The 72,089-nt window shown below is 34.2% G+C and overlaps 4 protein-coding genes across 4 annotated transcripts; 3 read left to right on the top strand and 1 right to left on the bottom strand.

Moving 5' to 3' along the window:
• Positions 1-17,690: 17,690 nt before the first annotated feature.
• Positions 17,691-30,642, top strand: CPR15 (cuticular protein RR-1 motif 15). Its single transcript, XM_073086668.1, has 3 exons — positions 17,691-17,759; positions 19,553-20,171; positions 29,834-30,642. The coding sequence occupies exons 1-3, from the start codon at positions 17,751-17,753 to the stop codon at positions 30,091-30,093; spliced, it is 888 nt and encodes a 295-aa protein (XP_072942769.1). The 5' UTR covers positions 17,691-17,750; the 3' UTR covers positions 30,094-30,642.
• A 14,006-nt stretch (positions 30,643-44,648) lies between these two features.
• Positions 44,649-47,432, top strand: LOC140752294 (uncharacterized). Its single transcript, XM_073086530.1, has 3 exons — positions 44,649-44,748; positions 46,345-46,828; positions 47,097-47,432. The coding sequence occupies exons 1-3, from the start codon at positions 44,740-44,742 to the stop codon at positions 47,357-47,359; spliced, it is 756 nt and encodes a 251-aa protein (XP_072942631.1). The 5' UTR covers positions 44,649-44,739; the 3' UTR covers positions 47,360-47,432.
• A 6,617-nt stretch (positions 47,433-54,049) lies between these two features.
• Positions 54,050-56,051, top strand: CPR16 (cuticular protein RR-1 motif 16). Its single transcript, XM_073086531.1, has 4 exons — positions 54,050-54,058; positions 54,418-54,604; positions 55,118-55,366; positions 55,933-56,051. Exons 1-4 carry the CDS (start codon positions 54,050-54,052, stop codon positions 56,049-56,051), a joined length of 564 nt encoding a protein of 187 aa, XP_072942632.1.
• A 1,182-nt stretch (positions 56,052-57,233) lies between these two features.
• On the bottom strand, positions 57,234-69,269 carry LOC140752389 (cuticle protein 3-like). The gene is made up of 4 exons (XM_073086661.1): positions 69,126-69,269; positions 66,746-66,940; positions 61,744-61,942; positions 57,234-57,948 (listed from the first exon to the last, which is right to left on the bottom strand). The coding sequence occupies exons 1-4, from the start codon at positions 69,132-69,134 to the stop codon at positions 57,845-57,847; spliced, it is 507 nt and encodes a 168-aa protein (XP_072942762.1). The 5' UTR covers positions 69,135-69,269; the 3' UTR covers positions 57,234-57,844.
• Between the last annotated feature and the right edge of the window lie 2,820 nt (positions 69,270-72,089).

Below are 72,089 nucleotides of genomic sequence, written 5' to 3'. Positions count from 1 at the left end.
TAGAGCGTGCAATATTCCTAATAACTTAGATAATAATAAAGTGGATCCACTGTATAATGTAGATAATTATGCATTAGATTTAAGATATAGGCTACAGATAGCATTAAAAGATGCTAGAAGTAATTTAGTTTGTAGTAAAGAAAAAAGAAAAGAAGTTTATGATAAAAAATTAATCCTATTAGTTATAAGAAAAATGATTTAGTTTTACTTAAAAATGAAAGTGTACGTAAAAAATTAGATACTATTTTTGAAGGTCCATTCGTTGTATTAAAGGATATGGGCCCAAACGTCAAAATTCTAATTAAAAATAAGCAGGAGATAGTACATAAGGATAGAACAAAGTTGTTCCATAACTAACGGAGTAAAATAGTTATTGTATAATTAATTATACAATTAGTTTATATATTATTTGTATTACGTTTAACAAAAAAAAAACAAACATTATATTTGTTTTTTTTTCTTCTCACCTCTGGAGGTGTAGTAGTGTAGGTAACGTATGTTGTCAGTGTGTGTATGCGTAACATTTAGGCTAAGTTAAGGTAATAGATTTAAGACAGTAATAAACTATCAATCGTTCGGAACGCTCGTCATTCAATCGTAACCCCCACACTTCAGAGCGTGGTTATGCCAAATCGTTGTTTGAAGTATTACCGATGATTTTGAAAATAATTTTGATAAAGTACCATAATAATTTACATTGCCGACAAGCGTACATCTCGCACATTCTCATGCACAATGTAGGATGCAGTCGTGATAATTGCTGGTAGGAACTAGCAATTGAACTTGCCCCTCTCGAGTTGCCACATACGTCGCTCTTGCCCAATCACTACATTGTTATCTTCGAACTAACTGATGTCCGCGGGTCTACTCGTCTTTATAATAAGTCATATTCATTACCATATTTATATTTATTTTGTACCTTAACTTTTATTATGTAAGTAAATGAACATCTTGTCCCTGTAGTCCCGCGACTAGAATAGGGCTACGGTATCCCCTGCCTGTCGTAAGAGGCTACTAAAATGAACTTCCGGGGTTACCGGCGGCCAGAGTGGGAGCTCGAACCGTCCAGTAAGCAATCGCGGGAAGGATGTGGTCGCATACCGTCCTAAACACCAGGTGTGCGGGAAGAGCGTAAACTGCTTCCCCAAGGCTAGGCCCGATAGGGGCATCGCGCTCGGTTGTGTTCCATCGGAGATCCCAGATTTCTCCACCAAGCGGTGAGAACGGCCACTAGTGGGTTTTACTGCGGTAAAAATCCCACATAACCCAGCGTTGCTCCCACGGCGACGGGTACCTTTTGAAGGTTTCCCCCTCGTAAAAAAAAGATATTGCGTCGCCATAGGGTATTGTATGACTAGGTGGAGCTCGCAACCACTTCTGAGCGGACTAGCAGTTTGGCGCGAATTATACGAGGAATAGTAATGAATTACCTAATTCATTACCTAATTAGTAATGGATTACCTGAGGTTAGGCCACACATTAGGATTGGTACTTACAGCTGATTACAGATATTCAAAGCGGCAATGATCGCATACCATCAGATGCACGCATTCACAAGTGTGAACTTCAACTATAAGTATAGACTTTAAGTCCCATACTTATTATGAAATTTAGTGTACACATTCATAAAAGTATCTATGAGTATGTATTTCTTATGTTTATTCTAACAATAGTAATTTAATTATTATCAGAGGCTCCTTAATCTTCAGGGATAGCAACGCACCTGTGGCCAATCTCAGATGGGACTCTTATGTAGGGTTATCTCATGTAAGGTTGATTGAGACACCTTTGTCTAGGGACTGTAGTAACCATTCAAAATCAGGTGGACTGCATGCTCGTTTGCTTTTTTTTTATAATATAGGAGTAGCAGACGAGCATGCAGTCCACCTGATTGTAAGTGGCTACTGCCGTCCATGGATATCTATAATCAACCCCAGATAGGGTGTTGTTGTGGGTGGTGTTGTGTATATTTCTACCCGAGGTCGGCCACAGATGCGCCGCTACCCCTGAGGACTAAGCTGGAACGCCTCGGAAAAGTATGTCTCCCTCACCACACCCTTCAAAACGGAACACAGCAGCGCCTAACACTGCTGTTATTGAGCAGAAATAGGTGTGGCGGTGATGCCGCCGGAGTCGAACCACAAAGGGTTCTACCACCTTCAATAATTTTACTCATTTGGCGATTATTTTTTTTTTACTCTTACCATCGTTCCTAACAATATATTATTATGAAGAATAATAAGAATATTATAAGAAGGCTATTATTTCTTACTCTTAAAGATGTGTGTCGTATAAACATATATGCACTCGTACAATACTGTACGATATAGTAATGCGGTGTCTGTAACACTATGTAAATCAGTTGTCTAACATCTAGCATTAAACAAACACTCATTCCGTCGTGAGAGCCTTTTGTAACTATAAACCTATAGGAGGTATATAAATAAACATGTATTATATCAAACGCCATTGTAATACAGGTATGAGGAAAGTATGAAGCGCTGGCATTTTGAAATATGATATTATTACACTATATTTTTTAAAAGAACAAATTTATAGAGTATGTTTTTAATGCTAATGCTGCTCATAGTTCTATAATATTATTGACTGTGTCCTGGATGCCATTAACACAACAAGGTGAATACAGAAACACCCAGAAGATAAATTAACAGAAAGAACAAATTTAAACTTAAATCATTATTTACGTATCTTTCTAGCGGTGGATCGAACCCGGAACCCAAATCAGAACCGCAACTAATGCCATCTTGAGGGACTGATATGACCACCAGGTCTGTGATGACATTGGGTGTCACAGCATTACGATAACGACTGCAATATGTAAAGAGATAAGCGGAAAATGTAAAGTTAAGGTGGTAAAATACAATATTTTTAGGTGATGTTTTTACACTACAGTGTGTATAGTGATGTTTACCGAAATAAATGTTTCCTTTCTTAAACGCTATCTACACTCACGGCCCCATTAGGATCCCATTAGGATTTAGGTGTCGTGGGTGCCATGGACACACACATAGACATATACACAAACACCCAGACCCAGAAACAGAAATCTAAATTCATCATTTAGATGTATGTCTGGCCGGGGATCGAACCTGGGACTCTGCGCGTCAGATCGGTATGGTGACCGCTCCGTCACGTGGGTCGTCGATCTTTCTTTACACGGACGACAACCCGCTACGCGCAATAATCGCCGATGCGTTCTGTCACTCGTACATTAGGTCCTAAGGCACCTTAAGAGGCCTGTTTTATTATTGTCAGGAACTAAACATATTTATAAATAAAATATTTGTAAATCGTTCAGTTAAAGTTTATGAATATGTATCTTTCTTTAAGAATTACTTAATTATTAGTATCTGAGCCAAAATTCCATACGAAATACGAACGAATTGAAAAACAAAAAAGTTTAATTAGAACCTTTTACTGGATTTAGAAGAGTTTCTTATTATATGTATTTTCCTACAAAACGGACATTCCATCTAATTTTCATAATCATTTTTCAATCGAAAAAGTACGTTTACTTTGCTATATATTCTAATAAACATTAACAATCCTAAACTTAGTTATATTTACGTAACTAAGTTTACGATTGTATTTTATAGGGCGCTTCAAATACCTACATCTGCGAGAACCTTATAACGAAATCGCATACCCTTTTAACTGCAACTAACTCACAATAACTGCTTTATAAATGCATAAAAAATATTTCAAAATCATTCAAGTTTTCTCACGTTGCTCTTCCGAGACACACGGGTGAAAAATATGTCGCGCAATTTGCTTGATATTTTATTATTATTTTTATTTCGTATGACCTTTGATGGATTAAGGCTACCTTATAGCTCCACATTGAAATAATGTATCTTGTGGTCAAAGTGAAGTAGTAGGCGAAAGATAGGACAGTAATCTTGAAATTTCCACCAGGATTATACTCTTTTATAAGATATCTATGTAGTAGTGAACTAATACGGAATTTATGAGTTGTATGGATAAGGATTATTAGTACTAGCAAACTATAGCTATACGATATTACTGGGTATTGCTACCGATTACCGATTATTAGTAAAATACACATTTTATTATTCTTCGAAGCAAACATGATTACCTCTTAGATTGGATTACCCCTTTCTATCTGATAATACCGCGGTCAAACATGTTATAAAAACGCCGTTATGACTAACATAAAGCCAAACTTTCAATACCTCAAATCATCCAAATTCAACATCTTGCCAAAATTTACCCATTTTACCCTTTGCTGGCACCCTATAGTACATATTTATGTAATACCATAGCATGCTTTAATTCCTCAGCGTGTCTAAGTAAAGCTGTACACGAAACCATTTCATATGAGTAATAACACAGATTGAGTCATTACGACTATTAAGAAAACTTACACTAACAATATTACAGCAACAATTATAAAGGCGATTCGTGATCCTTTCTAATAATCTCTCACGTATTCCCCGATACAGTAATGTGTATGCATTACCACTAAATGATGTGCGAATGTTTAAGACATACAATGATATTCCTTCGCAAATTGTGTTCATGTTATAAAGTGTGTTGAAGGATACAGTAATAACACGATTTGCGCTATTCGTAAAGTTGGTGTTAAGTGGGTGTTGTGCCTATTTCACACTTTTTATTCATGTCTGTGTGTCTTTTGGATTGTACTAGATTCTTATTTTTATTTTGTCTTTTTTATTTTGATAAAATCTACAATTTTATTTACTCTTTATTGACCATGTTAAAAACAGTGTGGTGCAAAAGGCGGACTTAATGCTAAATAGCATTTCAATAATAACAATAATAGCAATTTAGACATTGTTGATCCATTCTAATAATTCGACTAAAATAGAATGACGCTCAAAAATTGCAACTGCTATGGTTTCGCGTAATATGAATTTCAGTGTTTTTCATTAACTAATTTTTAAATCGTTGCGTTAAAAATCAATGTTAAGATTTTTCATTTTATTAAAAATAAAAAATAGCTTTTTAATATGTAGTATGTTAATATATTTAAAACATTAAATTAAGCACTAATTAAAATGAAATAAATTAAAGTCATTAAAAATATTTACAGAATGTACATATATACAAAACAGGAAACCAAATTTGTGAAAACTTGAAATAAATATTGATAAGGATATATCAAAATAAGTTTACAATAATTTAATTATTATTCGGCTAAGGCTAAAATTTATAAAATGTATTAATTATCCCTATAAACATATCACCACAAACAAAGTATATATTGATTTAATATACACATTTGAATGTCGTGTAAAAACGAATGAGATATGTAATAAAGTCTTGATTTTACCGGCTAAGCATTGGTCAGTTCGACACATTAACCGCCCGTGTGTCGCGTATTAGTTGCAAGCGTAATTACTGTCCTCACAATAACATAATAGATAATATAAAATCGCATCTTCGTTGTTTCCCAACGTGCTCTACTGAGGCGCCAAAGAAATATATATGTTTAATCTATAATTGTAATTTTATCCGTGGAGTGCAGATACAATTGTATTGTCTGAGATTTCAATTAGGCACTGCATTTTTTATAATATGGAATTAGTAAACGCGCCGTCCATTTGATAGTAAGTTGCTACTGCCGCCCATGGACATATGTAATGACCCCCATATGAGATTAGATTTTTGCCTAAAATTGGCCATATAATAATATACTCTACTTGAGAACCTTGTAGAAGGATCCTTGAAGACTAAGCTGGAATACCTTAGATCATTATGTTTTTCACCACACGCTTCAAACGAGAACACAGCAGCGATCAACACCAATGTTGGACAGAAGTAGATGTGTTGGTGGTGCTTTAGTCACACCACCTTCAAGAACGGTAACATGTTTCTCCCCTGAACTAAGATTAGTAGGCAAGTATAGAGGATACGGATACACGAACCAAACAGTGACGGATTTTATTATACCGACCGTAAGTCTTCTAATTAAGTATACTAGCTGCTATCCAATTAGAACAACTGGGACCGTCAGATTACCATGCCTTTTAGGGCACGGAAGCGCGCATGAACAGCTACTAATGGCTACCCATCCAACTCCAGGCGCCCGACATTACTTAACATTTCCTAATGTTGTAGGTTATTTAAGCGCCGCGATATGCGTGTACAATGCGTGCATATGCATGCATTAGGCGTGCTTCATTAACATCAAAACATAAAGATGTCAAGGAATTCCATATTATGTCGTGATTTAAATTTAATGCATTATTTGACGAATAAAATAATAATAACAAATAATGAATAATAAGTACAATAATATGAATAATAGCAAAATAATCGCATGTGTAAATTGAAGATATAATTTGGTTGCCTGTATACTATACCTATGTGTTTTTTTATACTAGTTGTGCCTGTGACTTCGTTCGCGTGGGTTCAGTACCCTTCGTATGAGTTTTTACGTTTTTACAAAAATTACTGTTTTTGTATTTGTTTACGTATCTGTCCATACATTACCAATCAGCGGACTGTATCAGAACTATGTAGTTTGAAATGTATGAGAAATACGTAAACAAATACCAACACAGTCATTTTTGTAAAAACTCATACTAAGGGTTCTAAATATAACTTCAATGATACAACGCCACCTATCGACCTCATGGAGCATACCGGTAAACTGAATCTCCGAATCGCATACACGTCATGCAATGTTAGAAAAAATACTTCTGGCTTTAAATTGTAATAACTTTTGATGAAATAAGTATGAAATAAAAACTGAAAGTTAACTTACGGACTATGAATACATTGTTAATCTATTGAATTACATTTTGTAGTTTTGGTTTGATTAGATTTCAAACACGCAGACAAACGAACAGGCAAAATGTCTAAAAACGATGGAGATTCTTATTACTACTTAATTTCACTTCTCTTACCTGCTTTTATTCAAACATATTCTATGTACAAACACGCGAAACTGACATTCTTATTATTTATATAGATATAGATTTGAGGTCATGAAATCACATAATTGATAATTGAATCTAGAATTAAACCGCAAACATTTCTAGTGAAAGGAGTTGGTATTTAAGTCCGCGGGCGTTTTTTAATCAAATACTTATTACTCCATGTATGTTTAGTCACGCATTGCATTTTGCATACATTTGATACATTACATAAATCTTTTTTATAATGTTGAAGCAAATGATGGTAAGTGGCCTACTGCCACCTATGGTCAACTGTAATCAACTCCAGATAAGACTAGATTTCTATTTGCGGCTGCAGGTTTTTATTTTATAATATAGGAGTAGCAGACGAGCATGCAGTCCACCTAATGATAAGTGGATGCTGCCGCCCGTGGACATCTGTAATCAACCCCAGATAGGGTTAGATATTCCTACCTGAGGTCGGCCACAGATGCGCCGCTACCCGTGTGAGGACTAAGTTGGAACGTCTCGGATAAGTATGACTCCCTGACCTAACATATAGGTATAAAGCAGAAATAGGCGTGGCGATTAAACCTGCAGTGTCGAACCACAAGTGGTTTTATTTTAACCTATTACGTTGTTGGTATCTAACCATTTAAAGTTTTGTAAGTTTTACTGCTCCGGCATGCTTGGAAAACCGTCACAAATTAAAACGAGTAGGTAGAGTCGCCACTGCCACACCTGTTTCTGTCTAATAACAGCAGTGTTAAGCGCTGGTATGTTCTGGTATGAAGGGTGTGGTAAGGGAGACATATTTATTTGACACGTTTCAAGGTAATAATCAGAGGTAGCAACGCATTTGTGGCCGACTTCAGATTGCTCTTTAATTTTACCTGGGTTTGATTACAGATGTCCTTAAGCTGCAGTAGACATTAATCATCAGGTGGATTGCATGCTCAATTGCTCATTTATCATCAACCCATTACTGTCCCACTGCTGGGCACGGGTCTCCTCTCAGAATGAGAAGGATTAGGTCATAGTCCACCGCGCTGACCAAGTGCGTATTGGTAGACTTCACATACCATTGATTAGATTTTTTTTATAATTCTCTCAGGTATGCAGGTTTCCTCACGATGTTTTCCTTCACCGTTTAAGCAAGTAATAATTAATTTCTAATACGCACATAATTTTAAAAAATCTGAGGTGCGTGCTTGGGATTTTAACCTCGGACCCCTCGATCGAGAGGTCGAGTTTCTTAACAACTAAGCTATCACTACTTATCTGCTCATTTGCATAGGAGTAGCATTATAAAAAATATTTATCTATAACTCAAAATATACAAAATTCCCTGCGCGTCGCAAGCGGGCGTAATCGAAGAAGCTCGTGTACTTATAACATAACGGTCTATTGTTTTATTATATTGTTCAAATCAGGACGTACTTAGGTCATAATCACAAAATGTGGGAACTGCAGTTATTACTGACGCGAAATATTCAGAGTTCACGAAAGTCAGTCACAGATCAATGTATGCTTAGAGATGACAGTCGCACGACGTGTGACGATGATATGAGCGAACGTACCTACATCCTTACTTTAATATTATAAATCCGAAAATAACTCTGTCTGTCTGTCTGTCTGGTTGTCTCTTCTTCACGCCCAAACCACTAAACCGATTTTAATGAAATTTTGTACAAAGATAGTCTGAGACCCGAGAAAGGACATAGGATAGTTTTTATCCCGAAAATCCCACGGGAACTAGGGATGGCGATATAAGATCGATTAATCGGAGAATCGATCTTTTGGACCCAAAACATCGATTATTTCAATCGGTATTAGTAAGGATTGAATCTTAAACTATGCATTTGATCAAGTGATGACCTTTAGCATAGTTGAATTTTCAGTTTTATATATGTTAGTATGTTATATTATTTTCTTTTAAACGCGGGCGAAGCCGCGGGCAAAAACTAGTAGGAACATATTTTATATTTTTTATATTCTACATGGTAATTAATATAAAGATGGTAACATAATATGAAGGTAGAATCATCGGCCAGGCTGACATCTAATACAGGTGTATACTTGTAGTATATACCAAGTATATATTTGGCTCTTTTTTTGGGTCAGAATTTGTGTCTTAATTGTGTACATTGTACCCATACCCATAGCTGGCTATACTTATTTATTCATTAAAAGATTTTAAAGCAAATAATTTCTGAAAGTATAGTTTAAAGATGGTGAAAGCCTTTGTGCTTCGACTGCACTTACGATAAGGTATACTGCTCATTTTCTACTATAATATAATATAATAAAAATAAATGTTTATCGTACGTCCTTTGTAGAATCGTAAGCTATGCATTTGATCATGTGATGATCTTTAGCATAGTTTTTGTGCATGATCCCACGAAAGTATCTGAGTTGGTACGGCCAATTTTTGACATATGGCGCCATTGTTATTCCAATGGAGATTTATATTTATACACACAACAGATCTATATATTATATATGTGTGCCATGTCATTTTTTCAAAACGCGGGCAAAGCTGCGAGAACTACTAGTATATTATATAAAAAAAAATAAGTTCTATGCAGCGACGCCATCTCTACTAATAGCGTACTCTGTGGTGTCAATGCACTCCGTGACAATGTGACTTATCAAATGTGAGGGAAACATTCCATAACATTTCAGACATGCTTCGGTGTGGTATTTATCCCAATCACTCCCATGAAACCCATCACTCGAAGCTAACTAGAGCAGAGTTATGAATAATACTACATTTCTTTCCAATAAATACGAGTATTTTATATTAGTGAAGTAGCAAGCATGTATGCCGTTCATGTCCACTTTATAGTACTACTCTACTAGTACCATACCTAGTAATAATAAACACCAAATAAGATCGTTGGCCACAGATGCGCCGCTACCACTGAGGACTAAGCTGGAATGCCTCGGAAAAGTATCTCTTCCTTACTACACCATTCAAACGAGAACACAGCAGCACTAAACATTGCTGTTATAAGACAAAACGATATAGCGGTCGTGCCCTTAATGAATTTGAATGTTATTTATCTCTCATACTCTGGAAAGTGTCCTATTTTCAAATACTAGAATTAAATTTTCTGTTGTTTTACCCATTACTGTTACACTGCTAAGTTTACGCTATAATGCTAACTTAAAAAAATTACAAGTGCCTCGAATTTGAACCTCAGACTTCCTCAGACCAGTGAGAACACAGCTTTGCAATTTTGTGGTAATTTTCCTTGTAGCTTAATGTTGTGTTTTCAGTGTTATCGATTAATAATAATTTAGCTTTCGTCAATTTATACAGTAAATCCGATGGCGAAATATGGATTTTGTAAATACCAAGTTATATTACGTAAAATATTACACTAAATAGATTGAGTATAGTAATTTGGGTTAAATATATTTATATGTAGTACTATTGCTGTAAATGTATATACATAATAATGCCTAATTTTTAAGCAGATTTTTTAAACAGTCAAACGTACGGTTGGACGTGATTCAATATCTATTATGTATCAACAATTATGTCTTTTTAGACAACTCAACATACCTTACTAGTAACGGCTGATTTTTGAAAATTCTAACAGCTGTCTAAGCCGGAAGATAGTGTGGGGCGAGCCGCGATATGATAAATAATTATGATGAAGTTATAATTGCGTTACAATTATTATAATTGTAATTATATATTTATGACATAAAAGTTGAGTCAATGGCATTAGATTACTTACCTTCATTCAATCATCATACGTTAAGTTTTTAAAAAGGAAATAATGAAATGTGCAATATGCCTACCTGGGTTTACGTGGTCACTGCCGCCCATGCACATAATATATGTGACATTTTGATATTAAGTTGTAGGTATAAAGTGTTGGGAAGCGCAGTGATCATAATACAGGTCTGTCAGGTAGTTGATTCCGGGTTTGATTCCGGGCTAGGCAGAAATATAAATATTTTAGTAGTATTTTTCATCAAACTCAGGTAAGATCGGAGTCGTATCTAAGGTCGGACACATGCGTTGCTACTCCTGAGGACTATTTTGGAGTAACTGGGATAAGTATAATTCCTTAACCATACCCTTCGAACCAGAATGCAGCAGCGCTTAACACTATTGTTATTAGACAAAAATAGATATGCTGCTTCCTTAGTTATACCACAATCATCAACCCATTACTGTTCCACTGCTGAGCACGAGTCTCCTTTCAGAATGAGAAGGATTAGGCCATAGTACACCGCGCTGGCCAAGTGCGAATTGGTAGACTTCACATACCTTTGAAAACTTTTTTAAGATTTTTAAGGTATGCAGGTTTCCTCACGATGTTTTCCTTTATCGTGTTAGTGCAGTCAGTAACGAACTCATATTTTGGAACATGCGAAATAGCTAAAATGCTTCAAATGTTATGTAGTCATTTGTCATACGGATAAAATCTGTCAAGTTATCAACGCGTGATGACAGATCTTTACACAGTTATACTTCGCTGCTCAATTCTCGCGATTAATATTAACATATGTAGTACTGTTTCAGTTCTACGGCCATTTACACGATGAGTTTAAAAAAAATAACGATAATATTAATCTGAAAACAGATAAAAAACACAAATAAATAGGTTTTACTTTGATATACATCACATTTCTTCCTTAATGACAGGTTGACATATATAGCTTCATATTCTGTTTTCGTGTCGCGGCCTCAACACGCAAAAAAGTAATAGTGCTTTAAACGTGGGGAAGAAACACAGAAGATACCTAGATACTGATGGATATGCATTGAGAAAGATTCGCAAGCTGACAAAAAATAGTAATTATAACTGATACACACTTGGTAAGTGTTCAAGAGTTTTGAGGAATGGAAGGAATGTTGAAGTCTTATCTTTCAAAATGATGCGAACAATACATTGGGATTGTTACCTTCACGAAATACGAATTCTTACTTTTTCTGTATCGACTATTTATGGTGCGAGCAGTACATATGGGGACTGCTACCTCCATGGTAAAACCTTAATGGTTTATTGGTCGTATACAGTAATGTGATGCGAATGATATAATAGGATCATTGCCTTCACAAATCCGTACTAGGATTACTGAAATCGAATAAAATGTCAAAACAATCGGAAAAAATGCTGCATCCTGCACCTGTCCGGTACCTGGTACTAATGACAGTCAATGTTCAACTGTAGAGGAATCTCCTCTTGATTATGGCACATTGCCCTTATTAAACAAGTCACCTACTGAACATTGGAACCTGTAATTGGAAAAGGGCTTCATAGTGTCATACCTAACAAACTCATAAAGCGTACTTTATGCTATGCAGTTTTTTTGATGTCAGATAAATCTGACACTAGTTAACATTAAGGAAGCACATATAACGCCTCTAGGCTAATATGCGATTCCCATTATATCGATACAAAAATGCGGGGCGTTATTTCTTACTTCCACTTTAAATAATAAATTTAAAGGACTTCAAACGAGACCAAAAGGCATTATTTCTATTTGGTGAAGCCTTATCCTGTCTTAGAAGTAACTAAGGTAGAAAAATAGCACCGGAGGTTCATCTGGCGGCGGAGACGACATCTCCATCGCATCGACAGGACTTTCACGCAAAGACACTGCGATAGATTTCAATCTCAGCTATGTCCCTTACTGGACGCAAAAAAGGATTTTTTTTGCCTTAGCCCCGCACTAGGTGCAGGGGAACCATGCCATGAACAGGCATGGACAAATATACAAATACCTAGATCCAAAACGTCAATTTGGGTTAATCCTTTGGATGTGTGCTTGGCCAGGAATGGAACCTGGGACCTTCTGCGCATCAGACCGGTAACCATTTTGCCAATCGGGTCGTTATGATCCATCTTAGATAAAATCACAATAAATAATTTATTAGATAAAGACGCGATGTCTCCATGTCGCCGAGTAGATGGTGACTTTGTTGTTTCGATTACATTTTTAATTAATCATGAACCTAATGACGACCTTAGGTTTATTTTAAGTTTGAAAACACTCAACAAATTTATTTAATGCATTACATTTCAAAAAATAAACATACCTGTGAACATATTAAAACCTAACAATAAGTCTTAATTGTTATAAATACGAATAATAATCCATACTTATTATTTTAATAATATTCTGTAGAATGTAAAAGACGCATTTCCATTTATTCGTAAAAATATTTGAAGTTTGATACTCGAGATGTATGTAATGAATTTTAATTTACATTTGGCTAAAATGTAGAGCCACTATTTACTAAACTGATCTAATCTGTTATTGAATATAAAACAAACGTAATAAATACTATTCAATACAAAGTAATTTCGGTTTAATTATCACTTAAATAGCAAAAGTTATTTGAATCCGCATATGAACATTATATATTATATTATATTTTACGTAAGTCTACTTACAGGAGAGCATAATTGAAGTTAAGACGCATATTGGAAAAAAGTTGGTCTCTGTTAGATTTATAAGAATTTCAATATTGGTTTGTTATGCTGTAGTATATGGATGGATGCATTCGGAAGATTTTAAAATGTTGGTTACCGGAATTATAAGGATATTTTTTTTAATGATGTAACGAAAAACTTGAGTATGATATGGGTGGTATAATAAATATACATAATATAATCTGCATAATATATTCTTCTGTTAGTTGCGTTCGCAATACAATGTATGCAATACTGATATTTTCAGATGCTTCCAAAACTGGATAGGATAATGACCTATAGGTAATGGTAAAAGAGGTTATGGTTTCTTTGGAACAATGAAGAGTGTTGCTATTACATAAATGTTTTAGAGTTATCAATAGCATTATTTATACCTTTAATATTTTGGATAAAACATTCCTAATTGTCTTTTTTATTGATAATTAATTAATAACTTAACAGCTATTTCATACATTAATCACATGGGTAATTTACAATTTCCCCATTTTCTGTTGCCATAAAAGTCAAGTATGTCTTTGCTTACTATATATAATCTAATGATAATTTTATTGCAGATTTTGAATTCCGAAAACACAAAATCGATTCGGAATGGGAGTAAGCGACTTACGTTTTTTCTAGCATTCTAGTAAATCTATATATAATACTTTACACATGACTGAACTAGTTTTTTTAATTACAATTTTTGTAGTTCCAGAAATAGAATTGTTTGCAATTACTTAGACGTAGTAGACGCTAAGTGTGATAAATATATGTCATGGAGACCTGATTGATCCATACGCGTATTACATTGATGCTTTCGTAGCAATTCGATCAAATTTTATTATTTCTATGCATTTTCATATTCGATATTATTTTACAAAATGTTGAACAAAATAATAACCGATCTAGTAAAGGATAATATATTGTAACTGGAGGTACCAAATTGGCCTACTCGACCATGGTACCTTATTGTCGCTCCTAAATCGTAGCATTTATTCGGATTAATGATTTATTAATTTCCATTTACCTATTTCAAACAGCTCTCTCAAGAATCTTATCCTGGTGGCATGCATATTATCCGGGAATAATTAGTAAAAAGAATTGTTGCACCCTCCACAATTGATATAATGTTTTTCAAATCAAATATTTTTTTTTATTCAACATTGGTCCTTTATAGAGCTCCTTCGATGACAATACATCTACCGCCACTTCGCAAGGTGCAAGCGGCGAAATAAACTCCATAACACATAACACATAAATGTTATTTACTATGATAAACTTAACCTAATGATACACGTGTAGCTGGAGCTACTTCAGACCACACCGTATTAATACTTTTGTCCCGAATACTCGGGAATAATGCAACTGTTACAACTATATAGCTGCTGTTATTTCACTGTGTAACGCAAAATATAGTTTAATTTCATGCATAAGTTTGAAACATTATAAGTACTAGTTTTTTACAAAACTTTATATTTCACGGAGGTTACTACCATCTCTTAAAACAATATTATTTTAATCATACATTGAAATTTCGTACCACGACCTCGTTAAAGAAAGTTAACTTTTTAAGCATAATATGGCATTTTCAGTTGTCAACAGTACTCAACTATAATGTTTTTAAAAGATGGTGGTAGGCCCCCAGGATGTAAACATGGTAGCCTTAACGGCTGTAAAAATCGTAAGATTTATGAAAGAAGTATCATTATAGATCACGTCCGCCGTACCCAAAAATACACTTTCACTTAGAACAATTTGTATCTCAAGTGACATGTAACAATATTTTTTTATGTTAGTCTACCTGATTCCGAACGTAGAGTCAAGTTTACAACCGCTATTAAAGAAATTAATTTGCTAGCGCTTGTTACCAGTCATAGAACGCAAAGATTTATAAAAATCAGTTTTTCCAATAGTATGTCCAGATTATTGCGTAGGTAATTACTAAAATATCAGAATTTAATTAACAACGAATGCAGTTCGCAAATTATAGCGTGATCACTATTTTATTAGTTTTGAAAACTCGGTAGTCTTTACTCTCGGTAAAATTTGGGTAAAGGGCATTATTTCAATATGCTTAACTCTAAAACTGCTAGCATCGTCAACTTAATGTTTTTTAGGAACTTAATTGCACATAATTTTATATCCGTGTGTTTCAACAACTCTGATAAATAATTAATGACTTTTTATAAATTATCGTCTTGTGTCTTATAGCATACATCACGCGTCTATTTCAAATGCTAAGTATCGGTCTAACTTTTCACGTTATTCGAAAGACGGCTTGATGGAGCTCGACTTCGTTAATATTTTCGAAATTAAATAATAGAAGGTTATGAGTACCTTAACAACATTTATTATTTGCTCACTCGATTCGCAATAAAGTATTTGGCATATTATGATATGTAATAGTATAACTTAATTGTAAAATACATCAAACGTTGGCGTTCTTAAATAAAATGAATTAAGTTACATTTAAATAAAGTTATCATTATAATATATTAAATTCTAGTGTGATGCCTTGATTAACTTAAGAGTAACCTAACCTAACCTTTAATTATTTTGTACTTCATTGGATAGTTTGGGATCCTAAACCTAAACTGTTTATTTATATTATTATTGAAAAGTTACTTACGATGGATACAAACTAAGCCTCAATTGTCTCTAAACATCTACATATGTTAATATTAATCGCGAGAATTGAGCAGCGAAGTATAATTATTGATAAAACGAACTTACCTGTATGTGAAGTTCTATCATAATTATGCGAGCTGCTCAATTCGAAGCGATTAATATGGTCTCCCTCCCAAAACCCCCCCTCGTGGTATGCTTCTAGTTTGTATCCTAAATCTTTAAACAAAATGAAGCTATATATGTCAACCTGTCATTAAGGAAGAAATGTGATGTATATCAAAGTAAAACCTATTTATTTGTGTTTTTTATCTGTTTTCAGATTAATATTATCGTTATTTTTTTTAAACTCATCGTGTAAATGGCCGTAGAACTGAAACAGTACTACATATGTTCATATTAATCGCTTCGAATTGAGCAGCTCGCATAATTATGATAGAACTTCACATACAGGTAAGTTCGTTTTATCAATAATTATTAGACGCCTTGAATAGAGATAAATTGTTTGAAAGATCAAAGATTACATTAAGAAGTAAATAATAACTATTAATAATAATGTAAGTATAAAATATATACTTTAATAGTAAATATATACTTTATGACTGAAGATTCAAACTGATTGTATATGATCGCTGACAGTACATGAACTTCTGTGACCGACTCCATATTGGATTGGGCTCTTCCTGAAGATAATGACAGAAACTTTGCCACTCCTGAGGATTATGATTGTTGCCTCATATGTAGGTCAGCATGATATCAAACATAACCTAAAATAATAAAGTTATTGGGAGGAATAAAATATCAAAAGTTTTATAAATTCTCACACTCTAGGGTTATCTGAGTTGCGAAACACGTCGTCAACCCTTTACCAGTGGGACAGCTGCTAGATACGGGTCTCCTCTCAGAGAGGTCCATTATATAGGTACTTCCATGGCGCTAGCTAAGTGCGAATTATTAGAATTGACACTTTTGTGAGCTAAAGTTTTAATTTAGGTTTGTGATTTTCTCACGATGTTTTCTTTCGCCAACAAGTGATAATAAATTTCTAATACGCGCATAACTTAATAATCAAAGGTCAAACTGGGCTTTGAATCTTGGACCTACCGATTGAAAAGCCAAGTTTCCACCACTAGGCTATCCTTAATTCTACTTGATTTACATACACAGACAAATACCCAGACCCAGAATTAGATCTTAATTTGTATTGTAACTATTTGATCGAGCTCGAACTTGAACTCTGTATATCAAATCGATGTAGTAGTATCTATACTACAATGATCATAATTATGACACACAAATATAAGTCCACATAATATACCTGACGCATAATATAGCTCAAGAAAAAAAGAGTAAAAAACTAAATTAAAAAAATTAGAAATCAAAATTCACATTCGTAGAATTATTTTTAATGCCAGCAAACAAGGAGTTCGTACAAGCGCTTGAAAGTCCACAATACGTAATTTCTAAAAAAAAAACATATTTCTAGTTATTAATTAAACTATGGCTTATTATAATTATCAATATTAATAAGTAAAAACAAAAAAAACGGAATGCAAAACGGAAATGATACAATAATTCCATTAACGATGATCGAATCGTCATACCTTTCTATAGATAGGCCTCCTATCAATGAGACAGAACACATGACCATGATACCTTTTTCAGACAAGCGTTCTACCCAAGATGGGTGGTATATAACCACCGGAGCATCTCGAACCAGCACAGTTCACTACGAGCGCAAGACGCAACACCAGCTCTAGTTACCTTATCTAACTTAAAGATGAAACTGGTGAGTGAATTTAACTTACTCAGGATTTAGGTCTAGAAATGGGTTTAGGATAAAAATGTAGGGCAGTCGCCGTTTTTGATTTAAACTGAATTAATTTTCGTTGTGATGATTTTTGCAAAATTAATGTACTTTTATGAGTTGGTACTTACGAGTGCTTGTTTTGGAAAAAGTAGGTCAGTTGCGGATTCGGGATTTTTGTATCAATAAAGGGAATAGTCAGTGTACTTATAATAAGGGATGACTTATTCCTAAGTCAAAAAATATAATAATATTTTCATACAAATGTAGGTCAATGGATTTTTGCGTGATTCCCAACAGAACGTTATATGTTTGTTTTACTGATATTGTAGTGTCCTCTCAGATTTACATAAAACAACAAAATAATAATTTCAATGTAGGTTTCACTTCAGTATTTTCAAGTGAAAAGTTTTTATGCAATTGAAGAAGGTTTCGTTAATTCAAATCAAAATCGTTAGCGCATTTACTTCATTCCATAATACTATATTTCTGTAAGAATTTTGAAATACGATATCTTTATCCTATTTATTTATAAAGCCAGTTATTATTTTAATTGACTTTATGAATATTATAATAACGTGTAAAAATAGGTTTAGGTTCATAACATATAAGTATTTACGACATATTTTCCAATACCTTTACGACTTAATTAGGGATTAAATTTGTATCTTAATTTCGCTAATCAATAAATAATTTATTACTCTTAGCACAGATGATCCCGGTTTATTGCACAGATCCATCAATCACTTCGGATTATTATTTTAATATTAACCTAACCAACAGTTTAAACGAATCAATTAACCTGACATGGTTAGGCTGTAGATTAATTTTTACCCCCAAGGCGCCAATTTCAGAACTAAATGTTTGAATTAAATTTTGAATTACTTAATAATTGGTAAGCGGTTGAAAATAACTTAGCATTTTTGGTCATTTCTAAGCTATCTTAATATAGCATTTCACAATTCAGTTTTAAATTTCATTTTTGTTTTCAAAATCAGCAAATTAATTATGTACTTTGCGATTTTATTTCTGCTGAAAAAAGAATTTTGCTTACAAAAGTTATTTTCTGTAAGCTTATTCCTTTAATAATTGCTATAACTTATGAAAAGCTATTATCAGTTATGTAAGTGCAATAGATGACACCATAGGCTTCATAGCATGGGATTAGGAAAGACTTCGGCTAACACAACGTAACTTTTAATGTAAGTAATGTGATTGATTATGGGATGATATTTCATTAATATTTCTTGTGGGTCAAAATTACTGTCATATGTTTACCAATGCAGAATACATTATAATGTGATATTATGACAGAACCGAGTGCTCTCAAAAGTACATGATATATGTACATAGAGGCTTGGTAATGGTATTAGTGTTTTCATAATTTCTGACAGGATTTCTTAAGCGATGGATGGGGTAGGAGTCTTGTCCAGTTTTTCATTGGTGATAGATACATCTGTCATATATATATATGAAGATAAATACAATTTTGACGATGGTTTCTCTTTTAAATTCGTCTAAGACTTCGCAACCAATATTCCCTGAAGAATAACAGTAATGTCGTGCAATTGTATTCTTTGTAGAGGTGTTAGCTTTATTTTTCCGAGGCGTCCATCATAATCTTCAGAAGTATAATCGCCTTAGAACTTTCTTCTTATATGTAGTTCATTACAGTCCATATACTGTACCGTTGTTTTGTACTTACATGCTACCAATATAAAAAATAAGCTTTTCCCTTATAAATGTGTCTTAACCTGAAAACTTATTTGTTTCAGTTCATAGTCGCCGCTGTTATCGGTGTCTGCTCAGCAGCCCGTCTTGATAACGCCTACCTCCCCCCTAGAGGAGGCGCTGGAGCTGGTTACGGCGCGGGCTCTGGAGGCCCTGGAGGCTTCGGGGGTGGCGCTGGAGGACCTGGAGGCTTCGGAGGTGGCGCTGGAGGTGGCTTCGGGGGTGGCGCTGGAGGCGGCTTCGGGGGAGGCGCTGGTGGTGCCGGAGGCTTTGGCCGAGGAGGGGCGGGAGGCGCCGGCGCTGGAAGCTACTCTGGTGGAGGCGGTTTCGGTGGCGGACGCGGCGGCCAATCCGCCGACGCTAACGCCCAGATCCTGAAGCTCAACTCCGAAGTGACCGCCGAAGGGTTCTCTTACGACTTCGAGACCTCCAACGGTATCAAGGCTGATGCGTCCGGTGTCGCCACCAACGGCGTGCAGTCGCAAGGCAGCTTCGCCTACAAGGGCGATGACGGTCAGGACTACAGCATCCAGTACACCGCTGACGAGAACGGCTTCCAGCCCCGTGGTGCCCACCTCCCCACCCCTCCCCCCATCCCGGAGGAGATCCTGAAGTCTCTGGAGCAGAACGCCCGTGACGAGGCCGCTGGCATCGTTGATGATGGTAAGTCTTTATTATTCTCTTCGGTCCTAAGCAACAGAAATAAACGGTGACAAATATGAATAGAATGAACATGAATCATGTAAATTAATAAGACACACTATGGTTACATACGATAGATAGAATACCTTGTTCGTATGTCATCGTGCTATTTTATTACCATTATTTATTTCATAATTTATAGTTTCCATCGTTCCATTGAACCCAAACCATCAGTTGGAAATTATCGATACCGTTACTTTTGGTGTTATAATTTTAAAAGCTTCTAAATTTTGGAAGTTTCACAAGGTCATTTTATATCACTTTTACGTAGGTACATTAAAGAGATAATTATAATATAAACGCATAGGTAGTTTATCTTTGGGGTCAATATGATATTAATATTGAACTGTAACCTTTCCATAATAGTTACTTGAATCGTTATCTATCGTTATGTTGTGGATAACTCGGTTAATCAGTTTGATAACAATCCACGGAAATGAGAAAGGTATTTAATTGAAGTGATAATTGAGAAGGTATCTTTCTTATAACTGTTTCATCATAACATAGTTTCATCCGCTAAAATTTGGTCTCCTTATACATTCCTAACAATAGTTTGAAATCATTGTCCATGCTTCCCAAGACCAAATAAGAGCGATCGCTACATTGGCTAAACCAATGCCTATGTAATCTATCGAGAAGTTTTATTAAAATCTTTAGTTTAAATATTACAATTAGTAGTATCTCTCTTGTGTATATAAGAGTTTTAGACAAAAGTAAGTCAAATAATAATGTAAAAACGTAAGAAATATTGCTTCAGTCGATACCTAAATCGATCAACCATCGATCTCACTAACCATCTCGAATCTAGACTTCGATGATACGACTAGTACTCTCCTCGCAGTCAGTTGCAACACCTAAGTAAACATGAACTATAACATTTAGTATCCCGATCACTCGAGTAAAAAACACAAGATGCTCTTAACACATCACTTACAAAATGTGCTACCGTCACTCGGTTTTTGCAATGGATTAGCAAAAAGCCAAATGACTGAGTCGATTAAGACTAAAAAATGTAGCAGAAAAATATTCGCCATTAATGAGATGAGAATACAAATAGGATTATGTGAAAAAACTGAACGCTAATGTGTTAGGGTGGACGCACATTGGTTGTGAAATAAAAACTAAATAAGGTAGCTAAGGTAAATTTAAAGAATTGGTTGTAAAATAACAAAAGTAAAATAAAATTTAAAATGTGAGAAGTTAGATAAAGCAATTCTAATGGAATTCGCGTACCAAAAACTTATTTATTTGAGAAATTGGTAAAATGTGCAAAAAATAACAATAAATCTAGGGAAATAAGTCCAAAGTATTATTTAATGCATTAATAACTTAAAATATAAGATTTAATTTTCATAACAATAAATTTCGATATAATACGTAAATTTCAACGCACAGTGCACAAACACTTTCTCCTACACTTGCTCACTAGATTTGCCCTACATATACCAGTATGCGATGAACTTTACAGTCATAAAGCACGAATTAGCCTGATACAGTAAACCACAGTTTAACCTTACTATGTGTATTACTGTTCATTCGTTAAAAGTGGGTGACCATCTATACTTGGTTTACAGGATATTCCTACTATCACTAAAAACGTTTATAGTTGACCTAGCAAATGAAGTGCCGCCGTGTTTTCTAAATTAAATTCAAAATCAATATTATTTACTACAAGTAGAGTCTTCATAAAATACTATGAATAGTTGAATGTAACCTCTTAGAGCTTCGCAATTTGTTACGTTTTTTTTGTTTTGAATAATGTTACGACAGATACACTTTAATAAGATAATCTTAGGCCACAGCAATAGCAATCCACCTTTAATTTCAAGTAGAATTCCTGTCCTATATGAAATTCATTACAAATAACCCTGGAAAACAGTGACAACTTAACATATTGACGACTCGTTAGCTACTTTTATTCAATAAAAATAATTGTATAAAAAATCTAGGACAATCCTTGACCATCCCACCTCATGGTCACTCTACATTAAACTGCCTACAGATGAGTTACAAGATGACGTGATACGGTTGCATCAGGCAATGCACTCGTAAGGCATAGGTCATCCACTAATTACCTAGGCATCCTAGACTGACTTAGATTTCTAATAGGTAATAATACCTACTAGTGAATGTAAGCGAAGTTACCTATTTACTAATGCCTTGAGTCGATTAATTTTATTGCAAAATATCTGAACGTGTTGAAGTAATTTAAATGATTGTCATCTGTTATAAGGTAATGTTTTTAAGTTCTCTATGAAGCTACTACTGGGCTAAAGTTAACTATTTTTATAATTATAATATTGAGGTGTTGTGTTCCAAATTAAAGATGTGTGATTAATTTATCTTACTAATAAATATAATGGAAAATATTTTCACATTAAAAAAATAACTTAGAAAACTTGAAAAAGTCAATTAAGAAATTGTTTTTTTTTATGTTAAAAATAATGAAATTCAAAAACAAGACAGGACATATTACTATTTACATGTGATACATATTTCCAATTAATAAACCGTGTTACATGGAAAATAAATAACACGTTTCACTCGTTCAAAAGTCATAAACTCGAACGAATAACGCCATAAAGGTTTAACGACTTTACAAAGATAACGACCGAGACTGATGGCTTAACTAAAGAACGGAAAGTTTAAAGTCGCTACCCATCCAACTCGCGTCCACGCCCGATATTGCTTAACGTTGAACTCATATCGATATATGAGATGACGCAGTGATAGCCTAGTGAATCAAACTCGGCATCTCAGTCCAGGGTCCAAGGTTTGAATCCCAGAGACGCATCTTTAATTTCAAAAATTGTATGCACATATTGATAATTAGTTATTGCTTGCTATTACAACAGGAAAACATCATAAGGAACCTAAGCGTTTTAAAAAAAGTTTTTGAAGATGTGTGAAGTCTATCAATTCGCACTATGCCTAAACCACTAACTTAGAGACCCATGCCCAGCAGTGGGAGAGTCCATATACGACTATACAAGAGTTTACGCATTACTAAGTATAGTACAGTATTATATAGAATAGTGTAGTATTATAAATGTCGTAACATCAACAATGTTGCCTACAACTGTTACATCGCTGGAAGCGTATAGGTCATAGTTTAATTGTCTGAGTGTACCATTGCCGTGAGTAATCTAGTTCTTGCTTTACCTTACTAAACGGACCATAGATGTAAGGTGTTTAGATAGCGCGTAGAAAATAAATATCTTTTAAAAGACGTTAAATTATGAAGCTCTAATTTATTGTATTCATATTATTGAAAGATTGTGTTAAGTGATAAACCTTAATAACATCGTAATATTGAAAGTTTAGGTTACTTTTATTCATCGGTATCAAATTATGTACAAGTATACGGTTGTATAGAGTTAGGGCCTTATGAATCCACATTCGAAGTCTTGGCTCAAACCTGGCCCCTGCAATACGCGAATATAACTTTATAGCATAAAAATGTTAGTAACAATATAATTTAGCCAACATTCCCTATTTTTCCAATAGTTAATAATCATTTACTAATAATTAGTTTATTTAAAAATGCCCTACCATCCGCACTAAACGAGTTTTAATATTTTTAATAGAATTTTCATGAAGGTTGCCAACGTCAATCAAGGTCTCAAGGAATTGCCAAAAAATGTGTAGCTAAAATGTTAATTAATGATATATTTATTTGGAGTTAAGGTGCTATTGCCAAATCCACGATGAGTCTAGGCTCAAATCCATTTGGAAGGGCCATCAACGTTACGTCACAGTATATCGGGCGAGTCGTGACCCGCTCGGTCCGCTTAAGGCGTGGGCACACGAATACCACTCACATCCTTATAAAAAGGTTATGGGTATCCTGAAAGTGAATGTGTGTGGGAACTGTTCTTCAAAATCCTTTCTAAGATGGATTCAGTTTGATTTGTCGAATGGCGTAATCGAATAATCGTGAATGTACGTGGATTTTTGAAATGTTTTTAATTTATAATACAGATACATATGACATAGAAAATGCCATCAGAAATTATGTTTGCCCTTTTGTACATTTATTTTTAGAGGTGATTCAATAAATTTAAATAAATAAATACAGAAGTAGCAAATTATCATGCATTCCATCTGATGATATATGGCTACTACCGCCCATAGATATCTGTAATCAAACTAAGATAAGCGATCAAGCACAGATGTATCGCTACCCCTGAGGACCAAGTTGGAACGTCACAAATGAGCGCCTCGCTTACCATATCCTTCAAACCAAAACACAGCAGGGCTGAACGCTGCTGTTATTAGGCAGAAAAGGGTGTGGCGGTGTGTTCCCACCGCAGATACCCGGGGAAAACACAAAGAGTTCTACCACCTTAAAATAACTATTTTACTACTACTTTAATTCAAAAACTAAAATTTGTCACATTTAAAACAATTTGTCACATACATAACTTTATGACCAATTATTGCATGTTATGTTCTCACTAAGACTTAAACGGTACAACGTCCTTCATTACGCTTAAATACAAGAATAATAACAATAATAGAGCTTTAGTAACGCAACCGTCTATATTAAAAATAATGAAGTGTTTACACATAATGGCCCTTTGCGAAACAGATGTACACTCGCCTTATTTTGTAATTCGCATCAACTTAGGGAAGCGAAAGTGTGGGCTAACATTTAGAGGGAAATTATGAAACTATGGACCGCCCGCGGTTTTGTCTATTCGTGGGATCGTGTTCCATTTCGTAAACTAATCTAGTGACTTTTGGTGCAAGTTCTCGACTTCCTCCACTGAATAATAGATTTGTACAGATTATGAATATTTGTAACCCGGAATAGAGCAAAATGTTAACTATTGCCATTGTTACATCTAGGGACTAAATTAGAACTTTTCATGTCTGTATTGAAGACTATTTAGTTGGTTCCGTAAAAAATCCGAAAGAAAATAACGTACTACCGCCAATGAAACGACATGTAGTAACAATATGTATTCATGTTTCCTAAGATTATTAATCGCGTAACCCTTATGAATTTTATGGTTAAGAAAAAAATAATAATTTTACCATACTATACTTATATCTTCCAATCTTAGCATCCATATATTAACAAGACTGTTATAAGATAATTATTAAAACAGGAAGCAAACCTAGCACTTTACATTATCAACAAATTAGATTTCAAAAGCCTAATCATTGTACCAAATAAGTCATGATTCGGACTCCAAAAAACCTAATGATTGTGTGCAAAATTCTACGAAACTCACAGATGTCATCTCATTGATGTCGCGAGGCAATGACGAGCGGCATTTGTTTATAATCATTACCAGTAAATCAAAGATGCGGCGTGAATTCAATTCGATTGCCTCATGTCAGTTTAATCGTGAATCTGGTTGAAAATCATTTACACGTATGTGGAGAGGTGTGCTAGATTGCGACATGTTGATTCATCGATGGATGACCGTTAGTGACTAGGAGCTTCGGAGGACTTAGGTAATAGTTTTTATAAACAGTAAGGAAGCTTCTAGTCCATTTTTTTTTAAATTTTGTAGGAGTTGCAAATGAGCATGCGTCTACCTGATAGTGAGTGGCTGCTGCTGCCCATGGATATCTCTAATCCATGAGCGGCTGCATAACTCTAGATAATATTACGCTCCTACCTGAGGCCGGCCATAAATGCGCCAGATCAAACGCCTCAGAAAAGTATTTTCCCTTACTATTTAAACCACAACACAGCCTTTCGCACTTCACCACATTACATTTTGTATATTGATTCAGGGTTCCTCGGGTTGTTATTTAGATTGATGATAAAGTACAAGCTATTAAAGTCGTTTTTTATTCATGTCTCTTCTGATGTAACAAATATGGATATATCATTATATTAAAAAACAAGGCTTTAATAATAAATCATATTGCCTACTTACCCGCAGTAAAACGACCTAGAGTTTAGTCAAGATTTTCTTAAACTATCAGGAGAAACTCCTTGCCCAGCAGTGGGATTTAGAATCACAACAATTGCGTTGTAAAACCTTATATTCCAAATAGAGTATACCGTTTAAAGTTATAATGAAAGCATGATCTAAGAACTAAGAATCATGTAACTAAATATAGAACAGTGAGAAATATGTAAATTGGTGGTAATATCAACGCCATCTTAGCCCATAATGCTCCAGCCTTTGTTCACAGTTTCCCAAGTTTCCCATATCTATGGGAACCGATTTTGTCACGCGAAAACAAATTGTATAATTATGCGGATAAAGATTAAACGTGACGAAACGATAGTTTTATTGTTTGTGGTAATGCCATGTGATGTTGTTGTCATTCGAAGAACGGAAATATATGTTTTGTTACATTCAGTACAGACATTCTAAGGAAAGTATTGAAATGTTTAAAGGGTGTGGCAAGAGACTTGTACGAGTCCTAAGTTCTATGGGGTCATAATGTTCCTTTGGATTTGAGGTAGGACTCGAAATCTATGTAGAATTGATTAGAGATATCCATAGAAGGCAGACCAGAGATTATCATGTAGACTATATGTTCATTGATATATTGTAGAGTAGCGTTGAGAAATAAGCAATTCCAACCTACTAGTTGTAGGACGGGACCAGAGCCCGGCAGTGGGACATAAATGCACCAATGTTCATCACACACTTTAAAACGTAAAATGTAAATATTCAGGCAAAAATTTTATTTCCTAAAAACAAAATTAATAGCATTCTATTAAAATGAATTTGTCAAAGCACTAATTTTAATTCTTTTCACAATATTTTTCTATTTAATTTGAAATTTAATATGTATTTAACCTTCAAAACTTAAAAGCTTTATGTAACAACTTATCGAAACGAATGATACCTTATTACACTCATATGATTAATGACGCAGCGAAATAAATCGCGAGCTTTTCTAGGCTACCAAAGTGACTTGCAATATAAACAGTATTAGCTAACTTTTTCAGTCAAGAGTTTTACATAACATCTATTTCAAGATCACAGAGCTAAGAAGAAATAGATTTACCAATACTAGTGTATAAGTAGTCAAAATTAGGGTTTAATTCGACGCGTTTGTCTCGATACTAATCTAAGTAGATTTGAATTTTAATACGGTTAGGTATTTTAGTCTACATGGTCCGTGGATTGCACTAATTAAAATGAAATTAATTATTTTATTTTATGCATTATTTTACTAAAATGTCGTTTTAAAAATGTTCACCACAAAATGACATTTGGAAATGCTGATGCTATTTAGAGAAGAAAAATATTTAGCTTTTATTTTTTTTTCCTTCTCAACTGTCTTGAATAGTCTTTAGAACTTAACTAGAAACCTTACGATAAAGATTTTTACATGCCATTTCTACTTATTATTAACTCTTTGTCTAAGATTAAGTTTAATACGTAATGAGATAGAGTTTCCGCAACGTTTTAATAGTAAACAGACAGTGATTTTGACATGATTCATCCGGAGATGAGTCTATTTAGACATAATTACTGTGTTCGTTTTGAAATAACTTCACTTAGGTCAGAGGCGTATTACGCTTTTTATGAACTAAGCTTAGTTAGGTAAGGATATAAATTGAAAATAAGCTAAATAAAGCAAACATTTTGTGTACATTGTAATCGGTGTGCAAAGTTAAGCAACATCGGGTGTGGTTGGGAGGTGGATGGGTGACCATCAGTGGTAAAATTTCATGCACGCTACCATAACATACAGTGTGCAAAATTAAGCAATATCCGGTGTGATCAATAGGTGGATGGGTGACCATCAGTGGTTAAATTTCTTGCACGCTACCGTGCTTCCAAGATTATGTTAAGTCTTGCCCAGGAGTCACGTGTTTAGCAGTGGGACAGTAATGGGGACCGACAAATCGCCCGAAATGACCTTTTTCTGATAACCATCTTATTTTGTAGTAATAAATATAATTTTATATGACGACCCGTGTAATTGAATGCAGTAAGTACGTATAGGTCGTTATGTAGAGCAAAAGCTTAAAGGTCAAGCGAATAGATTCGTGTTGACTAACCTTGGAACTTTCGGATGCTACGGTTCGTATGTGGCCACGGAACTAGCGGGGTACTTTGTAAATTTGTAGCTTACTACGACTTATATAAGCAACTTAAATTTTTATTTCACTGAAATAAAGTATAGTGTCACAAAGGAAAATATTCTCGAGAAAAAAGAATAATATAAATAGCATTTTAGTATCCTTAAGAACTTTAAAGAAAACACTAGTGTAGGAAATCTTGAGAAAGTTTAGGATTTGAAAAGCCTAGTTAAAGATCTATTATCTAAACATTTCAATACATATACAACCTTATAATTTTACAAGCGTCACATTTCCGCTGTCGCCCCAAACCATATTTCATGGCTCCAGATTAATCATAAGCCAACAATGCAGAGATGTGCGTGTATATATTGCGTCAATGCCGAACATTTTGTAATTGTAATTGAAAATCTGATTACCGCCCCACTTGTTAAGATAATTCTGCAAAGGTCAGCTTATAAGCCATTAAATGGCTTATTACATAGATTTGGATGCTTATTACGCTGACAGCTACTTTGCTGTTTATTTGTAATTGCAACAAATTTTATGTTTAAGAGCGTGTGTAAATTGCTTAATCGTCTCCATTTTATGTAATGAAATTAAGTACTACTCGTAAATAGTACATATGTATTACATGTATGCACTTCAATGTATATTAAATGTGTATTATGTGCAGAGTTCCAAGTTCGATTCTTGGCCAAACAGACATCTGAAATAGTAATTTTAGAATTCTGGCACTTGTATAAATGTATTTATAGTTTGTAGTTTATTTCACCTTTTTAAAAGTTGAATTGTTTAAATTAAAGTTTTGTTTTTGAATAATTGAAATCACTCTATCATAACTAATTACGTAGACCTCATATTTTAACGAAATTGGTTACAATACTAATTTAAAGCTTATAATCTAAATTTGAAATCTAAGTTGAAATCTAAATTTAATCTCCTAAAATTTATTATTATTTACTAAAGATCTGACCAATTAGTTACTCTTACGAAGTCATATATTTGAGTTATTGACAGCCAATACACAAAATCCTACCATAGTTATTATGTGTACTACAATTTGTTGAGCGTGACATCAATACTAAAGTGGCATTCTCATCTTGGCATTTAAAATAGACCTTTAAGTTTAACTTAACCAGTAAAAGGTTTACTGCTACATATTTTGCGGTACCTAGTCATTGAAATAACTTTACCGTAGTTTGAATTTTGTGCCAATAAGTATTTTTTATTAGAAAAATTACGGTAGATACTCACTATTTTACTTTTGGAATGTGTTTGTGCTCATCTCTGATCGACTATAGTTTAGATTCTTATTTAGAGTTGATTACAGATGTACTCGTATATGGTTGGCAGTTACCAGTTACCATCAGGTGGACTATATTATACTCATTTACTACTTAACTCTTACACAAGCATTGTGAACATTTTTGGTTAAGGTGTTGAGATTTTTGTTAACATTGTATCAAGGAGTTTCCCTTCTCAAACGAGAATACACCGGTGCTTAACACTGCTGTTATACAGCAGAAATAGGTATGGCGGTGCTAGACTGGAACCACAGATATTTATACCACATATTATTGTTAAATTCTCAATTATATTTCTATTCCAGGTACCTACAAGGGTGAGGGTGCTGGAGCTGGCGGTGCTGGTGCTGGCGGTTACGGCGGTGCCGGCGGTAGTGGCGGTTTCGGCGGTGCTGGCGGCGCCGGCGGTTTCGGAGGCGCTGGCGGTGCCGGCGGTAACCGCGGTTTCGGCGGCGGCCAGGGCGGTTTCGGAGGTGGTGCCAACCGCCAATACATCGCCCCCGGTACAGGCGGACGAGGATCCGGCAACGGCAACTTCAACGCACAGTCCGGATACCGTTATTAAATAATCGAGGATCTGGTGATGAAAGAAATCAGTTAAATAGATTCGGTTTAAAATCATTTTAAAAATGAATTATTTTTTATAAAGTTACCATTTGATGTCATTCGAAAATGTAAGCGCTGATTGGTAAATAACCAATGGGATTTGTATCTGTGATTTAATTGTACAGACCGTTAATTTCTTTCATTATCACGCTTCTTCATTAATTATTTATAACCTTCATCATTAATGTATAAATCAACGATATACGCTTCGCTCGCACTGATTTCTGTTTGCGCGTCAGTATGGCGCGCATCAACTGTATAAATACTCATTATTTTTATTTAAAATTCTTCATCACTTTCTTTTCTTCATTAATGATCTCAAAATAACATTCTACAGTCTATCAACTCCTTTGTAATGTATTTAGTGTAAGTTTTGTATAAGTTCGCGGCGATAAAATGGACAGTAATAGAAAGTAAGACGGCGATGCAATAAAACGATGTACAACGATGTAGTTTTAACGATTGTAAATATGAAATGTAACGAATAAACTGTAAAGCAATGTTATAATGTGGTTTGTTTTTGTTCAAATTATAAACGCTATTCTTACCTCCTTAAATATAATTTACACATTTTTATGAAAGTCATAGTCACATTGAACACCTTCATATTTTTTTTCAAAAAAAACACACTTCTATTAAATATTTCAATATACATATATTTAATATCTATATTCTAACCTAAACAAAAACAAAAAAATTACTTATATCTTACCTGCAACAGATTTTTATAGAACATTTTCGCATCTATAATATTCACACTTTTGAATTTAAACTTAATTTTTATTTATTTAAATTTAATAATTGAATTGAATAAAAAAATAATTGAATAGGTAAATAATACAATTTTAATACTGATTCGGCCTATACTTTTTCTATAAATAAAGTCACTTTCAAGGTTCCTATAAAATAGTCCGGAATTTAACCTTAACTAGATTTTACGTTATACACTTAAATCTCTAAGTCTAACAAAGTAACATACATAAAGTATGTGTTGAAAACATTATCTCATGAATTTTATTTCTTCATTTCAAGTGGAATGAAGTTTTTCGCATAAAGCTTTTAAGAAATCATTAAGAATTTTAACACTTACATGTTTATGTAAATATTAGACGTGTTTGTTGCTATGTGGTATAGATGGGGTAGATTACAGTAAAGGGCATGCAGCAAGGGCAGCTTTACAATATAGCTTCAAAAATCAATTGTATTTTTAGTTATGTTTCTACCAAGTTATTTAAAGCTATTTTTTTAAAGTTAGAAGCTTATATTTGTAAGATTATTCAAATGCTTCAGAATTATGATACCCAAAACTGCCCAAAAATATATTTTTTTAAAGTAAAATACTTTACGATGATTTTCACACAATAATGCGTAAGAAAGCGTCATTCACCATGTGCGGGGGAGCTGCAATAGAATTCTGAGGCAGAGTCCATCCTATCATGATGATACATGATAGGATGGACTCTGCCTTCCTCTGGAATTTTACCCGCTTGCATATAAGAGGAGCCTGTAATAGTAAATAGCCCCTGGATGACATTTTAATCTTAATTGCAAATAATTGTAATTCTTAAAAATTCTAATGACATGGGAAATAGCTAATTTAATATAAAATAATATATATAATAATATAAAAAAAATGTAATAAATGGTAATAAATTGTGAATTATAATAGGTACTAACGTAGTATATGAGTAATCTGTTACTAACACACATTATATGGGTCTTTAGTTGCCTGAAATAAAGATTTTTTTTTTTTTTTTTAATTTAATTTTTTTACAAAAAAGGTGAGACTACAGAGCCATCATCACAACACTCTACTATTTATGCTACATAGCAGTGTAGTTTTTAACCCTTTTGACCACAAGGGCCACATAGTAGCTAAATGAGGGGTGACGATGGACAAAATTTTACCAAAAATGGTCGTCAAGAATAAACAGAAATCGTCTCTTAAACTCGGTAAAATAACACCCTCAAAATAAACTCCAAAACTTTAATCTACCCATGTTTGAAATGAATGGAGGCAGTATAGGTAAAATAGGAAAGTACAAAATATATTAGACATTCATTGATAAAAATGCAGCAGGCTTTGCCTGTGTGCATTTTTTATAATATTGAAGTATCAAGCGAGCATGCAGTCCACGTAGTGGCCATTGGCGCCCATGGGCATCTGTAATCAATCCCAGGTAAAATTAGATTCCTACCTGAGTTTGGCTAAGTATGTTTTGCTACCACTGAAGATTAAATTGGAACGTTTCTCCTCCTTACCACACCCTTCAAAGCGTAACACAACAGCGCTTAGCACTGATCTCATTAAACAGAAATAGGTGTGGAGTGGGTTAGTAAAGTTACAACACTTTTCAACTTAGTTATAGGATCTATGTTACCTCTGAATGCAAATCCAACTGTACGTTCTATAATATTTTCAAAGACGTTGCTTAACAAGACAGCTTGAATGCAATTCAGAGCCACAAAGCTAGCGCTTCCTTTCCTATATAATTAGAATTCCTAAGAGTATCAACAGATATAACGAAGAAAAATCGTCTCAAATCGGTCAGTAGCGTAATATTAACATCAACTTGGCACGCATAATGTTATGAGTAGACATCGGATTATATGCACTATCCAAATGCCGAAATATGCATGCAAATATTCTCCAAAAAGGGCGAATATATGCATCAAAAGGACTAAATATGTCCAAAACATGCACTATCAAAAAACAAAATTGTAACCACACACAACCACAAGTAGGTATCTATAGTACTACCCAAACTCAGGACAGTTGTATAAATTATCACTCAAATATTTGTCAGGCGCAGATTGAACCCGGAATCCTTTGCTTGTTAGCACGGCGACTTCTTCGTAAATAGAGTCTATATACTCGTAACTTTTCACAAACTCTTAACTTGCTTTGTTAGCTCATGTATGTGAGGGTAAAATCTTGCAACTAAATTTAAAATCAGAGTACCCCAACCACCCCAAAGTTTTGCTTTTACGTTTGGTTTGAATGATAATTTAAGATTAGTTTAGTGACGTCATTTTAGACCCACTTTATCGTACATCCTAATTGACTAACAAATTAATTTTATACAGCCCCATGATATACGTAATAAATCAAAGGATACTTAAAAGAAGACGACGCTACTAAATAACTTCTTTATAAAACTTTTTTAAATATTCTTTTTATAAGTCTTTTTGATCGACTTAAACCGACTTCATAGCAATAAGTGTGAGGACACCCTTAGATATTCTAATTAGAACATGGCGCAACAGGAACTCAGATCAGCGGACTATTCATGTGACATGCACGGCATCTTAATTATTAATTAATTGTTATATAATTACGAGCAATCCATTCAATGAATCGTTTTAATGGAATTTAGCGACATCTGTTATTTATGCTTTGATGCTCGCGCTACCGTGTGTGCACTTATAACAGTAGTCTAAATCGGTTAGCAATGCGCGATCATGCATACCGAACGAAGAAATGTTCTCCTTCGTTTTTCTTATTCAAAATGGCGTTTGCGACAAGTTTCGTTATGATATTCGTGATCAGGAGGTCAAAATATGTTAGTCTACCAAATTTTAGGTCGATCGGCGGTATGCCCCTTTCGGAAGTATACCCATTAATTTTCAACGCATGTGGGGAGGACCTCAAGTAGGACTGTTCTTCTCAACTCATTTCTGTTGTTGATTACAGATGTCCAGGGGCGACAGTAGCGACTTATCATCAAGAGGACTGCATGCTCGTAACAGATGTCAACACTCAACAGGCGGTATTGATTAAACATTAGGTGCACTGAATGTTCATTTGCCTTTAATACGTTGAAGGTGGTAGAACCTTTTGTGGTTCGTCTCCGGCGGCACCACCGTCACACCTATTTCTATCTAATAACAGCAGTGTTAGGCGCTGTTGTGTTCCGGATTGAAGGGTGTGGTAAGGGAGACAGACTTTTCCGAGGCGTCCCAGCTTAGTCCTCAGGGGGAGCGGCGCATCTGTGGCCGACCACAGGTTGGAATATCTAATCCTATCTGGGGTTGATTACAGATGTCCGTGAGCGGCAGTAGCCACTTACCATCAGGTGGAATGCATGCTCGTCTGCTACTCTTATATTATACAAAAAAAACGTACAAACATAGTTAGTTTAACCAACTTACATCTATTTATAGCACGACCTTGAAACCAAAACAGTAGTGTTACACCCTCGTCATATAGGATGAATGAGTGACGGCTTTGCCGCCAGATAACTAATAAAAGTTTACACTTTAAACCATAAATATTTACAACCCTGCTTTATTCTTATTTTTCTAATTGGACAAGCTTATTATTATTGAAACATAACGCAAATACTAATTATGTTGTTTTAAAGCACAATTAACCTTACTGTCTTATATTTGTTCAAATACAATCTAACACGATTAAGATACACCGTTCTAGAGATCACGACGTAACTACAATTTTATCTAGCCAACATCAGTTGGAATTTACCCGAGCATCAAACCCGTGACCTCTGGCTTCATAAATAGACATTAGGCGCATCTCGATCTGCAAAAGGTAGGGCTAGGTTTTTGCTATACGAGTTAGGAATGGCACTACATGGCGTTGGATCTTCGCATTTTAAATCAGTGAATGATTGGTACATTAATCGAGTTTAACTAGTAGCTTACCCAGACTTTGGTCTATTTTTATTAATAAAGAATTATAGTAAAAAACCGACTGCTTAAAAACATAGCCCACGTCATGTCATACTGAGTGTGACACTCCCACGATAAGGCGAATCCAACGACATCTCATATGTTAAAATTTGTAAAACCGTTTGGACTGTAGGATGTGCGAGAGAACGTGGCAGCCACACATAACATACACAAACATACATTCGCTCGAAAAACATTACCCTCTGCAATTGGGTTAAATACAGGTGAGATTAGCGTGAAATATAACACCTACGTTAAAAACTCCAAAGTTTTTTAGATATAGTAAATGACAGGTGATCTGCAGTAAAGCTTTGTGGATGATCCAAAGGACTCAATGTGTGTAAGTGTTAATTACCTTGTTTTTTATAATATGGAAGTACCCACAGGAAGTTACAAATGAGCATGCAGTTCACCTGATGTAAAGTGCCTACTGCCATCATCATCAACCACCAGTAATCATCTACCCTAGATCGTTTCTACTTTTTGTCCTCAAAAGCAAAGTTGGAACGCCTCTAATAAATATGTTTCCCTTCCCTTTCCCTTTCTACACATTTTCTATTTTACACCTATTTTACATAATACACAATACATCTATTTTATACAATACTAGCTGACCCGGCAAACGTTGTGTTGCCATATAAATAAAAAAATATTAAGGGTGAACAACCCTTATCACTTAGGGGTATGAAAAATAGATAGTAGCCGATTCTCAGATCTACTGAATATGCATATAAAATTCGGTGAAAATCGGTAAAGCCGTTTTGGAGGAGTACGGTAACTAACATTGTGACACGAGAATTTTATATATAAGATAGGTACACCTTATTAATACATAGCAGCGTATGATAAATGGCAAGCGTAAAAAGTCAGAAATTCGTGTCGTGGTGGAAATATGTAGACAGCTCCATATAGTACAGCGGTTCTTCCTGAAGCCGATCACATGCACTGCCACTCCTGTCAACTAACATGCTCACCTCATGAGTATGTCAGTCGATCACTGGGGCAATATTATCACCCTTTCTAGGAAATATCTATTTTTAGAAGCAATGATCCTTTGAGCACTGATGGATAGACCTCAAACATTATAAATATAATAATGAGGTCTCATTTTATTTATAACTAGCTGGGCCGGCAAACATTGTGTTGCCATATAAATAAAAAAATGTTAAGGGTGAACAACACTTATCACTTAGGGGTATGAAAAATAGATAGAAGCAGACCTACCGAATATGCATATGAAATTTGGTGAAAATCGGTCAAGCCGTTTCGAAAGAGTACGGTAACTAACGTTGTGACACGAGAATTTTATATATAAGATGTAAAATTGCCATGTAAAAATTAGCTAGGTGATAATTTTAAATACCCACATCGCTATTTATATCATTATACTTTGAAATCTCTATGTAAGAAACGCATTTGTACTTGTCTATATCTAGATTCCTAATTTAGACCTAGCTCTAAACCGGTAGATCTTCTCAGGTTAACTGATGAATGAATTTGTATTTGATTGCATACTAGCTTAGGTTTGTTGTATGAATCAAATATTAAATTATTATTTTACGACACTGCCTTAAATGGAGGGCCATTGCCCAAATTCAATGTATGTATGTGTTTTTATAAGTGCCTAAGAAAAATATATGTATTTGTATATCGTTATAGTGATCATCTTAGAACTAACGCAACTTATTTGATAAGTTAGCTATACTTTCATTTTTTTTTTTAATACCTAATGTGTCTAATAATCAAACTAACCCACAATCTGTCTGATGTTGGTAAAGACTGTTAATAGATGAATGGTGACCTATGAAACGTAGTATCAAATCAAAAAAGATTAGAATCCTACCTTAAACGTGCTGTGTTGTGTGTGTGCTGGCCTAAACTCGAACTTGGAATCCTGCGTGTAAAAATCTACTAAATAATCGTCAGTTATCGTGTACCTACTTAATTTGTCTTTTAACCTAAGATATATTAAAATGTGTATCAGAGCCATCTAGCAGATACTTTGAGAATTAGTTGCAAAAGATGTTCTCTAGTACGTTACTCATCTTATGGTAGGAATTGAATGAAAGATGCGCAGGCGTTGTTTAGTGGCTAAAACGTAATTTTAAATTGCTAATAGTAGTATTGGTATATTTATAAATAAGTGTAGGTACGGGTATATTTATTAAGGGAATATTTATAATTGTTACTATTATTTTTGTCTATTGCTGCACTACAACAACAATGTTAAGCGCTGCTGTGTTCTGCAATGATAGGTAAGGTAAGGAAGACATAATGGAATCGTACTTTTTTATAATATAAGAGTAGCAGACGAGCATGCAGTCCATCTGATGGTAAGTGGCTACTACCGCCCATTGACATCTGTAATCAACCCCAGATAGGATTAGATATTCCTACCTGAGGTCGGCCACCTATGCGCCGCTACCCCTGAGGACTAAGCTGGAACGCCTCGGAAAAGTATGTCTCCCTTACCACACCCTTCAAAACACACAGCAACGCTTAACACTGCTGTTATTATGCAGAAATAGGTGTGGCGGTGGTGCCGCCGGAGTCAAACTACAAAGGGTTTTACCACCTTCAAACTTAATTTTTTTATTTTTTATTTTAATAATATAGGAGTAGCAGACGAGCATGCAGTCCACCCGATGGTAAGTGGCTACTGCCGCCCATGGACATCTGTAATCAACCCCAGATAGGATTAGATATTCCTACCTGAGGTCGGCCACAGATGCGCCGCCACCCCTGAGGACTAAGCTGGAACGCCTCGGAAAAGTCTGTCTCCCTTACCACACCCTTCAAACCGGAACACAGCAGCGCCTAACACTGCTGTTATTAGGTAGAAATAGGTGTGGCGGTGGTGCCGCCGGAGTCGAACCACAAGGGGTTCTACCACCTTCATACTTATATATGTAAACGTACGTACTTATTAAAGGCGTTCTAACTTTCTAACGATCACAGGTGCGTTGCTACTCCTGAAAACTACTCAGGGGTAGCAACTCACCTGTGATCGATCCCATGTAAGACTCTAATCTTATCCGGGGTTGATTACTTATTACGTACGTGGACAGCATTAGCCACTTATATCAAGTGAAATGCATGATCGTTGGCTATTTCTATAGTATAAAAAAAATTGTTCCCGGTTCAAAGATTCTAACTAATACTCCTGAAATTTATCTTTATACCGCTCGGCTAAAGGTTCCTAATCTATTCTAGTCTAATTGATAATTCAAAGATAGGTAACTCCTAAATCAAGTACTCTATGATTTATTACCGCCCGATTCAAAATGTACACATTGAAATTACTTGAACTCAAACTCAAACAAATGTCAGCCATCTTGTTTGTAATTCGAAATGAGATCTACTTATTTCTGAATACGCCCTTTGGAAGAAATATTGCCTTTCAGTCCCAGTCCTTAATAAATCATTTAGAACTTAAGTTGAAAACCAAAAGTAAATTTTGAACAAACTTACTTACTAAAGTATAAATTTGATTGTAAATACTTTGAAGTAGGTTTATAGCTCAAAGTTAAGCAAATGGGTTTTGTTTGAAGATGATGACGATGCCATAAATAGTGTTGTTACACAATTTGAGCCCTTTTTAGGGAAGGGGCTGACTGTGAACAACAAGCGATATGCGAGTTAAATTTGGCTACATGTAAATTAAACTTGGATAAGTTCATTATATTTTTGTAAACTTTTTTTAAAACGTAATTGAATAACTAATTAACTATACTATTTATATTTCTTCATTTTCTCGATGACAGTTCCTCGTAGTGTTGTGATCAAATAAGCAATGATATCGATCGCATATATTTATTATATGTATTTTGAACAAATACAAATACATAAAACTTACGCCGTAAGAAAAATAAGACAATTGACTGACGTTGATACCGCTAAGCTTGTATATTTTGCGTATTTTCATAGTGTTATGTTCTATGGCATATTGCTTTGGGGTAAAGCAGCCGGCATAGATCAAATCTTTGTATTATAGAAGAGAGCCATTAGGGCTATTTATAAGATGAGGTCTCGGGAGTCATTGCGTGAAAATTTCAAAGAAATGGGTATACTTACAGTAGCGTCTCAGTATATATACAGTAATTTAGTTTTTATAAGAAATAATTTTGGTGCGTACAAAAAATTATATCAAAAATTTATACGTAATTCTTGTAATGAAATATAATATTATAAGTATAAGTTATATAATATTATAGTTAATAAATTTGAACAAAAGTATCCAGCAGTAGGTAGTTTAGTTTCCTACATTTTGTAAAAAAAAACGGATCTGTTATCGTATTACCTTTATCGTTATAGCTCCTATAGTAATTATGTGCAGCACATCACTACCTGTCCATGAAGTACTGTATTATCTGTGTGACATTTTAACGTAAACAACACAAAATTAAATAAAGAAATGGAAATAGTATAGTACCAATTACACTCAATATGTTAGATTTTTACTAATTAAAAACTCAGCGCTATGGAAGTCTTCGAAATCTCTTACCGAACGCAACCGGAGTCATCTGAACTCGGTGTCCATTTTGCGCTCACATACCATTATCTTAATTGTAAATATTATTGCCATTTTAACCAAATTTTGCAATTACATTATTTTGCACGTTCACCTGCAAGAACATAGCTTATCGCTTCTCTCTCATCGTTCACAGTCAGTCAAGTCGACCGGGAAAGCGGTCGGGTCATGAGATGGTCACCGATTGTTCTGTTTACGTACGCGATCTGATTCTATGTCTGTCTGTCCGTCACGTTAACGTCGTTTTAAGATCAATCCCTTTTATGGTTAATTTGGTCCAGATGCTGTATGGTGAATTTGGAGCACTTTGTATGGGAAAAGATTCGATCAACATGTTTATCATCGTTTAAGTAAAGATATTATTATATTGTAAAATTAAAATTAATCCATTGTATTTGGATTGTATTGGGACTTTTTATCTTGAAAAAATATTTCACAAATTTCAGTAAACTCATTGTTTGAATAATATAATCATCATTACATGTTTTTCTCTACATAGACTAGTTACAGAAACAGAACAGACAAGTAAACACAACAGTATTTTAATACAAAATATATAAGTTTTTAACTAAAATAAACTAACTAGCTTTTCGGTCGTTATAACAGTTTAATAACTTTAAATTGAAATTATTTTATTTTTGTTAAATATATATCTAAAGATACTTACATCCATTTTCAGAAAAAGTTATTGCCAAAAAAATTTTAGATGCCTATTCCTTTTTTCAGTAAGAAATTAGATTTGTTAAAATTTACGCTATTTAAATTTCACGATTACGTAAAGCATTGTTTCAAACCTATATTTTACCGAACGACAAATCCGCTTATCTATAAACGGACCCTCACACTTCATCAGCAAATAATGAAGATAGCACGATTAAGCCAGCTTTTATATCTTAAACTAGTTCCTTATTCGTGTCAAAGGTCGAATGAACATTGATTGAACTAAAAAATTCTTCAATTAATTGATTTGAACCGATCTCGGTTCATCACGAAACGTATTAGATATTAAGCGTGTCTTTATGATCTAGATTTCCTTGATAGTTCACCGATTTTGTTCCTAGATACGCAATGTACAATCTTAAATTTGATACATCAACTCATTTATGTCCATATGAACACAAGTCCATATCTCGAAGATACCTTTTGATCCAAGGGTACGAGGTTCAAATCCCAGGCACGTACCTCTGATTTTTTAAAGTTATGTGTGTATTAGAAATTTATTAAGACACTTCTCACAAGGGCTTAGGGCTTAGTTCATTACGCTGGCCAAGTGCAATTTAATAGACTTCACAGTTCACACACCTCTAAGGATTTATTGTAGAGAATTTCCTTAACTGTTAAGTTAATTATTCTGTCTGTCATAATTAACTACTCGATTGCGGAGGTGTGTATGTATGTATGTATGTATGTATGTATGCCTATTTCTTTGGACGTCCTATAGCCTAATTTTAGCATGACATAGGCTTATTTTTAGCAGTTGTTTTTTTTCTCTAGTATTATTTCCAACAAAGTAATCTAGCTATAAGGCAGACTTTTAAGTCTACCTTATAGCTAAACCTTATACCCTTATACCTTATAGTTATAGTTATAGCTAGGTAAACCTAGCTAACATGAAGGTATACACACCAAGAAACCATTTTTACATAGATAGGGGATGAAAGGTTGTTCAAACTGTTTTAGTAATCTTACGGTCAGAAGTTAATTCGAAATAAACTTAGGGTTGCCAACATTACCGTAATAATATATAGTGTACTATATTTTGGGTATAATAAAAAGTGTATATGTAAACAGATCAAAAATATAAATACTTAATAAAAATATTTTTGTTTTTTTTTTGCTTTTCCATAAAATACTATATTGCGGCGAATAAATATTGGCAACCCTAGTTAGTTAGTTGGTGCGAATAGCACATGTTCAAGATTGAGTGCTTACTAAATAAACATTATAAGTTCAATTAGTCAAACATAATAACTTGAACACGGACGCACCAACTTCATTTTTCAACGAAGTTAAATAGATATTTAATAGCTAATATTTTTTTTGCTTTCTTACATTATAGAAGTAGCATATGAGCATGTAGACCTGATAATAAATAATAACCGCCCTTGTAATCAACCCCAGAAAGAATTGGTGTCGTATCTGAGGTCGGTCGCAGGTGCAGTTATCCCTGAGGTCTCAGTTCGAATGTATTATTAGAGACTCGTATTAGTAGAGACTCATCAAGGTAGAGACCTTAACGCACCCTTAAAACAATGACACAGCAGCGTTTAACACTGTTTACGTCATAGTCGTAGAACAAAGACGGATTTGACAAAAATGCGAAATTCACTTTTTATCATATTTGAATAACATATTGTCTAAATTTTATTACTGCATTACAGAAAAAAATCTATGTATTTTAGTTTTCAAATTGATCAGTCGGATAACGACGGATTTGAAATGCGCTCATAGTAAATGACGTTTGCGAATAACTTGAAATGGCTGCCCTGTAAAGTTTGGTATTTGTTATATCCGACTTTGTTCTACGACTATGACGTGTTGTTATACACAAATAGGTGCTATATACCTGAATATGTGGCATTTTCTTCCTATTATTGAACTCTATCCAAAGTTTTCTGAGCGCTTTTCGTAAGGAGGTGTTATGTGTTTTTTTTTCTTATATATTTGCGAAGTATCTGAAGTGCGTGCCTGGGATTCGAACTTCGGAACCCCCGATCGGCAGGTCTAATTTCAACCCATTAGTCTTTAATAGTAAACGTCGTCAATTAAGTCATAGTACTGGCCAGTATTTTTGCATGATCCTAAAACAGGCACAAAAAAAACAGTTATGTAATGGTGTAGTTATTCGTCGTCAACCTATTACAGTCTCACTGTTTGGCATAGGTCCCCACTTAGAGACAGAGGTATTTGGGCCATAGTCTACGCAGGCCAAGTGTAGAACCTTAGAATTCACATTTTTTTTTTACAATATAGGTGTAGCAGACGAGCATGCACTCCACCTAATAGTAAGTGGCTACTGCCGCCCATGGGCATCTGTAATTAACCCCCCATAGGATTAGATATTCCAACCTGCGGTCGGCCACAGATACGCCGCTACCCCTGAGGACTAAGCTGGAACGCCTCGAAAAAGTCCGTCTCCCTTACCACACCCTTCAAAACGGAACACAGTAGCGCCTAACACTGCTGTTATTAGGTAGAAATAGGTGTGGCGGTGGTGCCGCCGGAGTCGAACCACAAAGGGTTCTACCTCCTGCGATATATCTGTATAGGTTTCCTCGCCATTTTTTTCTTTATCATTATAACAAGGGATCAAAGGTTCGTTTCTGAAATTCGAACCACGCGCCTTCAGCTTTCTGAAGCCGTATTCAATGTAGGCCTAATTTCAAATCACAATTTTTTAGCCAATTTTTGCATAATCTTAAAATAAATACACTACAATTTTATATTAGTGTAGTATAAATAATAAAAGCAAAAGCTAGTTTAATGATTCTTCTGTTACGTGAGTACGTGAACTAATTAAATTTTAATGTCAAACGTTGCATCTTTGTAAAATTATAAATTCTTTGAATGTTTTGTAAGTAGTACACATTTTTATAGTGGGAAATTCTTGAACATTAATTTGTTAATATAATTGGAATGGAAAATGGAAATAAAAGGTATTTAAAATTCCGTTTTTAAAAATCTCGAAATAGTTTTTATTTTTAATTTTTTAGAATACATTTGTAATTTTTTTTTATCTGCCTGCAGAGTTTAATCTTTTCTGAACGTATACAATATGCATATACATTTCATTCTTTGGTACACTCTTAAGCTTAAACATTCGTTCGTTTATTATTTACATATTCTTAAACAATCAGGTTTTTTTTTGTCATAAATCGTCTAATGTTATAATTTAGAAGGACCAAACGACCATGCAGCCTTCTCTTAAGTGGCCAGTGCCGTCACCTTAGAAGATTTGATTCCTACTTGATGTTAACACCTTACACAGTTTTCAGGCAGAAATAAATTACCGGTGTCTCCGTAATCGAAACATATTTTTATTTCTACAAAAATATGCCTACGCACTTCAATCGTGACCCAACTCATGTAGCCCCGTCTTCGACTCCCATACTCACCCTTTACGACCACGACCTTAGGACCTTTGGCCTCCATAATGAAATACATCGCACGCACAAAAACATTGCCAAATCTAAACTAATAATCACTAATGGCAATCCATTCAAGTTCCTACAATTATGGCCACGACTAACATCCTGAACAATGGCTATCTATAGAAACGAAGACAGCTTTCATAATGAAATCGATTTTAGAGCCTAATATTAATTAAACTTGTACCCTTGTGATCTGACAGACGAGGTCGCGGTAGCTTGAAAAAGTTGAGGCGCTTGTTTCACTGTGGACGAGAAAAGCTTTAGTCATAAGAACAAACGCAGGCTCCAGATTTTTTTAGCTTCACTGTAAGTTTTGTAGAGTATGTATAGGTATGAATAATAAAGGAATAAGACAAACTTATGTTAATTTTAAAATAAAACTTATTGTCTAAGGTGGAAGTGTCACTGCCATACCTATTTCTGTAAGAAACGGATGTCGATTTGAGGTAAAGGCACCTGTGAATGCTTAGGATTTCTGTCCCATTTGGAACCATGAGCATGTGACTCAAACCAAACAGTATTGAGTTCTACGATTCGGAAAACCATTTTCAATATAGAGTTCAAAAAAATATTTCCAAGAAATAACTTTATTTTAAAAATGCATATAGTAATTATTTAAGTTCAACTATTGTCTGTAAAATGCGAAATAAACTGCTGGGCAAGGGTCTCTTCTCAGAATGAGAAGCATTAGGCCATAGTCCACCGCGCAGGCCAAGTGCGAATTGGTAGACATCACATACCTTTGAGATTTTTTTTTATAAATCTCTCAGGTATGCAGGTTTCCTCACGATGTTTTCGTTCACCGTTTAGCAAGTGATAATTAATTTCTAATACGCACATAACTTTGAAAAATCAACTGATAAATAAACTGCTTAATAACATATAAGTTGCTGACCCGTGAAATTTTGATAATTTTATCTCTATTATGGACCCTCTCTTGTGCAGGTACCGGGGCAGTAGCCCTGCCAGCCCTCCCCTAGTCCCAGGTACTTACAACTTTCAACGTTATGGATGGTCGTTTCTGACTTCCCTTTTATATTTCCCCGTCGTGTGTACGACAGTTGGCAACTAATTACGTGGCATATGATATCTTTAGTTCATTAAGAATAGCATTACGTCAAAAGCGCGTGTGATGATCAGGATCGCGCGGACATTCCGTATAAAATGGGTTCGCGAGTACACTTCTGCACAGTTTTGTGACTGCTTCCAATTTAGTAGTACCTGCCGGGACAACATGAAAACGGTAACATTTTCATTTTCATATTGTTAAATATTTAAATGTTTTAAGCATTGTGTTAGTGCGCAAAGCTCTATAGGCAAGTTTAAGTGATTGAAACTTTGTTGAAGTTCACCCTTAAAGCACATTTTTAAATGACTTTATTTTTTATTTATCCATAAATCATATATTTTTTAAGTGATTTAATTTTTATTTCAAAATTGTTTAGGAAAATTAAATATTTTTATCGAACTTTAGACAAAGATCCTTGATGTTTATTTTAAAAATAATATTTATTATTAATATTCTAAAATTAAATACTCTACTTTTTAATACATTGTTAAACATGTAAGGTTACCTGAAGCTTTATAGAACCGTTAACCGAAGACTCTACACCCAAAACTTTAGGGTATCTACCCCTTAAATAAAAAAAAATATTAATTTTTGAGAGCATTTTAATTACATAATAAGTCTTAATAAAAATATAAAGATATAATACTCATATTGCTGAAAATTTTGGAAAAGCTCATTAAAAAGGAGCTTATTTTCAATCGCACAACTTTGAACTATTGTGCTTTAAAATCTTTGAGGACCTGAGAAAATAATATTTACTTACATCACTGCATCAATGATATATTTCGATTTTATTAAAAACAGTACATTTTTTTCTCTATTAAAATAATTTCAAAGCTTAATTTTGCGTGCTATAAACTTAAAATATTTCGTTTGGTTTGTAAATAATCCTTAATAATACTTGTAATATTTTTATTAACAATATAATAGGTAACATGAGTAAAGCTATTACCTAAAATGTAAAAAATATTTATATAATTTGAATTTATTAGTACAAACAAATAGAATAAATTTTATATTTAAACGGTAAAATAAAATAATTACACAATGTCAACATTAAACCATAATCATTAATTTTACTAGACAAATCCTTGATACAACCACATAAGCTTGCCAACAAACTTTTGATTACATAAAACAAAAAACATAATAAACAAAACAAAACCAATTAAGTACGTGTGACATTGAAACTTAAGCTCCGTTCTACAGTGGATTAAGTTTTTGTAACTATATCATCTTATCACATCTGTGGTAAGACCCAGTTACCCACATCTCATAGCTACATGTTATACGTGATACGGTAACGTTAATCCTTTTGGAGCAATTTAGGTAAGCTTATAGAGATGATGATATAGTGTACCAATTATATGTTTGTGCTGCAAATGTACCTCCAGATAATAGAATATTATTTTTTTAATAGTACCTGTAAACTTCATAAGCCACCATTAGGGAATAACGAGATATAAGCTCTAGGTGTATAAAGTGCTGTCAAGCTGAAAGTTTTTTTTTATAAATAGTAAGTAGCTATTTTCGTTTGTGGACGTCACTAATGAATCACAAATAGCATTGTAGGCCTACCAAATGAGGTCGATCACGGATGTTCATAGTGTTCACGGATTTTCATAGTTTCTGCCTTACACCCCTCAAGTCCAAAATCGGCAGTACTTAATACTGCTGTAAATAAGCTGTCTTGATTGTGCAAAACACTTGTTAAAAATATTTGTAATATTTTACCCATATCTAAATTAAAGAATTATATTTTTATTTTAGTTCATCGTAGCTGCCTTGATCGCCGTGGCCTCCGCCGCCCGGCTGGAGCACCTCGAGAGGAGCTACCTCCCACCCTCAGGAGGCTCTCATGGAAACTTCGGTGCCAGCACTGGCTCCAATACTTTCCCCTCTAATGGCAACTTCGGTCTTGGTGGCCAAGGATCTCAATACACTGCACCCGGATCAAATGGGTTCGGTTCCTCTGGTTCTCATGGTTTTGGAGCGTCAGGACAGGGTTCTAATGGATTTGGAGCTAGCACCCGTGGTTCTAACGGCTTTGGAGCTAATGCCTACAGTTCGAACAGTATTGGAGGATCCGACCGTGGCTCGAACGGATTCGGAGCTGGTGCTCATAAATCGAATGGTTTTGGAGCTAGCGGAAGGATCGGTGGAGCTAGTGCAGGGATCACCAACCAGTACCTGCCGCCTAACCACGGATCTTCGGGCTCCAACGGCGCTGGTTCCTTCGGATCCTCCATCAGACGTAAGTTACCATAATTATTCACGAGTACACGTAATATTACAAGAAGTATTCAATCAATTAATTATAATTATATTATGAAGTTAAATTAAAAGTCGAATAGTTTAAATATTATTATTGTTGCACATTTAAGATGAATCGTAATTTGATTTTTTTAATTTCATTGAATTTTGAACCATATATATGAACCATAGAGCATTTAATTTTGCAAACACTAAATCATCTTTAGCTCTATTTCGTGTTTAAATTTGATTTGTTTTTACAATTATAGCTGCGTGCACCACTTGCGGATCTTCGACCTTCGGAGCTTCTCCCCAGCGTTACTCCAGCCAGCAGAGCCCCCAGACCTTTGGCACCCAGAGCCACTCCATCCCCAGCACCCAATACGGTACTCCTCAATTCGGAGCGACCTTCGGAGCCCAGCAAGACGAGCCCTTCGGAGCCGCCAGTCGTCAGTACCTGGCTCCTAAGGCTTCCAACTTCCAGAACATTCCTCAGCAGCCCTTCGACGAGCAGACCGGCTACCACTACTAGTGTCTGAGGCACTCTCTTGCTCAGCATGAGATACAGTACAACCAATTTGTGTTCCAATAAAGTTGTAATGAGATGTTTGCATTTTATTTCAAAAGCTTACACTAAGGTCAGGTTTACACTAAGACATTTTCTCGAGCGATGCTAGTGGAATAATAATATGCGAAAAGACACTAAGTTTTTCTATACAATTTATATAAATATGTACAACAAAAAATACCCTATGTAATTACAGCATCACCAAAACACACTGAGTATTTACACTAACTCAAGTAAATTAAAACTTTGATTGGTAACGGTTTGGTATAAATCCTTTTGATTTGGTCTTTTAATGATTGGATTAACACCTTCACTACACTTTAGCATTGTTAAACACTGCTATGTTCTGATTTGAAAGCGGCCTAAAGGTAGAGATATTAAGGATGTAAGCTTTCAGAAATAGGAACACTCAAGTATAATTTCCACCTTATTTAGAGATGTCTAATTGAGATGTAACCTTCACATTACTACATTGGTTTAATTAATGACATATATACAGAATAATAAATTATTATTAAAAGAAGTTTATTCTTTTTGTATTCTTCTCTGAAAACTCTTTCATACAATACCTATATTGAGGATGTAAAAAATAATCGCCCCGCTTTCTTGAAATGTCCGCCATATTGAACTCACGTTCATTCATTTATTCATCACAGATTGTCATTCAAACGTAGCGTATGTGAAAAAATTCAGCTCAGTTTAAATGGTTAAAATTCATTTACAAGATTTGACCCAAAGTAAATTACATAAAAATAAAAGTAATATAAATCAAAATTCAATAAATTTGCTTATTTATTTGTATCCATCGCTATCGCTTCACTTTCTGTATGTATGGGCTTTATTACTGACGCTGACAAGTCGCTGACAGTCAGTACAAGGAATTCAAGTAGGAAACATAGAAACGCTTGGAAGTGTCGCAAATCTTTATGTAACTTTATATGGGTGTGGGTCTAGTACTACATGGTTTATGTAATGTGACCCTATTAAAAAATTAACTTGTCACGCGAAATGAAGTGTTCAGATGGGTTATGTAGACTTGAAGCTTGAGTTATGTAGTAAATGAGTTTGGTATTAATCCTTATCCTTACTAATATTATAAATTCGAAAGTAACTCTGTCTGTCTGTCTGTCTGTCTGGTTGTCTCTTCTTCACGCCCAAACCACTGAACCGATTTTAATGAAATTTTGTACAAAGATAGTCTGAGACCCGAGAAAGGACATAGGATAGTTTTTATCCCGGAAATCCCACGGGAACTAGGGATGGCCTTCTAAGATCGATTAATCGGAGAATCGATCTTTTGGAACCAAAACATTGATTATTTTAATCGATATTAGTAAGGATTGAATCGTAAACTATGCATTTGATCAAGTGATGATCTTTAGCAAAGTTGAAGGTACAAAATTTCAGTTTTATGTATGTTTTCTGATTTTAATTATCACTTGCTTAAACGGTGACGGAAAACATCGTGAGGAAACTTGAATACATGAGAATTCTTAAAAAAAGTTTACAAAGGTGTGTGAAGTTTACCAATACACACTTGGCCAGCGTGGTGGACTATGGTCTAACCCTTCTTTTCCGAGGCCTTACCGCTTAGTCTTTGGTGGTAGCGGCGCATGTGTGGTCGACTACAGGTAGGAATATCTAATCCTATTTGGGGTTGATTACATAAGTCCATTAATGGCAGTAGACACTTACCATCAGGTGGATGCATACTCGTCTACTACTCCTGTATTATAAAAAAGAACTCCAGAGGCACACCTGTTTCTACCTAATAACAGTATTGTGAAGCACTGTTGTACATTAGTTATAAGGTTTTGGTAAGAGAGACGAACTTTTCCGAGGCGTTACAAGTACTTAGGGGTATCAAGTTATCAACACGTTTATGGCCGATCTCCTGTGGGACTCTAGTCGTGTCTGGGTTTGATTACAGATTTCCATTGGCAATGTCTATTTATCATCTGGTGGATTGCAAGATCTTTTGCTACTTCATTATTGTAAAAAATATTTTATAGTGTACTTCTTTATTTCTTCCCATAATTGGAGGAGAGCTGAAGCAATTTAGAATCTACCACACTTACCTAGAGGACTTGTGGTGGAATGTGTCCAACCTGTATAGTATTCTTTTCAAAGTACTTAAAAGGCCTTCGACAAGTTTTAACGACTGCTACCTAATGTTAACAATCCGGATTAATTGCTAAACGTATCTTTCAATGCACGAAAAAGCCACTGACGGCCACCCATCCACCTCCCGAGCGCGCCAAACGTCGCTTAACTTTATAAAGTTACAAAAGCCGTGTTGCTATGCGTGATTAATTGATTTATAATAAAAACTCATGTTATACATTTTTTGCTGTGCTTCTAATCTATAAATGGAACACCCGCGAAGCGGTAGTAACATGTTGATTGACGTTGAAAAGGATTCTGTAAAGGATCAATTGTGTGGAAAATATTATGATTTGATTAGATAGAACACGATGTTCAAGTGAGGTTCGACATCAAAAAAAATACTATTAATATACATGGACGAGTCAATTAAAACTACACTTTTTTACAGCATTGTACATAATAATTATTTCTTGCCAACTGGTATTTGTCTTGAGGTTATGACGTTTTTAATGCAGGTGACCACCTAAAATGTATTACTCACTTACGATTAGGACCTGGTTTCGGTCATTTATAATCATACGTTTGAAAGTTTAAAAAAAATCTCAAAGGTGTGTGAGGTCTACCAATTTGCACTTTGACTATGGTCGAAGTCCCTCTCTCTTTGAAAGGAGACCCGTGTCGAGCAGTAGGACAGTAATGAATTGCTTATCACAATTCTATAATTATAGTTCTAAAGTTAGGATTAAAACTACTACCACCTGTACCATCATACATATTGGTAGCAGATTTTTGCAAAATAGTTTCAATCCCAACCACCACCCATAGTCGACTAGCCGCGTGGCGGAACGTTCACCATACCGGTCTAACGCGCAGAGGGTTCCGGGTTCGATCCCCGGTCAGACAGATATCTATACGATGAATTTAGATTTTTGATCTGGGTCTAAGTGTTTGTGTATTCGTATGTGTGTATATGTCCGTGTGTGTGTGTGTGTGTTTTAGGTCTAACTATTTGTGTATGTCCATGGCAACCACGACACGTGTGTATCCTAAAAGTAAAGTGGTAAAAAGCGCCTTTTAGGGCCTTTTAACCCTAACATTACAGCATGGGAGAAAGTAACGCCTGATACAATTAACTATCTAACTATCATCATCAACATCATCATCATCGACGCATTAGTGTCCTACTGCTGGGAACGGGTCTCCTCTCAGAATGAGAAGGATTAGGCCATAGTCTACCGCTCTGGCCAAGTGCGTATTGGTAGACTTCACATACCTTTGAGAGATTTTTTGTCTTTTTTATAAATCTCTCAGGTATTTATATTTCCTCACGATGTTTTCCTTCACCGTTTAAGCAAGTGATAATTAATTTATAATACGCACATAACGTTGTAAAATCAGAGATATAGATCTACCTAAATCTTACGAAACATTGGTAAATTCACGCATATCTATTACAATAGCTGATCTAACAATCGATGACAAAACGTATTCATGAGCTAACTTAGGTGGTATTTAGGTAAGCGTTTGATATTAATAATTGGTGCTACAAAGTATGACACCATGTAAATATTAGTCAATATCAATCATCTAAGTCTGAATTGTTATAATTTAGCATTTAAATCAAGAGGATCTCCTCATAGCTTTATGGAGCGTGCGAATTTTGATATGTATTAAGTCAGCATCACAATTTGGTCAGTAGTTGGCTGGTTGACTACATAGCTAATTTGGATGATGTTATAATGATGATCAGTCACGTAGATGATGATAAATTTGAATAGGAAACGGGCTTATCTGAGAATAAAATGCACAATATGGACCAGCAGACGGCAAACTTTTGGACAACTATTCATATATGCCTGAATGCCATAAACTCATGGTTATGGTAGGTGGCATTCGTAAGTAGTCTCTGATATCTTGACGACAAATAAGTTTGTTAAGTAGAATCACAAAATGTTATTTTCAAACTGATGTCGAAAAAACGGACAAATATGTATATTCTAGGAAGGCCCGCGTACCGCAATGATAGGTCCGTTTATTTATTTATTTTTTCGGAGGAAATTCTGCTTAGGATCCTTTCAGCCGCAGTGGCAGTGGAGAGGACATAAGGACTCCCACGGCTAAACCCCACGACGTTTCTCTAGACGCACTTTGTCGGGACCGCAGGTACGCTAATGGTACTCGTCCGCGGGTAATGAGAGGTTCTTGGAAGACCCGCGGGCCTAAACAACTGTATTGCGCGCCGTGAGTTACTGTCGGCCGGTATCGACACTTATATGACTACACTAAAAATACAAGAGGACTATTAAAAGTCCTTAGAGGTGGCATCACATCCGTGACTTAATTCAATTCTACCTGCGATGCGATGCGATAAATATCAATGTGCTGTGCCACCATAAAGTGGTATGCAAGCGCATTTGACACTTCCACAAAAAAGTTAAACAATCGTGCGATTTTTAGCCTTCAACATACTCCAGCAAACGCAAAATTAATTAACGAATCCTTATGAATTTGTACAAAAAGCGCTAGAAGTAGGTGAGGATATGACAAAGGAACTAGTTTGTGATTATTGTTTGGAACGAATGCCGATTACCATACCCAATCGCGATGTTGGGATGACGGCATCTTTCGAGTGAATTCGTTACAACGCGTAATAAAATTATAGTATCATGATAAGGTTATCGTTTTATATCTTAATGAGATTGAATTCGCGATCGATTATGCACTAATACACTGTCACTATCATCGTCATCATCAAGCCATTACTGTCCCACTGCTGGGCGCGGGTCTCTCAGAATGAGGATTAGGCCATAGTCCCACGCGCTGGCCAAGTGCGTGTTGTAGACTTCACATACTTTTAAAAACATTTTTTTTAAATACGTTAACGTGCAGGTTTCCTCACGGTGTTTTCCTTTACCGTTTAAGTAAGTGTTAATTAATATCTAATGCGCACATAACTTTAAGAAATCAGAGGTGCGTGCCTGGGATTTGAACCTCGGACCCTTCGATCAAGAGGCCGAGTTTCTTAACCACTAGGTTATCATTACTTTTCTGTCACCACAAAGGTTTGAAACCATTGAAAGTCATTCCAGAGTAGGGGCTATGTTCAGCTACATTTGACAACTTATCTAAATATATATAACTCAAAGGTGACTGACTGACATAGTGATCTATCAACGCACAGCCCAAACCACTGGATGGATCGGGCTGAAATTTGGCATGCAGGTAAATGTTATGACGTAGGCATCCGCTAAGAAAGGATTTTGATCAATTCTACCACCAAGGAGATAAAAAAGGGGATGAAAATATTACTTCGTAACGCGAGCGAAGCCGCGGGCAAAAGCTCGTTGATCTTATAGTTTTAAAATTTTACTATACATTCATCTAATTCCGATGGTAGTTGTGTTGAACTACTTATCTAAGTTTCGGTTTAAATGTTTTTTTGGAAATCTGCATGTGATCATTTTCTTTTGGAACTGACTATATGTTTTGACTTATAATAGAGGTATGTAATTATTATCACCAAACCATTGAACACAGGTGGGAACCTGAGTTAGACACAGATACATTACTACCTCTAGGGGGTGAGCTTACAATTCCTGTAGTATATACTTATATCGATGACATCGATCTAGGATAGATTGGACACCCTAATAACAACAGTTTTAAGTGCTGTTGTGTTCTGGTTTGAACGGTGTGGTTATAACGTATTCCAAATAAACCACCAGGAAATACAAAGATCTCAAGAAGGGCTCCAATCCTTCCTGGGATTAATAATAGATGTTCATTGGCAGCAGTAGCAGCAGTATGTTCGTTTGCTCCTCCATGGGTACTACGAAATACTACGAAGTAGTGTCATCAAATGTAACATCAAGTCATTGCCACACTTATGACGTGGTTATGGGTTATGGCCCAGATTCATATGGTCACGACGTCACGACTTGGACGGTCCAAGGTCGGGTGAAGGGCAAGTATTTGGACCAGATTTTGTGTTTTATGTAATATTTAATTCTTTAATTAAGCGATAGCCTAGTGGTTTGAAATTCAGCTGTCCGAGCATTCTCGGTGTCCGAGGTTCAAATTCCAGCATGTACCTTTGAATTTTTATAAGTTATGTGCATATTAGATTTAAAACTTGTATTAGGTAGCTTTTCTCATAATGTTTTCTCATGGATGTTTATTTCTAATACGCACATTCCTTTAATAAATCGGAGATATCTCGGATTTGAACCCTGGAATAACACAAGACCAAATTCCAAATTAATGTTTATTATATTGTGTTTATTGTTTTATATTGTCAAATTACTTGAATTTGAGGTGCCAAAAACCGGACTGCCAAAAATTCGGATGCACGATAGAAAGTAAACCCATATGTAACATGTTAACTCAAGGATGGCACCGATGTCATCCAGTAATGGCCGGTTAATAGCATAATTCCGATTATTCTTTGCATATAAAAAGGCGAGAGAATTTTGAAAAAATCAGTGCAATCAAGTGTTCTGCAAGTGAACTTGTTTTTACAGTTGTCTTTTGAAAATTAATTCTTTCAAAATGAAATTGGTGAGTTCCAAAAATTTTGGAAAACAATTTGTTAGAATATAATTACTATTCTTTTGTATTTAATGTAATTTTCCATCTTGTTTTTCATTTAATTTAATTTTAATCTAAATTTTTATTAGGCATTATGTCAACAATTTCAAACAATTTATTTTAAATCTTCACAATTGTACACTTAAAGAAGTTATTTTTATGTTTTAAGCTGCAAATATATATATAAGTCAGTCTGTATATTTGGAAAAATGTATACAACTAAAAATCCATATCAATTATCTATATTATTTCTTTAAATTTCTTACAAAATAAATCGCAAATTCGGATCACCACAAACAACAACATATAATTGTTAAAATCCTTTCCAGATCATCTTCGTAACCTTCGTAGCCTTCAGCTCCGCTGCTCAGCTGCCCAACAGCTACCTGCCACCGAACCAGGGTCCCGGCCACGATGGCCATGGTCATGGCTCTGGCCCTGGAAACACCAGACCACAGCAAGCCGCTGAGAAGAATGCCCATATCCTAAGGCTAGATCAGGAGATTGGTGAAGAAGGTTAGTTAAACTATCAATTTACGGTTCCGTATTATAATGGCTAACATAGACAATTAGATATACCCAAAACAGAATTTTAAATGCATCTATTAAATTAACTTAGCCAGGGATTGAACCCGCAGCTCTGTATTTAAAATAACATATATAAACATTTTTTTTAAATGTAAGCCAGTTAATATTCTTGCTTAAACTGTGTTCTTTACTGCAACTCTTCTTGAGACAGATTTCTTTTATAACAAGGACTGGAGCACACTCGATGCTGCTGCACCAACTTGAAAATTAAAAGAAAAACACATATCAACAAAGCATTCTTATGTAGCCCTCAAGAGTACAAAATACCTGTGTCTCACCTTAGGTGCAACTAAAATTCCATCAAGATTAGATTACATATGTCTATGGGACACTACTGAAGTGGGTACTCCACTTGTCATTAGATGGACTGCTTATTTTCTAATTCCATTTCATGAAAAAGATGTTATAGGTATAAAAAAAATATGTAACCAATATTTTCAGGATTCCACTACAGCTATGAAACCTCAAACGGCATCAGAGCTGAGGAGGGAGGCAACGCTGACCAGACCCGAGGTGGCTTCGCGTACAAAGGAGATGATGGTCAGACCTACACAGTGACTTTCACTGCTGGGGAGGGTGGCTTTCAGCCCCAGGGCGACCATCTGCCGGTGCCGCCTCCCACCCCCAAGGAGATCCTGCTGGCGCTGGAGCAGAATGCGAGGGATGAGGCTGCTGGGATCTTTGATGACGGTAACTTAAAAACGTAACAACTTTTTAGGCCATAATTATAAATAGGTATTGGTGTCCTACACTAAATGACAAATAAAATGATGAAGAATGATTTTTATTCATAAAAATATGATTTCATAAAATTATGATTTTTATTCATAAAAATAAATTAAAATCTCTGAGTTTTTTGGTAAAAAAAAACAATCAAAGTTACGACTTCATTAAAAGGGGTTGTAACTTAGTCCTTAAGACAGCAACATGCTGTCTTAAGTACCTACTAGTACTAGTGATAGTGTCTTAAGTATTAATAAACACTATCTCTATTTAATTTGGTGATTTTGGGCTGACTTACTGATATTAATATCTCCGGACATACATATAGATATTACAGATATCTTAAAATTTCCATTTACTACATAATATAATTTTCAAATTAGCTTCATAAGACCTTTTGCTCTTGGGAAAATAATTAGAATTTGACTTTGATAATAAATTTCATATCGCACATATTATCTCTATGGTATTCTCCTACCAATCATCACTTATTTAAAATCTAAAATCTAATATCGATTTTTCTTACCTTCCAGGACTTTACCACCCTGACGCACACCAAGGCGGCAGGCCAGGAAGGCCTGGAGCTGGCCAGGGTTTCGGCTCAGCTAACCATCAGGGCAGCTTTGACGCAAACTCTGGTTATAGCTACTGAACAGAAGCATCAGTCTTTGTAAATTATGATGAATGAAAGTGGAATGAAATGTGTACTGTACATGGTATTTAAAATGTATACATGGTATTAAATAAAGTGTATTTATTTCATGAAATGTTTGAATGCACCTCACCTGCACTAATACTATAACAACAAATAGTATTTGACGCGCCTATGAATATTTTTTCGACTCAGAACTGACTGATTTTTAAGTATTAAACATCAAAGAGATATTCAAAACTTTTTTAAACGGTTGGAATAAGTGGTAAACAAAAAGGGAGATTACATTATTAAGGAATCAATTATTACTTTTTTCAAATAAACCATAAATGTATAATAGACGCCACGGTGGCGCCACCATATACTAAGTCAGAAAGTTCTACCACCTTTGTGTACCATAGCCATTCATACTTTGTATCAATAGTTTAACAAAAGATGGCGCTGTACTGCAACCTACTATAAATACACACATACATTGCACATACAAGTATTGTACTCATCTGAAACTCGAACATTAGTAGTTAAAATTTTGAAAATTTGTAACTTATTTAAATACCTATTTGAAATGGATTCGATTAAAGTGCTCATAATTACTCATTCCACACATGGTAGACAACAGAAACGTGATCAATAAAATATATTCGTTGCTTCTAGAGTAGTGCTATTATTGAAAGTATTGTTTAGTATTTTTACCCGACTGCCAAGGAAGGGTTATGTTTTTCGCGCGTATCTTGTATGTTTTTAATTAATTTATCTATTTTCCATTATTGCTTTTATTTATTTTGTGTTAATGGGATTAAAGTATATTATATAAACCAAGAAGTCCCTGAAATAATTTCATTTCAGCGTTTCATATATTGTATTTATTAAAGTCATGAAGTTTATAAAAATAAAAGGTTGAGATCAATGACATTTTATACTTATAGATCAATGGTTGAGATAATATGAGTCCATTGTGTAAATAATATTTTGCAGTATATATTTTTTAGTTTTTTTCATATTATTCCTCAGCAATATTTATTACACTTTAATTTGACTTAATACCAATAAATTATTTACATTTCCATAATGTATTGTATTTATTACAAGATATATATTTTTTCAAAATCAAATACCATGATTGCAGTTCGTATATCATATATAGGGATGTTTATTAAATGGGGGTTTAAAAAAACATAAAAATACATATTAAATTTCTTTTATTCATAGAATAAATAATCGTAATGTTTCACGCCATCATTGCTAATCAGTGACTGTATCAGCGCTACAGAATACAAGACACACATTCATACTGTTCCAATTACTTGCTAACTGCTCGCTAACTTATGGGCCGTTTACATCAAGTGGTAAGTGGGTAAGTGGGTAAGTTGGTTTCAAGGAGTGGGTAAGCGGCGTATAAAAATATAAAAAGTAAGAAAGTTACAGCTACTTATAGCATTAGAGTTCTAATACTTCTAATAACGTTAATTTCTTTTTTGTCTTTTTAAATATCCTTTAAATTTTGAAAGATCATATTACAAATTAATCGAATAACATACAATAATTCAATTACATTTTCTTCTATATTGTTATAATTATGATCTTCCAAATTTTAATTGTAAAAGTGAAGTAATAAGTCTAGTCAGGACACGTTCAAACGAGGCACCAGTTTACTTTACGAGTATATAGAGTTGCGTTTACCACCTAACCGAAAGGATGGGACATACATAGAGAGGATTAAGTTTAAGTATGGGAGATATCTAGAGATGTTTTTACCACTCGTTTCTTATGTAACTTAGCTAATACTGGCTTATTTAGAACTTGTAGGGTCGTCGGAAGGCGCTCGCCTGCGCTTGCGCGTAGTTCTGCTGCACGAAACCGGTAGCAGCGCCACCGTATTTACCGGGGTTGTATTGACCTGGAATAGAGAACAGCATTTTTTGATTAAATGGTCATAGTTTTCAAAAATAATAATAGTTTATTCATTAATTTATTGATAATATTCTGAAATCGAAGTAGCAAACGAGATTACAGTCCTTCTGATGGTAAATATTGCCGCCCATAGACATTTATAATCAACCCCAGATTGGATTGTAGTCCTACTGAGGTCGGCTTCACGTGCGTTGCTGCTCTTAAGGACTAATTGCAAGTGCCTCATTTATTTGTCTCTCCTTTATCAGTGCCAAACCCTTCAAACGAGAACAGCAGTGCTAGACACTACTAAAAGCCAAAATTAGAAAGATTGTATGCCTTCGAAGTCGAATCACAATAACACGATGAACTGTACCACTTTGACAAGTAGAAAGATGTGGAGTCGAATCCCATAATAATCTTTTTACGACTAAACAAATAATACCCATAAAATGAAACACATAAATAAATAAAAAAAATCGATATACGAGTACTACTATGCCAATAAAATCACCAAGTTGTTTTTGTACTGTTTTCCTAGACAGCTCTACAAAATGTCTTTGGCATAAAACATAGAGTTTGTGAAAATTAACTTTCCGACTCTACTAATAAGAGATAGAATTCATGATTTAAGGGCATGGTTAATTTAAGACTGGTCCATAAGTGAAGCCTTATTCATGTTTTTCGAATTTGAAATTCTATGTCTATTGCTCTAGAGTTTATTTAACAAATGGCATGGTATGGTAGAGTATGGTAATAAGGGTCATATGGAAACAGGGGTCAGTGCAATATGTAAGGGCTTGGTGTTTGACAAATTATAGGGCATCTATGGAATAGAATACGTCTGTATATATTTTAGCAATAGCTGTATTACTTTGTCCTGATAATAAAATCGGCACGATTTGTTTTTATAAGATTAAAGTCGCTTTGAAGGTTTTTTTTATAATATAGGAGTAGCAGATGAGCATGCTGTCCACCTGATGGTAAGTGGCTATTGCCAGGCGATCTGATAAAGATTGCCTCATGTATAAGTCTGCCAGCATCCATACCCTTCCACCAAAAAAACTACTTTATCTTCTATCAAAGACTGCACAACAAAATAAATCTGGCGGTGGTATTATTTACCTGTATTATGATATTTTATTTATTTATTTGTTGCTTGTCCGAATATATTTCGGTACAGTAGCACCACTGAGCTATAAGAGCCCATAGTGACATTAATAGTTCATAACTTTTATGTAACTAAACACCTCGTTAAGTTACAAGTAACGATGCAACTTAGTTGCAATATCGGATATACTAGTATAATGTTACACTAACTATCAAGTTTCTGTGATTTATTGATTAGTTTCTATTTTTAGTTACTATTCAAATAGAAAAGTGATAGATAATATATTATGCACTCATAATCTTACTTTTCCTGTGTTATATGGTGGTGGGACAAATGGAGTTCAGTACAATACAATGGAGTTCAGTAAAAAAATAAAAAAAATAGATGTCTGCCCGGGTATCGAACTTGAAACACTACGTATCAAAGCAGCAATAAAACTACAGTGCTACATGCAATGAAATATTTGCATATTGTTTAGATGTCTTCCTGGCCAGAGTTCGAACTTGATACCATGCGTACCAGACTAATATAGACACTATATGGGTCTCAGTTACAAATATAGAAAGTTTATTACTTCCATAATATTTACTTTCTTCCTATGTTTTATTAAATTGACAACTGGTACTATAAAAATATATTCTAATATTTTTTTACAAATTATTAATTTCATTTCAATCTCCGAAAATCTACATGCTTCGTAAATTTCCATAACCCTCAGTTACGGTCACATAAAGATGTCAATAGTTCCACAAGCATGTGATAAATCAGCCGCCCACAGATCCAGAACTCTACATGTCTCTACATATGGTAGAGGTGTTGCATATTCCCATTACATTATGTAACGCGAGAGCATAACATTTAATATGCTTTTTGTTAAGTTCATATTAGCATATAGTAGAGTTTAACGGTTTTAGTTGTAAATGTTGAATAGTTAATTTGACAAAATGTGTTATTATCTTTTGTTTTTGCTCTATGTCGCTACTATTGCCACGCCTTTCTCTACCTTATAATAACAGCATGAAACTCTACTATGTTATTTTTTGACGGATGTGGTAAGTGAGAAAAGACATACCAAGATAGACCTCAGATAGCAACGCATCCGTGGCAGATCTCAAATAGGACTCCTAGCCTATCTGGGATTGATTATAGATACTGGGTATTAGTTGCCACTCTTAAATAGATGGCGTATTTTAAATTTGTTGGAAATTGCAAATTCTTACTCTCCGTAACCATCATCCATTGACCACCATATCATTGACTCTATCGTAACCATCAGTAAATTCAATTGTGAGCTTCGTCAAGCCCACGCAAGATGACAGATTTTAATCTTAAGTGAAGCGCAAAGACATAATTCAGTTTGAAGATATGTTTATGTGGGTGGGCCTTGAACGCTTAAGATATACATATTTCTAATATATATTTCTTGTGTTTGTCCATCTGTTAGAATATTGCGTAAATTTACATAAATTAATAAAATTAATTATCTGTCTGTTAAAAGAAATAAATTTTCTAGGTTTATGTCAATGGATTAAGCGACTGAAGTTGTTTTGACGAAACTTTTACTCAATGAGAGTGCACTTTACAGAGAGGATATGATTGGTTATTATTCTATTAAAAATGTCTAGAAATCACTAATAGGTTTTATTGGATTTAAAACCTTGAGATTTAAATACTTAAAATAATATCATTACAGGAAGGTTTCACTTTAATATTTTTTATTTGTTATAAAAAAAATATTAATGATAATATTTGTAAAATTACTGAGCGGCTGATAGAGTTTTGAAACATTTATTATCTATGCACATTTGTAAATAGGAGGCCAAACATATTTATTTAAAATAAAAAATGAAACAATTTGAATCCCTTGGGACATCCATTCGTTTCACACGCATATAGGCGGACAGAGACAGAGCTATATGATTAAATTCGTTCAAGACGTTACCCCGTTCGTGTGGAGCAAGACCTTGGGTCAAAATGACCCATCAAATTGAGCCTAATGTAAACGAATTCACATTGAAACAATGCAAAGGCCGAGAGAAAGATAATGGCTGCAATCTTGTGTTTACGTGTTTTGTTTAAACTGTTTGGTAACCAGCATGTTTGTTATCCCAGTGTTGGACAAAAACTAATGGTTCCTACATATAAGTATATATTAAAATTCCCTATATGTATAGATATGACCTGTTTTGAAAATCACTGTCCCAATATTGAGCAAAAATAACGCTTTCTGCGCATAAGCCATATAAGGATTCTCTATCTATAGATATGGTCCGTGTATAGACAGTTGCTTCCCACTGTTGGGTAAAAATAACGCTTTCTATAATCCTGAATTCATTACTAAGATGTATGCCTGGTTTAGGATTAAGGAACTTAGAACCCTTTATGTTTCAGTAGGTTTCAAAAGGTTTCAAGAGGTCTATCCATCTTAAAAGTCTGCTTGGCTGGGAATTCAACCTGGAGCCTTATGTGTATCAGTCGAACAAAATTAATTACCGAAAGGTTTGACTGAGTGAAGATCGAACCTGGAACCCTTTTCGTAGCAGTTTAATCACTCCACTGCTCTGATAGGTAGTTTATTGCCAGCTTGAACATGATGATGAAACTTTGTAACCCACAAAGTCATTATTTATTTTTACCATTTTTAGTTCAAAAATGTTTAATCACCCAAAAACTAAACTTAGTCCAACTCACCATCATCAATGATACCGGCGGCCTCATCAGCAGCGTTCTGCTCCAAGGCCTTCAGGATGGCCTCGGGGGTGGGGGGAGCGGTGGGGAGGTGAGCGCCCTGGGGCTGGAAACCACCCTGACCGGCGGCGTAGCTGATGGCGTATACCTGGCCGTCGTCACCGGTGTACTGGAAGCCACCCTGGGCTTCGATGCCGTCAGCCTGAAATTGAGTGAGTAAAGCAGTTAGAAAACATAATTAGTTAGTTACTGTCCTATAGTTGGACATAGTGGCCTCTCGTATAAAAAGGGTTAATTAGGAAATTTAAGAAAATTAAAAAGGAATAATGCACTTTAAGGAATGGCGAATATTATCCTGTCATACCAAGTGTCCGGGAATCAAATCTTAGGCAAGGCCTTTTGATTTTTCAAAGTATTAGAATTAATTTGTCACATACTATAACGTTGAAGGATAACATCGTGAGGAAACCTATCCTATGAAATCCTATGAAACTTGTTAATGCAAAAGAAGTGAAGTCTACGAATGTACACATCATGCCCATTGTGGTTAAATATGACTTAGTCCTCATCATTTTAGAGGAGACACGTGCCCGTGTGTTATCATCAAATAAATTAAAGTTAAATCGTTGGTCTGTGCAATAAAATAATATAATAATGCCATATCCTCATAACAGGTCATCAAAGGTCTTTTATCGGAATTAGAAAGGTTTAAGGTACGGCCAAGCCACGTTAGTATACAGCAAAATGTCCTCATAAGTCTCCTCAACGATAAAGGAAGAGACTACATCTAATATACACTAAACATTCGTAACTTGAATCAGAGACGTGTCTTGAATTGAAACACCATATAAAAGTTGTATTTTAGTGACTAATTCCACTCATAGTAAATGTAACATTTTTTTAAAAAAGCTTAAAGCTTAATAATAACACTGCACATTACACAATCAATAGTATCTTACGTAAATGTATTTTTATGAAAATCGTAATAATAGCCCACCCTGTCTCTACAAATTATAACTAGTTTTCATATATAACTTCATTTTTATATATTTATTTACGATAGTTTACAATTGTGAAAATAGACAAATTCGATTCGAAATTTGTGTAACCTAAAAGCCTGACAGCCTATTTTCCTCGGTCACCGGATGTACCAACGCTAATGACACGAAGCCTTATGAAATGCTACAACGCATTTCGACAGCGCAATTCATTCATACTACAATACAATTTACTATGACACGTAGTTAGTCAATTTTGAACCTTATTACATAAGAGCAAAGCCTACGTGACGTGCCATCGTCAAATGATTACCATTCACCAACTCAAGTTCAATTTAAACAATGCAAGCTCTCCAGTGAATATGATTTTGTAACTAACTACTCGTATATGTATATGTCAGTTTAAAGGTGTCAATTTTCCTTATAATAGTTGCTGAAAGTTATAAATGGCTTGATGGAACCTGAAGGGTAGAAAAACTTCCGCTGACGAGCTCACCCACCACTAATATTTCAAAAAATCTAGATTGCGATCGAATACTACATCATACGATCCATGTGACCCTATTAAGATCTGTCACAAAACTTAGAACGATGCAGACCGTGTCAATGAGTCGAAAAAAAAACAATATCTAACTGTAAATACTATCTCAAACTAATGAAAGTGAAATATAAAATATTTATGTTGATTAAGAATATTCAATTCTATGTTTGAATACATGAAGCAATAAATTTTATTCGAATTAACTTAAATCTTAAGTGCTAAACTGACAAATGACATTTATATATTAATTACTTTACAAGTTTTACGATAAGCTTTCATAACTCATCGCAGAATAATTACAATTTACGTGGCATTAGCGATTAAAATCGTAATTGATTCCACTCTGAAGATGACCTCTTTACCTCGAGACAAAGGTCAATTATTATTAAAGGCTTGTCTGTAATAAATCGTAAAGGAGTCAATTAAGTCGCATAAGATTGTATAACAGGTTTAGGCGACTTCTTTGCATGTAGTTATTCATGATTCGCCTCCGGTGGCGCGAATGCCACACCTATTTCTTGTCTTATAATACACGTAATTATTGCTATGTAATTTGTACCTGTTATATTTATATACTTAGCTTAATACATTTATAGATGTCTGATATAGAATATTTAAATATCGTTGAGCATTAGAAATGGCGAGTCTCCAAAAATATATATTTTCATGAAATTAAACTACTAGCAACTATGTATGCAGCACACCTGATGTTAAGTAACCGCTGCTGCCCATGGACACCCGCTATCACTCCCTAATAGGATTAAAGTTAACCTTAATATAGGACAAAGGTGCATTACTACGCTTGAGGACTAAATTAAAATGCCTCGCACCTACCTTGTCTACCCGCACCATTCTGACTAGAAAATAATAGTGCCTAATACCCAGTTATAAGACAGCAATGGGTGTGGTATAATACCTTTGGCGTTGAAACACTAAGTACGCTTTATGTATCTCTTTAGGCATAAATATAGCTATAGGGATTGCCTCAACGAAGACATAAATAACACTAAACGACCACGCTAATAACATTCTCATAATTTAGGTACGTAAAGCATTAATAAGTTAATTATTCGATAAGGCATATCCAACAATAAAAGTCATCACGATTGCCCATCCTTACGACAGATTCTCACGGCGAATATTGGAACTAAGCAGCTTGGGCAACATAAATAAGGCTGTCACACCTGCTGATTCTCCATAAATCTCTAAGTTAACCTTACATAATAGCGCTGACCTTTCTATGTGGGTCGATTGGACAGTGCCCTTTGATTAGCTTGGGATCGACCCGGTCTAAACAGAATGCACTTATAAAGTGCGGTATGTGACACTTGACACTTATTTCAATATTGTTTGCACTTATTAGAATATTAGCGACATATTAAATATTTTAATAACACTTTCATAAATTATGGTTTTGTAAATAATACCTCATACATCAGGGTTATACTATTCCTATTAAGGAAATATAGCAGGTTTCCATGGGCATTGCTTATTTTACATCAGATATGCTGTATGCATAGTTGCTGGTAGTTTAATTTTATATTTTTTTACACTCTGTGAATCATTTTAATGCTCTACGATATTTAAATATTACGTTTTATGGCTATTTCAGAATGTCGTATTAGGTGTTTTATGACACTTTACACTGAGTCACTTATTTCAATATTAGTCAAATATTCAACTTGCACTTCTTACGAATTTAATATAGTCTCTTTTGTATTTTGTTTTTTTTTTCTTAATTTGTATAAATTATCCTTTTGTGAGTTATATATTTTTACTTTATTAAACTAATGGTATTTTAATAACAATGCACAGTAATTTTTATTAACAATTATGCTAAGTACATGAATTATTGAAGTTTGAAACTTGAGCTCCGACGGCTTATATTTGCAATAATGATGAAGATCATACTCCATACTTGAATTAGAAATCAAACAAAATATCTTCTACGAATACACAACCATACAATAGTACATGAATAAATTCAAAGCACAAATTGATTCAGACGTACGAACCGCAAGTGGCAGTTACATTTGTTACTGTAATGTAATCATTGCATGTGTAATCATGTAATGTCTTGATATTTCGCAGATGTCAGCGTCTCGTGGGCGCGGCGTTACACAAACTGTATTTGAACTTTAACTCACATTACTACTACGAAACTGAAGTTATCTGTGCCCTTACCATGAGTTTTTACGTTTTAACAAATATGACTGTTTTGGTATTTGTTTACGTATTTGCCCATACAAATTCCAATCAGCGCCCCTAGCGGATTGTAACAGAACTATAGTGTCAGTAACGTAACATTAAATGTCTAAATTGACAAAATGGCGCTTTATGTTTTGTCCCTTTTTTTGCGAACATGTGAGGTAGACAAAAAGACTTGAGCACTTATTAATTGTCACGTTTACTCAGTCTACTGAAGCAAACGGAACAGAATAATACATTGTGTAAACGTAACGTAAAATTGTAGGATGTCTTGAAAACTCATGGTAAGGGTACAGTAATTTCATTACCATTTATTTACTATTATAAGGCAATCATAAATTAACACATCACGCATGTTATTCGATTTTATTACGCGTTAACTTTATTATAATACGTTTTAAACATTTATAAATTAGTGTCAAATGTATTGATAATTATTTATTTTAAACTAGCCATTATGTAATTCGTTAATCATTTTAATAACATTTGAGTGTTTCTATAAAATTATAATTATGTATATTTGTCATCTTTTATATTGTATTTTTTTCACATCACTATTTTATGTTATTGTAATTAATGGGTAAAGTTTGGCGCATATATTATACGTAATCTTAATCGATGTGGTATTACAAAAAGTTTATTACATACCTAAACGTATTGGGTAATCATTACATAATGATAATAATCATGTAATATAATACACAAGCGTAATGTCTTGTGTATAAAAAATATGTAATGATTAATTACACGATTAATTACATCTTTTATTGTATATTAAGTTCTTCTTTTAATGTGTCAAAAGTATAAATTTACATTGATGGTGAATTAAATTTACAAATTACGCTTTATGATTACGATTTAATGTTGACGAATATTCTTTGTTACGACAATTAACGGGTCTTAACGAAAATATTTTTCATGTAAAATTATTCCTTATTAAATATTTTATTTCGAGCATGTTCTCACTGCAAATTGAATTGTTATTTACGGATGTTTTTTCTTTGATGTATTTTGGATTGAAAGGTAATTTACACATATATTACTCTTTGTTAGCTTTGTTCAATGAGGTCTATGATCATTCCTTATTATGCTTTTTTGAAATTTTATTCTAAATGTATTATTTACACAGACCTAAAATAGAAATCTAATGTGAAAATTTAGGTATCTATCTGTTCGAGGATAGATTCCGATTTTTTTGCTTCATAATAGTATGATGACCGCGCGACGTCCTCCAAATAGTTTTCGTATCTAAGCTTACCTCATGGCCCTGCTCCTCAGCCTTGATACCGTTCTCGGTCTCGTAGTTGTATCTGAAGGAGTCTTCCTTGACGTCAGAGTCCAGAGCGAGGATTCTCGCGTTCTTCTCGAAAGAGGCTTGTGCGCGGTTCGACTGCTCGGGGTAGGCGGGGGCGAAGGCCGCGGCGGCGAAGCCGAAGAGGGCGGTGATGAGTAACTAAAGAGGAAGTTGGGTTAGATCGGTATGTAAGAGTTAAGAAGATTTTTTTAATATTATTAATACTGAAGATTAGATGAGATAAATAAAATAAAAACGGTTTTTTTTGTATTTAACAATTTGAGATGGTTAAATTCTAAGAAAATATCATTTAATCATTTAGTTATTTTGTTATAATAATATGTCAAACATAATAAGATACATACTTTTGACATTTTTTAATATATTTATCTACTTTTACTTCTTTTATACAAATTAAGTTTATTAAGCTGTTCTGGGGTTTTTATCCCGTCGAATGATCTATGCAAAATCCAAAATAATTGAACTGGAATTGGATATAATCAAGGATTCAGTAATTTTAGATCGTATATCTAACGTTAATTGTTTTATAATTCACTTAATTACAAAGATATATTTATGTAAAACGTAAATTTATTTATTTGATATTATACATACATTAGATAAATTGCTTTATGAAAGAACACCACAGTAATAAATATTTTAACAAAACATTAGCATACTAATAGGATTTAAATTTACAAATACGTTTAACCGATTCCACAATCATTTCCAAATATTTCTCGCAAATCAAAACACAGATTTCAAAGTTCCTTGCAATTATCTTTCAAATAAATCATCTGTGCAATTCTTTTGCGGCAACAGTCATTGTTTTCTCATTATCGTTGGAACAATGAACCATAAGGATACGCGCCATTCGCTTGAAATTTTACAGAACTGTCGTTTTTACACACAAGTGCGTAAGTGTCAAATTCCTGTGTTGTAAATTTACAATTTCAAATCTACGATCGAGTCACAAATTCTCAAATATTAAGTAACGTCACCGCCTACTGGCGTGTATTGTTAGATTATGTAAATGTCGGCTTATTGCACGCACTGTAATTAAGAGCCAATGTTAAGTACGGATTACCGTACTTATGTACTGATGTCGTGTTATGTAAATTGCATCTTTAAGAGTTCTTTTATCTGTATATCAGTAGAATATCAATGTCAGTTGGCAACTTTGTTAACCTATCAGCACATATTTGAAATCTATTAAATTTTGGAGCCTTTATGTTTCATATTACATTTTACATTTACATAATATTACATTTTACATTAAAATAATCCCCAAAAACATCGCTGAATCTTATGTAACTGTATTAAAAAAATATAAAATTCCCAGATTATTTTATTTAGGATTAATCTGCAATTTATAGTTCGATTTACAGATTACAATTAAATCGTATTAAAAAGAAGCAATTAAAAGATGTTAAAATTTATTTACGTCCCAATTAAATTAGCGGGCGTATTGTGTTACCTCAATATACGGCGACAAACAACCATTTTGAATATAAATTCTCATTAGCACTATTATTAATAGTAAAAGTACAATCTAATATTTTTCAAAAGCAGTTAACTGACAGCGAATCAAGTTAATCCAAGCAATTACTAGTTACGTAAACGTTCATCCATGCAAAATCGATATGACTAACGAGATGTACACACATGTACTAATGTTAGTTATGAGTTTTAGGCGTTTCAAAATATTTTAAATGTCGTTGTGTTACTAAAGAACGATTTTTATGTATTTGTAACTACAAATAACTACTTTACTACTTTTGCAACTAAATAAAGTAACAAGTTTTGCACATTTTAATTAATATTTCGATGAAAATTATGGGTTATTAAAATGTTATTAATACGTTACTTTGTGCCAAAAATATTAGTAATTTTAAAAGTTACATTACTGTGTATATTTTATTAAACGACACAAAAATTAATAAAGTTTATTGTATGTATTATTTTTTATTTGTAAATTTTTCGTAGTTATTATTTAATTTGCATTTTTTTGATTAAAAGTATTTTAATTATGATTTTGTATTTTAATTAAATTTAATAAAATTCTAAGCTTGATAAAATATAAAAAAAAATTATTAAATATTAGCAAGACATAAATTTAAAACAAATTAAAAAAAATAGTTTAAAAATCTTTACAAATTGGGAAATGATAAATTAATACTTAACTATTATTTTAATACGTTGAAATTAAAATTAAATACAAAAAAAAAATTAAATAAATAATATATAGAAACCGATATAAAACTAGTATGAAACTGATATGAAATATCGTTATGGCTGCTATGTATATTAATATATGATATGATATGTGATATAACCGACTCACCAGTTGCATGTTTGCTGGGTCGAAGTTGACTGTACGAATGATGCATCTTAGAAACCTCCCTCCTATATATACGTGCCTGCACGATTTCAAAATTCATTCTAGATTATAATGCAACCACTTTTCCCAATAAATAACTGAACTTTAGGCGTTTTTTTGCGTAATAATTTAGCTAATGATTCGATCATTAATGAGGGATCAACAGGAAATGTGTTATTAAAATTGTGATTGGTTTTGTGGATTTGTAAGGACGCGTAATTTGGTTTTCCGTGACATATGAATTAAGGTAGAATCGGAAAGGAGTTATACTTTACATAGGTAGATATTTTGTAAAATATTATTTTTGGATTTTTTGTGCTTGAGTTACATTTGAGGCGTGACTTTCATATTCTATTAATAAATCCTAATATATGTAATTTCATTAGTGAAGTCTTACTGTAAGTCTGTGCAATATGTAAAGGAATAATTTATTTTCACTTATATTTGCATATAAAATATGTGACCTTGAAATATGCAATCAACATTCATCAGTAGGTATATAATATGAAGATAGTTATTTTTCATATCTTGCCCTTTTAGCAGTTCCTTATTTTTAAACTCAATAATCTTTTAGTAATTTTTCGTTTTACTAATTTATTTTTAAATGTCTGTTTAACAGTGCCAATACCGTATTTGCTAATGTGTTTTTGACCATTTTCTTGTCCTTGTAACAAATTATAAGTTGAGTTACATTGGATTTAATTTTTTAAACGATATGAATTAAATTATTCGTAGATTTTATATTTTTACCAATATGTCTGAGTCTTTTTTTTTCATCGATGTCATTTCTCATAAACAATACGAAATTAGCTGATTATAATACATTTTTAATAAAAATCATTTAAAAATTCTAACATGGCTCACAATAAATTTACACATCTTTTTTTTTTTTAACAGAACCTTTTTTATCTTTATAGTTATCTTATAATGCATTGCTTCACTCAACAAATAGTTAGAAGAAGATCAAATTTCGCAACCTGCACGAATATATCGCAACCGGTGTTGACCAGTGTAGCATAGGATTGAACCCGTGACCTTCGAGGGCGTAGCTCATGTTACAGCTACCTGATCGCTGCGCACCTGATTCGATATCAGGGATATGTTGGCTAAGAATTTTTATGTTTATGTTAAAGAATGTAGTGAGATGTGGACTAAATATGTAGTACAAGCCTAAGTGGTCACTTTTTTATAATAATATAATATAGCAGACGAGCAAACAGTCGACCTTATGGTAAGTGGCTACGGTCGCTCATGGACATCTGTAACCCCAACCCTGGGTAGGACTCTAATCTTAAAATTCTATCTAAGCTGTAATGCCTCGAATAAATATGTCTCGTCGAATTTAGAGTTCTTTACACTGTTACCTTTGAATCTCTGTAATCAATTTTAAATACAATCCTACCAATTCCTACCTAAGAACTAACTTGGAACCTTATCGGTTTGCCTTATGTAAGTATCTTTCTTTCTTGTCCCTTTAATCAAAATATATCTGAGATTCGCAGCACTAATAACATTTAATAAAATTTTAATCAAATAATTAAAAAATAATAATAAATAATTACAAATAAATAGTGTAACTCGACTCTACATTTTTGATGTAGCACCCGTTGAAATCTTTTGTATGGATAAAATATTTTTCGTAGAGGATTCTACTCAATCATCATAATCAAATCTTTTATGACATTTTTTTGGCATTTTTTAGAGCTTATTATTACAACTACACTGAGAACTAACGAGAAAGTATGCTTGCTTTATCCTTCAAACCAGAACACAGCAGACTTTACACTGACATTAAGAATGCGGTCGAACCCTTTGTGTGTGGTGGACTACATGCTCGTCTGCTACTCCTATGTTATAAAAAATAACAGGTTGTTTCAATGTCGCCGCCACTTCGTAACATAAAGAGTTCTACTTTTACATAGTAATTAACAAGAATTTTGAGATCTTCAATTCAGTTTTGTATGTAATTTTGAACAGAACTAGACAACGTCTTTTTGTGGGAACTTTGTTAGGTAAGTTAGTGAAGTGGGTAAGTGAGAGGCTTAATTAGTAATTAAATTAAGTTACTATTACTATTACAGGGGTATTACTATTCCGGGTCGGATGTTTCACTAAAGATACTGACAATGGACCTATTTTAGACATAATTCAGCCACTCACAAAAACGAAACGCAAGAATTAGCAGATTATATGTAACTTTATACATACTCGTAACATATCAGTCAAGAATATTATTGTTTAACTATATTTTTGTCCGACTACTGGGCAAGGGTCAGAGTAAGAAGATTTTAGGTCATATTCCACTATACCCTTGCGCTAAATACAGATCAGAAGACTTGTCTCAACTATGAGACTATTTAAAACTCTTTTGCAAGGTTCTTTACGATGATTTCCTTCAAAATTTTAGCAACTAATAAATAATTCATATACAGTGCGCACATAACTAAAAATTATCTATGTTTATGACTCTAACCCTCGATTGAGAGACCAAGTGGTTAATGCTATGTCCATACCTATTATACGACGAGCATATTCAAAAAAAAAATCTAAAAGAAAAGACTTTTCATAAACACGATATAATTCCGTACATGTAAATTTGAACATGAATTGTCTGGGTAAACATTCAATCTCTAATAATCGTAAAATAAACCATTCTGTAAATATTTCTCCATTAAAAATAATTGTAGAATGAAATTGAAGGTGCATGAATGGAATTGCCGTAGCGACTGTACACACATGTGATAAAGATTGAAATATTGGTTTATGTTTGTGTTTGTGAGTGCGTAATATAAAATGAAAATATCGTTTCTAAAATAAATAAAAATGTAATTTTTTTCAAGTGACTCTTAAGATCTTGTCATGCATGTTATGTTCTAAGCACCTTATCTAGGTCCCACTGCTGGACACGGATCTCTATAGCTGAGGAAA

The sequence above is a fragment of the Epargyreus clarus genome, unplaced genomic scaffold (genome assembly GCF_041222505.1).
Source record: "Epargyreus clarus isolate Ecla_fem2 unplaced genomic scaffold, WU_Ecla_fem_2.2 ptg000024l, whole genome shotgun sequence".
Classification (NCBI taxonomy): Eukaryota; Metazoa; Arthropoda; class Insecta; order Lepidoptera; family Hesperiidae; genus Epargyreus; species Epargyreus clarus.
The sequence above is the reverse complement of the archived record's forward strand: the minus strand, read 5'-3'. Positions and strand labels throughout refer to the sequence as shown.

What these genes read in the sequence shown, in the direction of transcription:
- CPR15 (XM_073086668.1), top strand. An exon ending in CGCTGGCATCGTTGATGATG is followed by an intron (nt 20,172 to 29,833) that starts GTAAGTCTTTAT and finishes TTTCTATTCCAG; the next exon opens with GTACCTACAAGGGTGAGGGT.
- LOC140752294 (XM_073086530.1), top strand. An exon ending in CTTCGGATCCTCCATCAGAC is followed by an intron (nt 46,829 to 47,096) that starts GTAAGTTACCAT and finishes TTACAATTATAG; the next exon opens with CTGCGTGCACCACTTGCGGA.
- CPR16 (XM_073086531.1), top strand. An exon ending in TCAGGAGATTGGTGAAGAAG is followed by an intron (nt 54,605 to 55,117) that starts GTTAGTTAAACT and finishes CAATATTTTCAG; the next exon opens with GATTCCACTACAGCTATGAA. An exon ending in TGCTGGGATCTTTGATGACG is followed by an intron (nt 55,367 to 55,932) that starts GTAACTTAAAAA and finishes CTTACCTTCCAG; the next exon opens with GACTTTACCACCCTGACGCA.
- LOC140752389 (XM_073086661.1), bottom strand. An exon ending in CTGAGGAGCAGGGCCATGAG is followed by an intron (nt 61,943 to 66,745) that starts GTAAGCTTAGAT and finishes ACTCAATTTCAG; the next exon opens with GCTGACGGCATCGAAGCCCA. An exon ending in CGCCGGTATCATTGATGATG is followed by an intron (nt 57,949 to 61,743) that starts GTGAGTTGGACT and finishes TCTCTATTCCAG; the next exon opens with GTCAATACAACCCCGGTAAA.